The sequence below is a fragment of the Pleuronectes platessa genome, chromosome 11 (assembly GCF_947347685.1).
Source record: "Pleuronectes platessa chromosome 11, fPlePla1.1, whole genome shotgun sequence".
NCBI classification, from domain to species: domain Eukaryota; kingdom Metazoa; phylum Chordata; class Actinopteri; order Pleuronectiformes; family Pleuronectidae; genus Pleuronectes; species Pleuronectes platessa.
In genome coordinates, this window is record NC_070636.1 from 3,328,048 (window position 1) to 3,390,604 (window position 62,557).

A 62,557-nucleotide genomic window follows, 5' to 3' on the forward strand; every position below is an offset into this window, starting at 1 on the left:
GCTGGAGAACAGACCTCAGCCAGGAAGTAGGAGTTCCTGTTCACATTAGAGGCACAGGGAGAACAACGCGGAGGATCTCAAGGCCACATTTAACGGAGACAGGACACCAGGAACCTGCTGGTGGCCAAATTACGCGCAGTCTATCCACCGTGCGTATTTTACGCGCTGAATATCCCATGAATGAAACGGAAATGGTAGAACACATTATCATCATTTATATCTAGGTATCACTCTCAGTTGTAAATACATTTAACTATTATTTTTTTTTTGTCATACTGAATCTTCTTTTTGAAGAATCACATGAACGTACATTGTTCCGATCTCTGTGAACTCTTCTACTATTCTCTATCTGAGGACTACAGTTGTAAATACACTTGTAAATTATTTTTATATCTCAATCATATATCTCTCTATATCGCCTAAATGTTCTCATACCACTTACATGGAACATAATACATGTAATTTGGTTGTGATAGCTTTGGGATATGTATCAAAAATCAACTCTGGATCTATAGAACAGTGAATAATGTTAATAATAATAATATAATAATATATCTTTCCTTGGGCTGATCTCGTTTTTTTTTGTTAATCCAGGCTTTATAAAGTGTGGGGTGTTTGTTTATGCTGACGAGGCCGGCCGCTGGAGGAGCGGGGTCCGTGCAGGTGGCTAAACGACACCACTTCTCACGCAGGTGGCACAAACTCAGCGACGTGCTACTCTTCCCATCTCGTTATACGGGGGTGAAATCTGAAGTGGCACAGATTAGCTGAACACACAAAGCTAATGCGAAACAAAACGGCCAATTAGTTTATTAATGAAGGTGGAAGGTGCGAGAGAAACGTCTGAGCTGGTCCGTGAGTCTGAGTTTAATCAACATCATGGAGTCAAGACACAGAGCCACTGCTGAGTGGGACCTGGGACCTGGGAGGAAACACATTTAAAGAACCAGCATCTAAAGAACCAGCATCTAAGTCTCATGTTAAATGGGTCATTGCCCAATAATGTTTCATATACTGTGTAAACTGTGGTAAATAATTATCATGTTCCATAAATATCTCATTGAGCTATTTGAAATTTAGAAATGTCTATTGTTACAATGGGAAATTATTTTTTGAGAAGTTTTGTCTCATCTCATAACTGAATAAAATACAAATGCTGAGATTCTGGAGAAGATTCTGCTTGAACATGAGTGATTATATATATATATATTTATTTATTTATCTATGCAGAAACGTTCTCGTTATGAACGTGCAGTAATGGCCATTGAGCAAATCTTTTAATCATATTGGTTTTTAATAAATTTAACATTGGTTTTGTTATTTTTGTATTTTCAAGAGCTCAGAATGATTATGGTCGTCTGGTTGAAGGTGTCCGATGTTAATATTAAAACAACAATAACCTGAACTTATGAAGCGACTTTGAGGCGACCCAAGAGAAGTTAGGACCTGAAACCCCTGATGACCAGGTTCATCACTATCGATGTTCCAGTCTCATAGAACATGTGGATATGACAGTGAAAGATGAAAGTGTCTTAATGTTCCATCCGTACAACAGGACAGTTTTTTCTAGGGTTTCAGGGTTTAACGGTCGTGATTGGACTCTGGAAGTTTGTTTTAAATTCTCTAACAATATCTAATGAGTGAATATATAATAAAGTTTGAATCTCTTTCCTCCCTCATCGCATCAGGGGCCTTGATGGAAACAGAAACCACAGAGGGCAAAGTTCCCAGTGACCTCCACATCAAAAAGCCTCTGATCACGTTCCATCTCGGTGCAGCCGCTAGGTGGCAGCATTGGCATAGACACAACACGAGTGTGGATCGTGATTCTGTGGAGTTGTGTCTCTTTCACAGGATGAAATCACAGAAATGATTTCTTCCACTTTCTAACACCTTGACTCCAGTGTTCCACACAGCTTGATCCCGGATCAGAGTTTGTACGTGCAGGGAACAATATTCACGTCATCTGCATTTAATCTCAACCTGTAACACTTTGCTCAGAACAACCACCATGTCTGTTATGAGAGATTGAATGTGTCACAGAGGACTTTAAGGTCATATCGTCAATTGAGTTTAAAATATAAAGAGCCTGTATTGTTGTTAAATTTGAGCAATTAGGGCTTCGACTATATTTGTATTCATGAGTCAACATGCCACCACAAGGACACACCGAGTCCACTAGAGGGCAGCACACTGGTCCCTCTGTCCCACATGGAGTCTCTGGAGGTTTGACTGGTTTTTAAACAAAACATCTGTTTGAATATTTTCTTTGGATTTGAGTTATTTTAAATAAAGTGATCTCTGCTGGACCAGTTCCCCACAGCTGTTCAAAACAAACAGAGACCTGCTCATATAGGTATTTGTAGATATATTGATATATACTTTTGTATTATATCTGGACCCTGTGTCTGAAATATAAATGTAATTATGATATATTTACTAGAGTAATGTTTGGATATATTTTCACTGTGGCTGAACAGTTTGGCCAAAGTTGACTTTATTCACGTTTGTCAGGAGGTTTGGATAAAACTTCTTCATGAGCTCAGTTCACGTTTTCTTTTAGAAGAGACCATGTGCTGACTGAGTTTGAAACTTCTCTACTGCTTCATTTATATTTAGATTATAAAATGTATTCATACATTACTTCTCTTGACAAAGTTAGACTGTGTTAGAAAGATGGGGAACTTGGACTAAGGTCAAATAAAGTAAATAAACATCTTATATAAGTGAAAACTCAACATGTTCAATTTGCTGCTGGTTTACTGACTGGTTGGGTTTTCTGACATATTGCAAATCCTCAGCAGTTTGCTGGAGTTACTGGTTTGAAACCAGTTAAAATTACAAGCTTCTAAAATATCAGAATCAGAAAGGATTTATTGCCAAGTAGTTTTAAACCTACCTGGAATTTTCTCTGGTAAAAAAGGTGCATACATTGAACGTAAAACATAAAAACCCAATAAGTACTTCAAAAATACATATATTCATCATATATAAAAATATCAGCTCTCTACTGCTATTGTGAAAACACTCAGAGAAGTTTTCCCTCTGCTGAACCTTCAGCCTAATTCCTGTTAAATATTTAATATTCTCTCCTTTAGTTGACTTAATTGGACAATGTGTAACCCGCGTGACCAGTGAACCGAGAATCCCTGATGAGAGCATAGCTGTACAGGAAGTAAAATCACCGGAAACAACGTGTATTTTATTTCTGTTCCTCATCTGTAATTGTCCAACGCGACCAGAGCGAAGGTCACAACTCCAGCTCCGCATCCCAGTGCAATTCAAATAATGGTTTCACAATAAAAGTGATTTCCTCTGCAGACCATGACGCGCGGGTGAGTTGCTCTGTGCTCAGACTCTCCTCTGCAGCCGCGGGGGTAAAACAATCCACAGTCGGTTCAGCGGAACAGCGACAGAGAGACTGGGTCCTGCTTTGTTTTGGTTAATGCGCAGCGGTCGGATCATCTATTAACCAGCAGCGCTCAGGGTCAGTGCGCACAGGCCCGCACGGTTTCATCATTAAACCCAAAGCTAACCTGAGAGGGGGAAACCAGAAAAACAATATAAAACAAGGATTAGACATGAAATCACAAAATAAATAAGTGTGTGACAAGAGGCGACCGGGTTAATCCTGGTTTCTACGCACGAAGTTGTGAGTTGGTTATTCCCCAATTTCACGTCTAAACTGCATCATAACTGTTGTTCGTAAATGGTTCTTATTTTACGCACAAAGTTATTTTATCGTTGTTCCACGAGTTCATGTCTCCGATGGTCTCCGTGACAGATTTAAAACGTGTCCCAGTTTAAACTTCTTCATTTCAAACTGAATATGCAGTTTCAATAAAGATATTAAATTCTTCGTGGTTCCACTCGACACAAACGAGGATTCAATAGGGTGGAACATTATTTACTGGCCTGTTAAACTCAACGTTTTGCGCTTTTATGAGCCAAACAGAAGCAAAACAAATATTTCCAGATGAACAGTGTTGAGGAAATTCAGTTCTCAGGTCCACCCAGAAAACAAATGTAGATGTGTATCTGCTCACACACACACACACACACACACACACACACACACACACACACACGGTCAATGAAGTTGAAAGAGATTAAACTGGATGAGAAATAAATCCGTATAAAGGCGCTTTTTGGGGATATGAACCTACTCACAGGAAGCTACCGCCGTCTTTAGGAGCCTTTAGCTCTAAACGTCTAAACGACTAATCAACAACTTGTTCTACCTCATAATTTCCATCGGTAATGATTTTCTAATGCAACCGTCGAGCAAACGAGCGCATTAGGAGGTGAATGATTCACCGGCTTCAGCTGCAGAGGGACGACCTGCACGTTCACTTCAGGCGGTTTCCTGCTGCCACGTGAAGATGAAACTCAACAAACTTTATTAGAAAAGAGTCAAATCGGGAGTTTTTAAACCTGTGGTCTTCTTCAGTTAGTCGGTTTATTGTGCGTCTTTATCCAGAAACGACTGGAAGTTACTCTTTGGGTGAAACATTATCTTGGTTTTGTTCAATTCGTGGGAAAAAAAACAAATTTTGAATAAATAAACTTGACATGATAAGTAAACATGGAAACTGAAACCAAGAAACCAAATTAATTAGATTACATGGGATTCGTTGCAGAATGCGATAATGTATTTTAAATTGCAACATTAAATAAGTAGGGCATATTTATTATTATTATTATTATTATTATTATTATTATTATTATTATTATTATCAGTAGTATGCTAATATTGGTATTATTATTATTATTATATTTAGCAGCCTGTTATTATTATGATGATAACATCATAATTCTTATTTGAGGTGCAGGTTACAGATTCCCAAGTTAAACACCAAGACAAATTATTTAAAAATGTTTTTCTTTCTACGTTTCCCTTTAAATCCAACTATCACTGTATAAAAGTGTGAGAAATATAAAAATCTAAAATAAGCATTTGACTGTTCTAACGTAGTGTCTCCAAAAAGGCCCCAAAAAGGTCCTGCTGCAGTTTTAGATCTAATTTAGCAGAAATAAGGGGGTTGCTCAGAAATGTCTGAAATATCATATCTACATGTTGAGTTCAAATAACACCAAACACTGTGTTTTGGCTGTAATACAAACAAATGGATAGTAAAAAAAATCAAGTTTCAGGCAAAATCCATCCGTAGCTTTCCTCCACTTCAAGTTTCAATGCACGATTCAAGTGAATAAAGGCTTTATTCATTATACTTGTGTAATGGGGGTGAACAGGGGCCCAAGTGTCACACAGCCACTACAGGGTGAACAAGAAGAATCCCATTTCTCTCCACGAGTCATTCTCTTGCTCAATATTCATTTGTTTTGGATCCAAACATCGACACCGCAGCAGAAAAGCCTCCGAAACAATAAGTGGAACTCCCCCCCCCCCCCCCCCCCCCCCCCCCCCCAGCGGCGGGTTGCCCCCCCTCAGAACACCAGACATTAGGGCCGAGCGTGGACTCGCAATGAGCCATTAATTGGAGCACACATGTTTTCCCAGCGTGCCTCAGTAACTAAGCTGCCCTTTGTGCGTGTGATCTGAGGAGCGCGCACTTGTGGGGACCTATTGGCAGCTGCTCTGCTCCAATCAGCTCTCCGCCCGCGCTGCGTCAGGATCCACGGAAGCTCCCGGGCGCGTCTCCTCGGTGCGCACTTGTGCACAGAAACGCTCCGAGTGCGCACAGCCTCCATGGATCAGGGCAATTTGCAGCACTGTTGAGTTCTGTAGCAGCTTCTCCAGCGGAGCAGCACCTCCACACACCGGCCGTGCGCACCATGCATCACTGACACTGGAGCCACACGAGGAAGGAGAACCGATCATCTTTCTTTTCTAGTTTCCACTTCTCTCGAGACATGATGTTTTCTTCTGCGGGGAAGCGCTGCTTCACGATCGAGTCTCTGGTGGCCAAGGAGCATCCTCTCACCGCCGAGGAGCCCATCCGCCCCACGGCCTTGAGCTACTCCAACCCGGCGACAGACGCCTTAATGAACGGGTACCAGGCTCCTCCACCGGCGGCCAGGTCCCTGTACCACAGCCCGGACCTGGTGTTCCCGGATGCGGTGAACCACCCCTCCCTCACCGTGTCCCCTCACCAGCTCGGGGGCCCCCACCTCCAGCATCCGCACTTCTTCGGGACGCAACACCGAGACCCGCTCAACTTCTACCCATGGGTCCTACGGAACCGGTTCTTCGGACACAGGTTTCAGGGTAAGTGTGGTGGACATTTAAATATAATGCAGTCAAAGACAAGACTCCTGGAAAACTGAATTCATCCCTGAAAGGTCCCGTTAAAATGTAAGCGTGTGGATTCATAATAATAATAAAACTTTATTTGCAGAAGTGCGTCACAAAGATAGAAACAGAAAAAGTAAATGCACCAAGACATAATAATTCTAGTTAAAAGCAATATTCACTTTTCATAATTCATAAAGTAAGCCCGAGTCTTTGTATTTTCAAAATAAGAACTTTTAGATAACAATTAAAATATTTATTGGTTGAACAGTAAATTGCAGCCACAGATAATATAGAATAGGCGGTTTAAATAAAAAGTATGTTTATATATTTATACATATATATAAAGTATAAATAAAGGATATTCGGTCTGGCTGCAGGATGCTCTCACATCTGCACTCTCAGCTCCTCAGGAAACCTCAGCAGCGCCAGATAAGCGCGGATGTTGATTTTCTTTTCTCGTCCCTCATACATGAAAACTCGCCTCAGGTCAAACCTCCGTTTCTTCAGTTTTATCGCAGAACAAAACGTCCACACAGATAAAACCCGCGAGGATCGTTTCAACAGAACGAGAATAAAACAGGATGGAGAGAAAGAAATATCAGGGAATTGAATGTGTAGAGATTAACACCAGAACAACCTCAGCGCCATTATTAGAAACATCTCATGACCTGTTAATACAAACTGCACTTTATTCCCTGAAAATTCCTTTTTAACAATAAATAAATCTGTAACATGTCCGTAAATTATCAGAATAAACCATTAGTCTATTATAAATTTGAAGTTGGATGTAATTACAATATTAGTTTACTGATTATCATCCCAAGATGATTCTCAATAATTATAAATTATATATAAAAAAAAAAACATTTCTTCCACAATATTATAATAATATAATAAACGTGGCGTTTTTTCGAATCTTCACCTTCTCTCTAATATAAAATGATTTAAACGGTATTAAATTACATTTAATATGAAATGCGTTTGATAGATTTTCAAATTAATTACAGAGAACATCTGAGATGATTTGTTAAATATTTTCACTAAAACATTTTCCTATTAAACTGAACTCGATGTCTCTGAATGCGTTAACACGTGATGGTCAACTCGTTGTGCGTTAAAGGTTTTGAAACACGCGGTTTTTAAATGAAAAAATAAACGGTGGAAAATATTTCAGTATTTTTTGGACATTTTCACCATTTGTAAGTCTTTTCATTAAAGGTGTGAGATGGGAAGTTTTATAAATTAATTATTAATTTCGGTTATTTCGGTAGAGCTATTTCCCTGATGCACGTTGTTTAATATAATAGACAATTTAGTAACATATCAAAACACCTACTTTAATATTCATAAACATATTAGTATGATTATGATTATGCATAATAATGTACAATTATTATTAATGTTATTATTACCTGGTTTATTTTTAATATCGTGCTGATAACTGCAGGTCAAGTTTCCAACCTGCAGGATAATAAATGTCTGAACAGTACAAATATTGAATGTCTGATAAAGGGTATCATTATGTACAACAATACCATGTCATTTTACTTGTACAAATATAATATTATAATCATAATATTACTACTAAGACTAGTTTGTTTAATTTGCCTTGGAATAAGAAACGACAGAACAGAACAAATACAAATGGCATCTTTATTTACAACTACACCAGGTCATTTTACTAATGCTACTTATAATAATAATTATAATAATTATTATTATGACTTTTCTTCTATTATTCTGGTATAATAACAGCTTCATTCTTTTATTAGTTTTTAAACTCAGAGTAGAATTATTAAAAGTCTGATTAAGTCCATAAGAGGCAAAGTGCACAGTGTCCTCTCTAATTATTGTTTGATTATTGTTTGCTTCCTGCTGTTGTTGTTGTTGTTGTGGTGTCCCCTCCTCCTCCTGATGTGGCTGCTCTTGTCCTCCAGGTAGCGAGGTGTCCCAGGACAGTCTCCTGCTCCACGGTCCCTTCGCCCGGAAGCCCAAACGCATCCGCACGGCCTTCTCCCCGTCCCAGCTGCTGCGGCTGGAGCGAGCCTTCGAGAAGAACCACTATGTGGTGGGAGCCGAGAGGAAGCAGCTGGCCAACAGCCTGAGTCTGTCTGAAACACAGGTGAGTCCCAGCTAGTGTTGTTCTCTAACCCAACAGACCAGTACAGCCTCATGACGTCCCAGTTCACTGCTGGGGACTGATGAGGGTCGTATTGGGTTTCATTGATGGCTTTACAAGATCTAGGTTTTCTGATATGTGATGTATTACTGTAATTTAAAGTTTTTAGCTTTTTTTCTTGCGAGGCTGCTGCACAGGGACAAAAAGGCTAATTAGCATCTTCTCACTTCAAAGTCAGATCTCACCTGCTCTTACAAACTGTTGAGAGTTTAAAAGTTCATCACTGACAAGTTCTGTTTTAAACTCAGTTATTTCAGAGAGTTAGCAATAACACAGAAACTAAAAACATAAATATTAGTCTGATAAAAAAAAGGTGGGTTACGGAATATTAACGCTTTGAGAAAAATTTGCTGAATAGTTCAACAATTTACCCATCGTTAAAGGACCATGAGAGTTTTGCTGGAAGTAAATAAGCGGTGGAAATGAAAATAATCGATAGTTAATAATTTCAACTCTATTTTGAATTTTTGTGAGTTTGAATATGTCAGAATAGTTTCTGCTGATGTTCATCAAGCAAAATGGAAACAATCCTTTAAAATAATGAAACATCTTCTGTAGAAAGGATCATAATGATAAACAAAATTATGGTGACTGTGATATAGAATATGGAAAGCTGATTCTTACTGAAACAGGAGTGATTTGAATTTATATAATTAAAACAATCATTAATTACAAATAAGGAATCAACTGAATACTTTTGCTCTAAAACTAATATTCAGTCTATTACAATGACAGTAAAGGACATTTTAAATGACCTGTATATCTTGCAGTGTTATTTATCAGACCCACAGTTTGCAGCACAGTATTTTTATTATATAAATATATTAAATATTCTCCTCCTCTCACCAAACACAGACGTGGCTGCAGCTCAGTGAGCTCAGTGTCTTAAAGGAGTTCAATCCATGCTGCAGGATGAAGTGTAAATATTATTGATGCTCAAGTTTAATGAGGCCTCATCAACTGGGTATCAATTAGCCCCTAATAGGCAATAAAACGAGAGGTTTCCCCGACTCAGCGATATGCAGCTATGCAGCTTCAGGTTGTGTGTCAGTCAACAACGCACAAGCTCAACTGAATATTAACTCACGCAAAGGCTGGAAGAAGCTGATTGGACGAAGCCCAGTGCTCGTTGCTATTTAAAAAAGAAAAAAATCCATCCTGACAAATATAAGTTCCTCAGCCCGGGCTCATGTTCCAAGGTCACAGCGGCAACATGAGCCGGTCGGGAAGCTGCTCAGCTCGTTGACCTTTTGCCTTAACGCAATTTTCACTCGTGAATTCCACGAGAGGTTAACACTCCAGACTTAAAGAGCAGTTTATGAGCTTTTTGCTTTCTGCAGGGGAACATGAGGAAGAAGAGGAAAATGATAAAAGGCATAAATGAGGGAAGGATCAGCGAGGGAGGAAAAGGTTGTGAGGACTGGTTTAAAACAAGAAAAGATACCAGGTCAAGTTTAATGGGGGTAAATGTTATCAACTGTACCAGCAAATGATAAATATATACATTCTTAAAATATATTTATATGAGTGTGCGATATAACAACAGAGATTGTTTAATTTGTCTGAGAAGGAAAATCACAGATAGTTGAAAAAACATGATAATTCATCGATTAGCTGAATCAAAGAAATGTAGTTGGCAGATATTTTGATAAAAGATTCATCGTTTATTGTTTTTCAAGCAAAAAACCCCAACGATTTTCTTGTTCCAGGTTTTTGAATATGATGATTTGCTGTTTTTCTCTGTGTTTAATAACATTTTTTAGAATATTTATCTGAGGGGAAACCTCCCTTTTACATTTAGAGACAACTCTTTTTTAGTTTTGTGCTGTTTTTGCAAAGAAATTAAATCAGCTCATTGTCAGACTTTAATTAATTCAATTTAAACTCAATATGCACCAAATCAATCAATCAATCAATCAAATTTTATTTGTATAGCCCATATTCACAAATTACAATTCATCTCATAGGGCTTACATGCAAATCACAACATGCATCTTCTCAAGGCAGTTTACATTCTAAAGTCCAGACCTTAGAGCCCTGAATGGCATTAGAGTGCATATCATCATTAAATTCAATCAAGCTCATAGATATCACGACAAATATGATTGATATTTTTCAATCCCGGGGAAAACAGTGATGATGTCACACAATGCTAAAAAAGCTCCTGGCTCCTCCCCCTGACCCGGATTTGCACCAAAATCTAATGGTTCAGTCCCGGACCTGCCGACACACAAACAAACAAACAAACAAACAAACAAACAAACAAACAAGCAAACAGGGGCGTACACACAACCTTCTTGGCTGAAGGCCGAGGCCCTGGAACCAAAACACAGTTTATGCTGCACCCTGTGGGAGAAGTCAAAATGTCCCCCTGGCCAGATGTTATTGTTGAGTTGGTGAGTTAACCTTGTGCGTGGCTCTTCCTCCGCCCAGGTGAAGGTGTGGTTCCAGAACAGACGGACCAAGTACAAGCGACAGAAGCTGGAGGAGGAGGGACCGGACAGCCAGCAGAAGAAGAAGGGAAACCACCACATCAACAGATGGCGCCTCGCCACCAAGCAGGCCGGCTCCGAGGACATTGACGTGACCTCAGAGGACTAAAGCCCCGAAACCCTGCGTCCCCTTCCGACGCCCCAGAGGACCAACACTATTTATTATGTAATATTATTAAGTATAACTAGACACATTAGAGAACGACAAACACACAAACACACACACGGACTGGACATCTCTGCTGTGAGAGGCAATCATCTGTGACACTGGGAAAAGCATCATATTTAAAGACTGGACGAGGAGAGATTCTTCCATCGCTTCCAGAAACAACGTCAACCTCTACCATAGTGTTTTTTTTGTTGTTTTTTTTTAAATTGTACATAGACCACGTTTAAAAGGTTGTTTCTGAAAGAGGCTATTTGTTTCATTAAAGCTGTTTCTACCACCTGCTTAGGTCATTAACACCTCACTGCTCACGCCACCTGTGCACCATGTTCATTCAAACATGTTCCCCAAGTGACAAGTAACGTGTTGTCGCACACTTTGAATCCAACCAGAGCAGGGACAGGAAATGAAGCATGTGTCAAAAGAAAAACACCAAATCTGTCTCTGCGTGAATTGTTTTTCTGACTCGAGAGTCGTTCCAGCGATTCACGGCCAGCTGTGCATGACTCGGGGACAGATGAGGAGCCTCTGGACTCAGGGGCCAAGTTGTGGTGATCTAATAAAAGCAGGTTCACAGCCACGTGCTTGGATGACGTCTCCACGAGTTGAATGTCTGAAGGTTTCATCACTTTCATTGCTTTAGAAATAAAAAAGGATTTCTCTGATGGGAACAAAGGGTCTGCAGGTTTTCATTCCGACCAGCTGCAGGTTCCACTCGTGAGTTGCTCCTCACTGGCTGAAGTAAGAAATCAGTGTGAAACATGCTGCTGGTGTTTGAGTGGAAGGACAAACCTGCAGAGGCTCCGGCCTCCGAGCTCCAAGAGGAGGTCGATGAGGGAGTTTCCATGTTCAGGGAGTTCTGTGACGCAAAACTAGAGCTGACAAATCCCTCCATCCAAGAAAATGTGAAAAGCAAAAGAGAGGTAGGAACAGATTGAAGAGTTCGACCCCTCAGGAGGTTGGTTCCTTGTGTTGGGAACCAGTGACTGAGGCTGAGGTGTCAGGAATGCTGCAGGACGGTTGCACAGGTGTCAGGTGTTTGACTTATCAGCCGGTATGTCCTCTGAATTCCTGCCGAGGGGGGGGGGGGGGGAGGTGGGGGATTCATGTCCATCCAAAGGGCCCAGCTTCGGAAAGAAAGAGGTGAAGTAGTTGTTGTTGTGTGGCGGCCCTTTCACTACCTGCCTCAGTAATAATCACCTGTCAGGAGGAACGGAAGGACTCTCCTCCTAATGAAACCCCCCCCCCCCCCATGTTTTGAAAGTGAAGAGGCAGAGAGACGAGGCTGCAGCGGCCTCACCTGAAGCCGCACACAACACGTCAGACATCTGCAGTTGCAAGAAGGGGCCACGGGCCTTGTTTTGAGTTTCCAGGACATCCTATCCTCACTGCAGGTGCAAACACACGGAGGAGAGACATTCAGAATTCCTGATTGTGCAAATAAACATCACTCGCAGCTCATTGGGACCTGAAACCTTCTTCTTGCCTTGAGGAACACGTGAGGCCCAATCGCATCTGGGGGAGTTTAGGTAAAAGGTCGACTAACGAGAGCTGCGCCCCTCGGCCCTCTGTTAGGAAAACAGTTAATTGGAAAAATGACGCCGGTCTCCCTAAACACTGTGTCTCCTGTCGCCTGAGTCACCGGAGAGGAGGATTCAGGACGAGAGAGGGAATCTGCCGTGAACAACACGAGTCTCTGTGGAGGCAGTGGCGTGAAGGGGGGGGGGGAGGAGTCGACAGATCCCCCCCGCTGCTGCTGAGGTGTCGGTGGAGCCACGTGAAACACAAAGACTGGTTTCAGCTCTGTTGTTGGTCTGGTTGTTTTTCTGTGAGAAGAAAGAAGCGGTTCAGTTTCCTCAGAGAACAGGACGAGTGCGTTTCAGAGCTGGTTATGAAAAATAAGCTTGTTGAGCGATAAATCATGCAGTGAGGTCTCACACACACACACACAGACACACACACACACACACGCTGCTTCAGTTACTGTCAGGAGGAGTAAACACTCTGAATTACAAATGAGACACACTAATTACTGACTGACAGACTCGTTTGTGATCATTCTGGAAATGACAAAACACGGCTCATTGCTAAAAATAACTAGTTTGAGATATTTACACACAATCCAGAGCAATTAAAGTAGTTTCCTGCAGATCAGGGGAGATTTATTATGCAAAAAAAATGCAATCCTTATTATTATTAAATTGCTATTCCTGAGCCCACTTTTATTTGTGTGTGTGAGTGTGTGTGTCTTAGGCTTTCTCTGTTTTCTTTTGTCTTACTTTTTATGTTATCGATGGGAAATGATTTACAAACATGGCACAAAAGTATTATTGAGAAGGGGATTCTATTAGAGGGGGAGGGGGGGGGGGGGGGGGGTTGATGCATAATCTCAATTCAACTGTTTAATATTTTTTAGACCTTGAATTAAATTATTCAATAACATGTCTATTACCATTTCAAAGAATACAAAACTCATATTTGTAAAATTATCATTCTTTGCACCAAAAACAAAAGTGAGGGAGCATTGTCCTCAAACCCTCAAAGTGGGATGGAGTTTAAAACTGCTCATAACTGATAACACAGATGAAATATGAAAAAATATGTTTATTGATAATAATGCATCAATAATCAGCGGTTTGCTTTGTGAACAGTGTGTAGTTGTTATTTGTGTCACCAGCAGCTTCCAGCCGACTTGTGCGTTCTTGTTGAGATCGCAGCCTAGCGTGCCGCGTTCCCCCGGCAACTGTGCAAACACACTAATCACACAGATCCTGACAACAGATACACAACAAGGTTTACACAGAGAAGAGTACAGACACACAAAAGGCAGAGCAGCAACACAATGATTTCTAAAGCAGATCTTCTTTTTGACTTTACAACATCCTCACGATGCGTTTGTCTTTTAGTCGTTATTTCAATAAAGTGTCTTTGAGTTCCTCAAAAAGCGCCACATAAATACAATTTATGATCATAATTAACAAAATAAAAACGTGTGTTTTTAAAGTTCACTTTAACACATTTTACTGCACAAGAGCAACAGAACCACGTGATTTCAGTTAGAAGAAGATAAAACTAAAGGGATTTGAAGTCACTTCCAAAAAATCACATTATAATTAGAGGATTTAATACAGATCCTTAGTTCACAACTTGCTGTACAAACTTTTTTTTTAAATCATAGAACAGTGATCTAGTGTTCTACATTGTTACCTGATACCTTGCAAAAATATTTGATGAAAAAAAATAGAATAAACCATTAAAACCGTTTTCCAGCATCTGATTCAGGAACAGTCATGGAAGTTAAGTTTCTACTCCTGACTTTAAGTTTACTTCTTCCTGATGCAACAGTTTGACCTCGTTCAGGCGAGTGAAACAAGCTGAGAGATGGAAATCCTTCTCTGACATGTTACATGTAGTCTGAAATGTATGAGGAACAAAAAACAGATAAGAAGCTCTAAATTCTAAAGAGTTCACAAAAACACATTCATGTCATTTACCCTGATTTCATTCACACTGTTTATACACAATTACAATTCTCCATAAACATGTCCAGAGCCTCACTTCTATTATTTTCTGTGGCAAGTGTCCACGTTAGAACTTTCTGAGGTGTCACGACTTTCAACATCACAATCCGTCATCACGTTACTTCTCTGTTAACAAACACTATCTGTCTCTAAATGACACAGATGAACTGCTGCTCCGGTGGAAACGTGTTTGTTGAAATCCTCCGTCCTCCATTCGCCGGCAGCGTGAACGATGGGGGGGGGGTCCCGTGGCAGAGATCACTCACAGGCCTTTATTGTACGTCACCATCGGATCATCTGTTGCCATCGCGATCTCCGGCTCTAACCGACTCACGCTGATCTGCGGGAATCGAACAGAACGAAAAGGTCAACACGGCGCAGGGGGACATGTTTGGAACGTGTCACATGTGACGAGTTCACGGTGACGTGTGCGATTCAACATAAAGATCTGAAACAGTTTCGTTCGTAACTGAAGACTTGAAATGTTCCGTGTTTACTGCTAATGTGCAAAGAGACACTTTGGCAGATTAAAGTCTAATTTGAGGTTTTCGAAGCTCCTAATATTTGAACCAGAGACAGATGGCTGTTGGAGTTGTCGGCAGAATCCTAATCAGACGTCTTGGTAGGTGTGAAATGGGGAAGTGGGACAAATTGAGTAGGCGGGGGGGGGGGGTCCAGGGGAGCGGGGCATTCACGGTGCTTTTTGGGGAGCTCATTTTTTTTCTATCCTCGCGAAAGGGACTTGATAGAAAAACAGGCCCCTCCGTGTCGGTGGCACATATGTCTGAAGTTTTTTTGCCATATGGCTGTCTGGGCTATTTCCAGCGGTAATTAAATCCTAAACATTTTTAAAGCCAGAGCTGCTTGGCTTGTGTCGGCAAGTGATTTGGCAGAGAGGAGACAAAGAGAGAGAGAGCGAGAGAGAGAGAGACGGAGGAGAAAAACAATATGGTGCCGCAGCCGGTTCATGAGAAGAGCGAGGCTGAAGTCAGAGCTCAGCCCGTGAGCCTGGACGGCCTCGGACGGCAGGAGAGACTCCGGGCGGATCACCACAGAGCAGGTGACGTCTCAGAGGGCCACGCCTCATTAGGAGGGAGGACGCAGAGCTGGATGGGAAACTGTTCAGAGGTCAGGAGAGTCACTCAGTCACTGACACCAGAGTCCTGGAAGATCTGAGGTCAAGCATCATCGTTTAAAGACGTGAAAAGACAAATGAAGAATAGGAGCGCGGCACACGAGAAGATAAAACGTTAAATAATGATTTAATCTGACTGTTCTTACTCTGAGGATCACGGAGGTAAAACACACAGGCTCTAAATGTGGTGGAAAGACAAGAGATCTGATATCAGGCCTGTTGTGTGGGTCATGAACAACAGCAAACTAATAATTTAATATCAGCAGGAACAGAGACTTTATCTAAATAAATTAACAATAAATAGAATCCAGACATTTGATTGTTGCCCCTGCAGAAGCTCCAAATGTCCCTTATCACCAGAATATGAATCATAACAATCTGTGGTTATTAAATAACGTTGTGTGGGACCGAAGAGGACAGATGTCTTTACCTGGGACATCTGAGGGAAGAGGCTGATGGCGAGCGGCAGAGCCAGGCCGAAGGCGGCGAGACACACCAGACTGTGGACGGGCAGGACGAGCCCCCGCTGCCTCTGCAGGAGAGGAAGCCTGGGGGGACACACACCACGGACACACACGTTCACTTTACAGATACACACACATTTCAACACACTGTCCACTCAAACGTCACAGGAACTACAGCGTTAGCAATTAGCATAGCAGCAGTCATCAGGGAAAGTGAGCATCTGCAAAGAAAACAAACAATTCAAACAGACCGTGGGCAATTCAACCAGTTAGGTAGGAATAATGGAATAACAAATATGTGCAAATAAGTTTAGACAAAATGGATGAATATCAAACCTGAAATTAGGTTGATAATCGTTTAATATTAAAGATGCAGAGGGACCCGATGATTCCTTGTCCATCTGTAGGTTCTCAAAATCGGAAAATGATATGAAACACTAAATGGCTATAACACGACAGATTTAACAGCATCTCTTTATGAACTTTAAGCTCCGAGCTTTGATTTCCAGATCTTCACCAAATATAACCGGTTCATTAGTATTAACGTTCTGCAGATCTGATCTTTTTCCTAAAGATCTCAGCGTTATTTCCTGAGAAATTCACAAAAATATCAAAAAAATATGTAAAAGAAAGTGGGGGGGAAAAAAGTGTAAAAACTAAAAGTGTCTTGGTTTCTTCCTTTGCTCGTTTCCCATCCTTCCACCAGGTTTCAGTAGTTTTAGCTTTATCCCTTTTAACAGTCACATACTGAACTGTTCCCTAAATAACACTGGATGTGTTCCCAGGAGAGAGTTCAGAGAATTTGTACATTTTCATTTGGTAAAATAACCATTTGATCTGCTTCAACCACAAACTCCCTTTCCAAATTGCAAGAAATGTGTTTCCTCTGTTAAGCGACAGGGTTTTAAGGGCGTTTTATTTTTTTTAACGTTTTGCATCTCCAGAAATACATGTTGTGTTCTCAGCCCGAGCTCCTCCTCCTCCTCCTCCTCCTCCTCCTCGCTGGCCTTCGGAGGATAATCCCCTCTTCAGTGTGTGGGACAGCGAACGCAGCAGGAGCTCCGTCTCTCCTCCACCAGCGACGCCTCTCCCCCTAACGAGGAGAGCTACTGCCTAATGAGGGAGCTCATTAACACATATGGCTGCCATGGTTTAATTAGGCTACACACACACACATTTATACACACACACACACATGTGCAGATACACATTTTAGGGAACTGGATTGAGAGAGAGAAGAGGCAGGTTGTGAGATATGTGAGAAGGTTTGGGCACAAGTGTGAGTTTGAAAACCTTCAAAATCAGGTGAAAATTTGGAGTTGATCTCAAATTAATGATAATTTCATGCAATACTGACTGAATTCACGTGGTCTGGATAACATGGGCTGAGGTCTCACTCAGGTTTAACTGTTCACACGCGCCAGGAAGGAGCCAGTGAAGAAAAACCACCATCATGACCTGATAACAGCAGTTGAAGCTCTACTTGCAGAAGTTTGTTTCAAGACAACATCTCAGATATCAGTCGCCTCCATATGATCAACGAATTACTTCTTTGGGAAATTTGGGAAAATGTAAAAAAAACACACACACCCTGTATCACAATGTAAAGAAATCCTTTGTCTGGATCTGGAAAACCGGGGGAAAAAAGGTGTTTTGTGTACATGTGAATTATTTTAAAGAGTCAGGAAACTACACATCCCATAACCCATTGCGAATGATCCATTTCTGACAACTTCCAGCGCTTCTTCTTCTTCAATTTAACCTTTTCCACCGCGTCACTAAAAAGTAAAAAGTAAGACATCCTGGGCCTCAGCGATCAGAGACCTCACGTGATATCACTCGGACCCTGGAGCTAATATCAGTGTTCGGTGGTTTGTGGTGATTCTACCTCGGATGGTTAAAACATTACGGCTGGTAATCAGAATGTCCATTCAGGGATTTCTACCTGCGGAACCAGGCTGTTGAGCTGAATGCTTTTGAATGCACTTGTGGGCCTGAAGCCTCTCCCAGCTGCTGAGGCACATAGAGGACAGAACCTGCTGTCACTGCTCGGACTCGGCTCTCAGCGGGGCCATCGATCATCGGGGGGCCGCCCGGGGGGGCCCGGCGCTCTCCCCCTTGTTCTCGCTCTATTGAGAGCCAGTGAAGGCGAGCTGACATGGAGGATAACTCAGCACTACTCACCTGCAACCAAAGCCAACCTCACCCCCCCCCCTCCCTCCCCAGCCAGGAATCCCAAACACACCTGGGCAGCTGGCCGGAGCCACCGGAGCCGCCGGAGCCCGCGTGCTCGGAGCAGTCGGGGGTTCACAAAGATCGCATTCCTACAGTCGTATCGCACAGTGCTGAATCAGTGGAGAGGGATCAGCGAGCGCCTCGGCCAATCAGAATGCAGCTCTGAGCACAAAGCGATCTGCGATGCTGAGATACTTCATCATTGTCAATTGTCGTTCAGGACTGCTTGTGGGAATTCATCGGATTGTTATATTAGAATGTCCCCAATTTTTTCTCACAACTTTGAATATGCCATTACAGCCATTGTTAACTTTTTTTAAATAAAAAAGTGACTTTATAAAGTTGATAATAACAGACTTCTTGCTGACTGTGGATTAAAGCAAATTTTGTGACGCAGGATGGGAAAATAAATTCATGAACTGGCCCAACAGCAATTAAACTGAACAGCTCAATGAAGCCCCTTCAGATTACACACGTTCATAGATATCAGTCCCTTAAATATCAAGATCCATGAATTATTCTCTAGCGATGTTAAAGAAATCTAAAATTGGGGAAATAAAACGAGGATCGATGGCCGTTCTCCGGCGTGAAATCAAGTTTGCCTGCACAACAACAGGAAAATGTCCTGAAGACTCAACTGAAGGACCTGATTTTTAATTCATCTGCAGGAAGCTCAGAGTTCTTCCGAGACCCTTATCGTCAAAAACCGTAGAATCTCATCGTCTCTTCCAACTTTTGAATGATGAATATCACGTGATGAAACGTTTCTTACTTTTCCAGCATTGACATGATGAGTGGCGGGAGCAGCAGGATGGGCATGGGCAGCACCACTCGGGTCAGGGCCGTCTCCAGAAGGGCCTGTTGGAAAAAAAAATCACAACACAACATGTTCAAACAAGTCCTACTTAGGTGTGAACTCCATACCTTGTCATTTACACTGTTGTATTCACCGACATGAGAGTGTTAATCTCAGGATAATTTGACACCAGATATTTAGAGAGTGAATCCACCCACATGCCTGGCAGCGACTCGGGAGGTTCCCACCACGTCCCCCTGGTCGTCCAGCACGCTGATGCCCTCCGACAGCTCCGAGTGCCTCATGAGCAGCACGTTGCAGATGTTAGCACTCGCTGTGGAGACGTGAGAAAGTTTTTTTATAAAGGAGCAAAGTGAAACACACGTATTTAGTCGTTTCACGAATGAGCATATTGTGTTTTCAGCCTCCAGGCTGGGTGCAAGGCAAGCAGGCGACTAGAGACGAGCACAGAGGAGGGTATTTAAAGATTCACCAGGCTGACTGAACTGGAGTTTCATGGAAGGATAGAGGATGTATCGGAGATTGAAATTATCATGAAATATGAAAAATAACTATGCAAAGATCAAAATAATATTTTTTTTATGAATCAGAAAGTATTTATTGCCAAGTAGGATTACACCTACAAGGAATTTTCTCTGGTTATTGGTGCAAACAATGAACATAGAAACATAAAAACACAATAAATACAACACACATAAGAAAAGCAATAAAAAGAAACAATATATATTTACTCACTATTTACTTCTTATTTACTCCCTTTTTCTAATATTTGTACAAAGTAACATTTATTTAGACATAAACATAACTAAATAAAAATATATATAATAGATAAAAGATGTAAAAAGTGAAATGCAAGATGCAAGACAGTGAACAGTGTCAGATGCAATATGCAATGTAATGCAGTATAATATAATATAATATAATGTGGATCTTGATGAAGGGATGTAGGGATAATTCTGGGGACTGGTAAATAAACATCTGGATCTAGCTGGTGATTTTCCGCTGCTGTCTGGTAATTAATTTGTTGGTATTAATCACTTTCTTTAACATTGTGTCTCTAAAACTCTGAACCCGTTTTTCCTCTTCTCACAGAAAATGTCTAAATATTGTGCATCACAGTGATTTTGTGTCGTTCTTCACAAACCACCTAACAGTCACATCAGCTGAGACTCAAATCAGCGACGCACAATGTTACCAGGGTGACTGACGGAGCAACAAACAGCCGCTCCACTGGGATTTATTCACGGGAGCCAAAATGAACACAAATGTATGTTAATGTAGATGATCCTTTCTCCTTGACTCTAATAGGAATAAGAAAAACTCATTGTAGAGTTTAATGTTGGCGCCGGGAGCCTTTTTAATTTAAGACAACAGCGTTCAGACTTATCTTGACTCGGAGCTGCAGGGCTGCCGGTCGCTCTGTGAAGAGAATTCAATTGACTGAGCAAATCGCTCTTTTTACCCACAAGGTTGTTTTTTGTACAATTAACAGAGGGAGAGATAGTGGAATTATAGAAAGGAATAACAAATACCTCAATAAACAGGTCAAAAAATGTAAAAACCTGTTTAATTTAATTATTAAGGCATCAAAGTAATTATAAAACTGCAGTGATTAATTTTGTGCAGCTAAATGCGGAAATATGTGGATTTTATTTGTAATTATTTGATATAATTACATTTATGTATATTCTTACTGTCACCTAATACCCCGAAAGGTACACTCACGGAAATCCGAGAACTTTTCACATAATTACTTCCTAAATATCACAAATAATGACGAATAATTTCAGAAGACAAGCAATTAATTTGTCCCCATAAATTTATGGCAGCGCGGCTTTTCCTCCCGTTAAGGTCTTCATCATCTAATTGAATGACAGGCCGCTGCTTGATTAGGTTATTACAAATAAATCTAGCCTTAAGTAAGCAAACATAATCAAGCGGGTGAAAACTCAAACAGCACTTTGCTTGCACTCGCTTCAATTAGCCGTTTTAATTACCTTTTATATGGGGCTAGCACAACAACGGCAGCAACAACAATGAACAAACAGAAGTCAGGTAAACGAGGCCTTGACATAGACGCCACTTTAGGGGTAATTATCCAATTTGTTTGCGGCAGCAGAGTTCTAACAAGCAGCCAATTACCAGGCAAAGGCTGCACTGTGGAAACCTGTTGATTTAATTAGAAGGGGCAAGGAAGGGGGGGCAGGCAAACAATTTAATTATGAGCCAGCAGCCTGGGGCATTCTGGGACATGGGTCTATACCCCTGGGTGTGACTGTGTGTTTGTGAGGCAGCGACGTGAGGATCAGCTTTGTGGCTCCACACACGTCTGAAAGAGGGAGCTCACAAAACTTGTCGGAGGGAAACGGAGATTAATAAAGATCAGAGCAGAAACTACATTTGTAATATATGAATTTCTCTAATTTTGTGTATCATGATGAGAATAAGTGCTACAGGAAAAAAGGTGTCAAAACATCCAATTTAATTCAAATCAGTCTCAGCTGTCAATCAAATCACAAACTATATCAAACCTACTGGATAAATTAACACAAATCTCAGTGTGATAAGAAGTTCCTCAAATTACAGAAATCATCTTTTTTTATTTGACGTGAATTTCGACATTTTTGTTTGGTCCATGTCCCGTCCCCGAACATGGAGGAGGCGGGGGTTATAACATATACTCCAACCGGCCACCAGGGGGGCTTTGGCTTCACTTGAGGGAGCTGTCATGTCGTCCATCTTTATTTATGAACAATGACACTGACAGTTATCTAGTGCTAACATTAAATAACATTAAGACTTTTTTTTACACGTTACATTACTCACAATATTGCTTAATACATACAAAATGAGATGTTAACACTTAACAGCTCACAATGCTAATTAACATATGAATATTTGCAGCAACTGCTCCTCCCACTTTGATCCGTTCGTTCAACACCAGTACAAATCCACAGGTTTGAACTAATCTCATTCAGTGTTGAACTGGTGCAGTGTGAACTGGAGCGGTTTGAACTCACCCACTGCTGGGAAGGGGATGAACCTCTGCACCAGCAGCCTGGTCGTTGGGCTGAAGCCATTTGCTTTCTGGAGTAACACGTTCAACCCGACCTTTAAGAAACAAACAAAAACACAGACGCACACAAGTTGCAGGCAAATCACGACAAAAAGGTTTTCCATGTTTGATCCTATTTTGAAAATCATGAAATCTGTTTTTTAGCTCAGATGAGCAGGGAAATAAAAACAAGAGTGAGTTTCACAAACGGGAAAAACTGACCAAAATGTGTGTTTCATAAACAATTAAACGAGTGGTTTCTTGTGTGTTACCACTAAGGGCTGTGATCGAGGTGCAATGAGTCTTTAATAAAACACCAACTGCAGCCTCCAGCTCCCCGCGGCACGGCGGGGGTCCATCACCGGAGCGGACCTTTAATTGGAGAGCTCCTGGCCCCCCCCTGGTTTGTCGTTCCGCCCTCCAGACACCCCTCGTTTTTTTTCCCTTTCTTTCCTCCGGCTATTTCCATTGTCAGGCCTGAGAGCAGCAGCCGGATCAGCCCCCGGCCGCACCAGTAATTGGCTCGGTGTGAGCCCCATGTCAGGCGGGTGTGTGAAGGTGTATTATGCTCTTTAAACACCAGTCTTTAATGGTAAAAAGGTCAGAAAATTGTGATATCAACTGGTATTTTCACGACAGGTCGACTCAACCTCTTTACATTTCTCCCTTTGTCTGTCAAAATAATTGAAGATATTTGATTTTGGACCAAAATAAAGTATTTAAGGAAATCCAGATTGATAACATTCAGGAAATGTTGGGAGCAACAATATAATAATAATTATAATAACTTAGTTAGACGGGTTAGAAAGTGCAATACAAATGACCATGCATACAAGTACTAATAGATTGTACACGCATATATAACAGAATATGGCTTAATTTATAATAATATTTATAGAGCACTTTTCAACACAAAGTAGAAGTACAAGTATCTAAGTACAATATTATAATTACTAATTATTATTATTATTATTACAACAATAATAATGTACTTCCCTCTGAATTTAAACATTTGTTTTCTTGTTCAGCATTTTGTACTTGTAGTGTTATAAATGTTATTATTATGAATTAACCAATAAGTGTATATGTAGGTATAATCTATTCGTATTTTTGAATAATAACAACAATAATTAGATTATTGATCAATATTACAGAATAATAATAACCTGGCAGCCCAAGTAAATTCGTGAATATGCCTTCCGGAAAAACTATGACTTTAGCACGGACTTAAAAGAAGAATCACTCAATCGATGGATAGACATCGTGTCCGTACAGATTTACACGGACACAGATACGACAAATTGGTCGACCCCCGCTTTAAAAGATGGACCAGTCGACACAATGGATCGGCCGGTGACTCAACCTGCTGCTGTGTGACGTTGGGTTGAACTCACAGCGATGGAGACGGCGCTGGTCACGGCTCCCAGGAAGCCCAGGACGAACCTGGAGGCTGGAGCCGGCTGCAGTGAGAGGGTAGAACAACGTGAGAGCAGTTAACAGGACTCAGCCTCACACACCCGCTCACACACAACTTGGGATCGGTCCAGGGTTTGTCGTCACCTTGGAGGCGTTGCGGTTGCAGAAGTTCACGCAGGCGTTGTGACTCTGGTTTAACGACTGTGGAGAGGAAAGGGAGAGTCAACAGATGAAGTTATTAATGTGTATGATGACAGGTGCTACATCCAGCTTCATACGTCAGGTCACAGGTCGACTCTTCGTTTAATGAGTTGACCGTTCTGGATCTTAGGTAAACACACGTCTTCATTGTGAGATTTAATCACAAGGATTCCTCGAGGGAGTGAAACCACTGAAAGCTGCAGGAGAAGCTGATCGTTGAGTCTTTTTGTGTTAAATCACAGAAATCTAGACAATGATTTCTTCATCACACACCTGGAGTATATCCATTAGACTCATTTGATTATCCTTCAAAATGTGCTTAGAAGAAACTGCCAACAAGATATAACACAAACACACCTTTTAACAAATGTGTTAAACTTATGAAATCATCAAAAGGATCTGACGTGGATGTTATTATATTATCAAAGCTAAAGAATCGCTTCATATTGTGTTAGGAGATCGTGTGAAAGCAAATTTTGTGTCTTTTGTTTTCACGCTGGCATCTCACTGTCGTATGTTTGTTTTCTCAAACTGTCACTTCACTGCTTCCAGAGCCTGTTGGCACTGGACGCGTGTGGAAAAGGGTCTGGCTGACAAACACTGGAAGGTTTTACAGGAACATAGTGTCCTGATGAATAAAGACGTTTAAATAAATTGAGTTAAAGACATTTTCTTTATAACGTCACCAGTGCACGGCCCGTTTTAATCACGTGTGGAATAATCTGTTTGCTACCGAGGCTACATTCATCCCACCTGGTTTATCTGCAATGGAGATTTTACAGTCAATAATTTCACCTGTTTACTCTAATGTTGCTAATATTTAACATAAAGCGTATCACAACTGTTTACCTGCCAGAAGATAGTTGATGCCAATGTTTGATTTGGGAGAAGGAGACCAACAACCTGCACAAAGAGAAAAAAACACTTTACTAAATCATTTCAAAAGTACACTTAGATTTAAAGAAAAGAAAAATATAAATATATATATATATATATTCAGATTCATGTCAGTTTACTATATGTAGCAGAGGGATAAAGTTACAATAGATATAAAGATGAAGAAAGAAGTCTTACCACTGGGGTGCCAAATGGAATGTAACCTATTAAAAGAGAGCGAGTGTCACCATTGTTTGCTTTGAGGTCATTCTGCTCATTTATGATTTGTAATATTTCTAGACTTTTTGTAAAGAGATTTTCCTGTAAATCATTTTTTACATGTAGAAACACATCAGTTGTGTTTCCCTTTGCTAAGTCTGCGGGGTTGAGGGTCTGACAGAACTCCACGTCGGTCGTAACAAGTTAATCGCTCCTGTCTGTGACGGTGAGAATCTGAGACCGGATCAAAATGATGGTGTTTTCTTGCTTATGCAGAACTTCTCCGTCACCGTGGGAGAGAGATTTTAATCAGCGCCCTGCTGGGTTTGACCTTTTCCAGGCCAGAGACAACCTGAAGAGCCCCGTGGAGATGTGACAGTTCCCCGGGTGAACGACACCTCCACGTTGGATTGATAACAAGGCCCCACTTCGCCCGGGGCGTCCACACCGAGCTACTGTACCCGACATGCGAAAGGGCATGAGGATCTTCTCCCCGGTGTCAGGGTGGATGATGGCCTGTAATAAGCACATAATGATCAGAGTCAGAGGATAACGAGTGCAGGATGGTTTTGGGTGAGTTAAGTTCAAACAGGTTAAGAAGAGGAGCTTTGATGTTGCTCTAGAAGCTGGGGGAGTTTTAAACCTTCTTGCAAACTAAATAATAAGATCTATTGGTAAAGTTATAGTGGATTGTTTCAGGCTCCTGTAAATGTGTATGTGAACTGGGACTTTATTTGTTTTGCTGTGTTGATTGAAGTCAATCATAGACTTTACTGAATATAAAGATTTAAAAATTTGGCTAAAATATAGCAGATACAGATGACGCCATCTTGAACTTTACAACTATATCACTAGAGATGTGTTTAATTCACCATGAGGAGAAAATGATCACTGAGATTTGAGTGTTTTCTAAATGTGAATACTGTTTTTTAAACTGGTCATTACATGAACATATTAAAGCTGTGGATCAGTTCTAAAAATATTGAAAAAGTCCTCAATATCACACAGGGGAGTAATAATGTTTTTTATAATAAACACCAGATTGATCACATGTATAATTATTATTTTAAGTGTCTGTCTATATAATATTGAATATAATTATGTTGCTTTGACTCCTACAGTTCAGTGACTGGCAGAAATCTTCCCATGCTGGTAATTGGCACTGGAGTCCAATCGACTCGTCTGCTTTACTGTTGGATTTCTTTTTTTTCTTGCTTCATCATTTCAGTAAATTTTAAAATCTCCATGTTCCACTTCTCTGCCTGTTTGCTGTATAAACAGGTCCCTGTTGAGATGAGGTGATAAGAGCGCTGTCTGATTTGTTTGCTCGTTCACTGACACACTTCAGATCTCTATCTTCAGCCCGGCTGCTTGTTGTGGCAGCTTGTGTTTGTCAGGGACTGAGAGGGAAAGTGATCAAACATCTCACCTGCTTCACTTTCTGAGCTTTCCAAAGCTGAAGAGATACAGAAGAACATCGTCAAGAAGTTAAAAACAATATCTAAAAGCATTTATTGGTCTATTTAAGAAGAAACTTGTAGAAACTGCTCTGGGGTCATAGAGAGGATGTTTATTTGGTTGAGAGATCCATGGACCACGGAGACTGGAGTCCAGATTGTGAGTCTTTACCTGAGCGTCAGTGACTCCGGGAGGCAGAGTTCCTTGTTTGAAACGATCGAGTAGCGCCACACACTCCTGTAGTCGTCTCTAAATCAACCCCAAAAACAGAAGATGGTGTAAAATGTATATATATAGATGATATCTTCCTGATATTCTCTGCTGTTTGTGCTGCACAGCTCAACTTGCAGTAATTGCGCTTCACTAAAACTTTCATGCTGATTTCCAGTCGACAAATGAGTTTGCTAAAAGGTAATGAGCGGCTTTCTGTGGCGTGATCATTGTCTAATGTTGAGCTGAATACAAGGTCATGTGGCCCAATTTGCTCTAATGAGCTTGTGTGTGTGTGTGTCTGTGTGTGTGTGTGAGAGATCGTTTGCTAAATCACATCCATCCCTGTTCCCCTCTCGTCATTAGGGGCAAGTCGAGGCTACGCCTGGCCCAGTAGGGGGCAAGATGTGTGTGTGTGTGAGTGTGAGTGTGAGAGTGTGTGTGTGCGTACACTCTCTCCACCCATCACAGCTGCCCCACTTGTCCACACCTCATCACATCCTCGGAGCTACTCCCACTATTACTGTCACCAAAGAGCCTGCTAACGGCTTCATTACCCAGAGATCCACAGCGCTGAAGACTCTGTGAGCAAGATTATCACAACACAGCCGAGACCGGGGGGGGAAACGTCAGGATGGAGAGAGAGAGAGAGAGAGAGAGAGAGAGAACGGCCTGAAGATCAGACAACATGGGCAGAAAACACAACCCCCCCGTGGCAGAGGTGATGCATGAGTCTGTACCTCCGTCACAAACAGGGTGCTGGGGTCAATCACATCCAGGAAGTGTCTGAAGCGACCAAACAACGTGTTCTAAAAAAAAGAAACACAAAGCACATGACGATGACAAAGAAACATTGAGAAACACACATCACCAGAGAGACGAGAGTCACGAGAGGCATTAAGTCGTCTTTACAATTTCAATTTCAACGTGTAATCACAGGAACATCTGAGCTGGGATGGAAAAGTTCAGAGAATCTATCAATAAAAAGATAATAAAGTGGTTCAGACGGTGGATTGTTGGGTGTGTGTGTGGGGGGGGGGGGGTTCAGCTGATCCCACAGCGGGCCAGCTGTTTCAACACACCAGGTGGAGCCTCCTCATTAATCCTCACACAAACTGTTTCTTCTCTTTTAAAGGAGCCAAATCTACTCGCACCATTTGCAATTACTTCCTAAGATGACTGCAGCACAAACACCTTCCCGTCATTTATTCATTACCGAGCATAAGGAATAATTAATAATAATTTGGAAATACAGCCGCGCACCACTCAGCCTGCCCCCCCCCCCCCCCCCCCCAACTCCAGTTTAATTACACTAACTGTTAATTTGGATGAAAATCTGCTCAGTGACTCAAGGTAGCGTCTTGTTATTTCCTGAACATATGGATGGAAGAAATAGTTTTATACATCTGTTAAATTATATTTCTCTCGAGTTTCACTCAAACTCGACCAGTTTGAAATCTGTAAACAAAGATAGACGTAGCGTCAGCTTCACAAAAAGTGAAGCCAAAGCTTTTCGACTGCAAGAAACTAAAAGGATTTTACAAAAATGGTTTCTGTAAATATTATACGGAGTTCTTATCACACTCATGTTTGGTAAAGTGTTTGCATTCCTGATAATGATTAGTTATTTGATGATATAAAAACAGGGTGAACTGATTGATTGATGGCTGACTTCATTTTTGTTCAACAGGAGGAAGTGGAGACGTGTCGTCCATCCTTATTTAAAGAGGCTAAATCTCTACAGTTTTTACACATTAGTATTTTAGAACATTTACATGGGCCAGAGGGCTATTTGAGCCTTTTGTATGAATAACATTCAACAAGTTGAACTTTAAACTCATTCACTCCGGTTCATGAACTTTCATGTCAAAACAGACCGAGAGGCTTAAACACACAGAAAAGTAGGGATGTCCCGATACAACTTTTTCACTTCCGATACGATACCGATATTGTAGCCTTGAGTATTGGCCGATACCGATATCAATACGATACGATATAGGCACAAATCATACATATATTTATTCCTTATTTTGTTGTGTGGAATGTTAGAAAAGGCTTGATAAAGTGATGTTACTGTTACTGATGTTGTAGTGATATAACAGAAAACAATAGTCAGCAACAGTAGGTATAGGAAAAACTGACCCATGTATTATTAACCAATTGGTTACATAAATTTTAACCTTCAACATAAGAGTATTACCTCAACAAATCCAATGAAAACAAAATGTTATATTTAAAGTGCAAAATAACCACTGGTTACCAACATCATTATACAATTGAATAGAATAAATTAAATTTTAAAGTGCAAACAATTCAAGTTCACTTCAGTTATTTTTCTACTGTCAGCATATGTTGGAAACAACTGTGGGCAGGGACAAAAACAACAAAAACTATAGGAATAATGTAGCGAGGTTCGAGGTGCTCCATTAAGCGTTTAAACCCGACATTACTCACCACCGACAGGGGCTGGTCATCAAGCACAATAAACTGGGCTATCTTTTCTGTTATGGCCATTGCCTTTTTGCTGTCCCGTGGTAGTTTGTCTTAGCCTGGATGCCAGACGAATTTAGCCCCGCCCACAACAGATTTGGTCGGGCAGTTCGGTCTGGGGTCGCTCCATTGGGAAAAAATTATGGCCGGACTGGGCCAATCAGATTGTCAGGGCGGGCTTTATACGATGATTGACAGATGATCAACGGTGACGTAATCAACCACGTCACCAAAGTGCCCTCGGGTTGAATTCGTTTTCAACAAACATGCCTGCCGCTGGCGAGCTGAGATGTGTAGATGCTGCCATTGAGTCTGTTTTAGAAGACATCGACAGCGCATTCATTTTGAAAGAGGAACACAGAACGTGGAGGCGACGCCAGAGCACCGCGCTAATCCCTATCGCCCCGGCGCTTGGCTGTTCACACCGGACACTGAAGCGACGCTGAACCGCCGGGCAGCGCTAATAATATCACCCGTTGATCCAGTAGATCGCTGCACGGCTTTGTGCCGGTCACACCGGAGGCTGAAGCACCGCGCTGCGCCAAGGCTGCCTCGCGGTGCTTCAGCCTCCGGTGTGACCGGCACAAAGTTTTAACATGGGAGTGGATGGGAGCCAGCTGTTATTTAAGGCTTGGCGCTGCGCTGAAGCGTCCGGTGTGAACCCGGGTTAGTAAATAACTCACAATGCGTTGCTTAGCATACGTCACATACTACGTTGCTCTGATTGGTTGTAGGTCTATCCAATTGAGCGAAATACTTCCACACAGCCGACATCACTACACCTTGCTGCAGGCACACACGTTGTCGTTGTTGTGATCACGTGGGCTGTGCATGCTGGATCAGAGACGCTCTTCTTCCGCGGCCGGCACCAACGTTAATTAAGGGGCATTACCACCTACTGTGTTGGAGTGTGATCAAACCAGAGTCACCTATTATAGAAGTCCTGTAGCGGTAAATGGACAGCTTATATCGGAGCGCTTATATCGGAGTTTTTAGATTCAGTCCGATAAAATCCGATATTCACTTTTTTGGCTGATATCGGACTGATTTCCGATATCAATATCGGATCGGGACATCCCTACAGAAAAGCAACATAAAATTTGTGTTATTTACAAACCAAGTATTGTTTGTTTAATTATAACAATGTATCTTGTTATTTTCAGTCATTTGTTTGATTGTAACAATGTATCTTATTTTTTTCGGTCCTTTGATTAATTGTTACAATGTATCTTATTCTTTTCAGTCCTTTGATTAATTGTAACAATGTATCTTATTCTTTTCAGTCCTTTGATTAATTGTAACAATGTATCTTATTTTTTCTTAAACGATTTCTATGTATAATCATGGAACCAACCATTTTAGAGCTTATGTTGACTTACGGAGTGTAGACTGTTTCTAAAAGTGTGTTACCTGAACTACGTTGTTTGACAGACAGACAGACACACAGTGAGACATAGAGACAGACAGATACTTTATTGTCTGGCATTGTTGACAGAAATTCTCCTTTTAACAGAGTTCAACAATAACTCATTTAACATGGAGAACACACAGTACATAGTGAAAAACGACGAGCAGGTGAAACAGTCAGTTTAGACACGTGAGTTCAGTTCCTGGTTTGAGACGTGACACGAGTTCAAAACTAAACTGGTACCTGGTTGAAACGAGACTTGCCGAACTGGAAGCTCTGGTGTTCGGACATGTTCTTCAGCGTCTGTGTCTCAAAAGCAAAAAGTACAAAAACCCTCCGACACTTTTGTAAACCTGCAGCTGCGCGACCTGAGACTGGAACTCGACGATCAGCTGTTTTCCTACCGAGTTGCATGAAGGGTAATGTCGTTTTCACATGCTTCTCAGGCAGGACAGGAAGTGGTGAAGAGAACTACACTTCCCAGGAGAACATGCGGTGTTTTCAAGCCCTTTTTTAAAGAGGAAACGCATCCGTGCTGTGCAGCTGAAGCCTGATTCAAAACAAATACATCAACAAACTGGAATGATGAATGGCTGGATGGAATCATAGGAAGTACAGAGTTTGTGATGTCATCACCCTCAAAGCTGATATATTCACCTATTATCAATCCCAAACTATTTATTTACTGAGTATTTATAAAACCACGAGTTGTTAAAAAAGGGAAATATGTCCTGAACTCTCTAATTTCCCGATTCTAAACTTCTCATACCTTTATAATATTCAGCAGAGAGTACGTTTCAATACGGCAGTGTAAAAAGCTGCAGTTCCATGGGTGGCCACTACACCTGGCTCCAAGAGGGAGCAAATTCCCATTGACTCCCATGTTAAAAAGCCAGACTTTAGAGCAGAATTAAACCTGTTTACAACCTGGTACAAAAATTGGTTTGATTCTCAATCGCGAGGTTCTTCCATCATGACAACTCTGAGTGGGGTGAATTTTTTTCTAACTCACTTGTTTAAACGATATAGAGATTTGAAATTATGAGTAATCTCACGTGAAAACTAGATTTGTCTGCCACCTTCAGTTTTTACATCGTTAATCTCAGGCAGACTTTACTGAATTATTGTGTTAAATATAAATAAATTATAGGAAGTGTAACTTTACTAGAATCGAAAGTCACATAGAGAACCTGAGGCTGATGTCCACCACCTATTTCCTAAGCTGAAATGATTATGATCTGATGAACTTTGAAGTAATAAACTTTAATTTTTACCATGTAAAAGTCTGTTAAGGAGTTAACCTCCTCCTCTTTGAGAAGCACAGCATCACCAGCTGCATCACTGAGTGGACCATCTCCACCAGTGTGTGTTGAGGCTGCTGTCATCGAACTCACGACACCATCGTGACCTTTTGTAGGGTCTCTGTTCTTCTGCTGTGTCTGCCTCTCTTGACCTTTTTGTAGAAGGTCTGGGTCGGGGCTCCTCCTCTTTGGGAAGCACAGCACCAACAGCTGCCTCCCCGAGTGGACCACCTCCACCACTGTCAGTATCGATGGTAAGGTCATCAAACTCCAGACACCATCGTGACCTTTTGTAGGGTCTCTGCTCTTCTTCTGTGTCATCCTCTCTTGACCTTTTTGTAGAAGGTCTAGGCAGGTGCTCCTCCTCTTTGGGAAGCACAGCACCAACATCTGCATCACTGAGTGGACCACCTCCATGAAGGTCCATATTACAGTCACTGCCGTCGCTGTCATAACGGTCAGGGTCATCAGAGTCGTCACTTTCAGGGTTACTGACCTCAAATTCATCCCACCATCTGAATTCGTTTTCCCAATCATCCTCCTCTTTTGAAGTTCTGCTGGATTCTTCAGGCCGGGGGTATTCAACCTCAACACCAACATCAGGAGCTACATCCCCTCCACTGTCATTACTGTCCCCCAGATGGAGAAGGTCCACAGAGGCCTGTGGGCTGCCATCATTATAGACTTCATTATTTTCATGATTTAAAAGGTTGTCGTCGAAATAATCCATTCTTATAATACGGTCTTCTTCAGCTGCTGTGCCACGCATCAGAGCAATGAACTGAACTTCAGCATCATCTGGTGGCATGTATCTGCTTAGATAAATCTCAATTGACCCAACTGCATATAAGAGACAGAAGTATATTACTTTTACCATTCATAAGATTAATATGTCAATCAGTCCTCCTTTGATAGATTTTGGAAAGACTGTACATCAGAGAGATCCATGTAAAATAATGATTTAAAGTACTGACTGTTTCCAATGCTGCCGTTTGGTCCGTCTCCTTGTTCCATTTTTATTCTTGATATTGTCGGAAATTCTCTGAAACCAGATTGTTCCAGTGTCAAACTCTACGTGGATTTATTTACACTTCTGAGGTCTTATTCCTCTCTGATCTGTTCATTGCCAGGTGTTCTGTTAAAGTTATTATCGGGCGTTCTGATTGGTTTATTGGGGGTAGGCAGCCAGCATCAAAGTCCACTACCTCTACTCCTCTGATGGAACCGCTTTGATGTCCAGCGATATCCTTACGGTTCCTTACATGGACACTATGATACATCCCGTCCCAGAGGCACTTCAAAGGCACACAGGTTCTATCTAAAGAGACAGATGCACAAAGGAGCTGATCCCAACAAAGCGTCAACATCTTAGTGGCTAGACTCAAATCCTGGCGTCCTTTGATAACTCTGGCATATTTAAGTGAGAGATTTGATCCATGACTGTGGCTCAAAGTAATTTCTGACCTTTGATGTCGTTGACTCTCTATGCACTGGAACTGCTGTGTTTATTTAATCACTATTCTTTTAATTCATTTTAGATTATAAACCTATACGATATAAAAATACGTAAAAGTGGATGCATGTTTATTTGAAATATATAAATGTTTTGTTCATGTGTTTAACTGAAATGGAAGCAGTTGCACAATTGCCAGAAATCAACCCTGAATGCAAACCTGAAAACACACACACACACACACACACACACACACACACACACACACACACACACACACACACACACACACACACACACACACACACACACACACACACACACACACACACACACACACACACACACACACACACACACACACACACACACACACACACACACACACAAGAACCACCGAAGAAAGATGCACAACCAAACATATAGTGAGCAAGAAACACAAAATATTCTTTATTAAATATACAAAATTTGTGAAACAGAATTGCATCACGAGTTGTAAACTTTCCAATCTTACATACTACCTTACGCACATTCCACTGGCTAAACAATCAAGGGACAAGGTACAATCAGTTTAAATAAAAACCTTCTTTTTCAAAATGGAAGACGTGGGAGAGGACTGCGCTTGGTAAGTGCCGAGTCACATTGAACACGTCTCTACAGTCGTCTACGCACTTGGTATTGCCGTCGCATAGCGAGAACTGACATGGAAGGACGAGTGATGGACGAGTCTGTAACGCTTCAAGCTCACTGGCTAGTCGCTGTCGTGGTGTCAAAGGCCGAGTGCTAAAATCACAGAGCGATTAGAAAGTGCAGTACGGTGTAAAGGAGATCTAACTAGACCGACGTGAGACAGACGGGTACAGGAGAGTCGTGTTCTGATGGTTGAATAGTGCAAGAACATCCACGAATGCTGTTAACAGTGGCATCATATCAGAATATCAGAATACTTCATGGTGTATCGATCTGCTCCATGGATTAAGTTTCAAGGCTTTTTTTTGGCATGTCACAGGAAGTCACTGTTACGCTCAGTTTCTACTGGTATGCATACAATTTGTTTTTGTGCAGTGATCCAAACAATAGCATAACAAAGCATCAGAAGAAGTAAAAAAAAATAAAAAAATCATAGAACAGATGGCTTCTCTTCTGCAAAACCTGCCCCGAGCCCCGACGAGCGAAATGAAGTGCTTGATTTTTAATGAGCATCAAAACAAAGCAAAAAAATAAGGCAGCGTTTGGCATATATGCTGTAACATGTGGTATATATCCCTTTATAAACACCTGAAAGCTGCAGCGCTATGCGTGCCTGAGGCGAAGCGGATGTGACACACAGACACGGAGGGAGTGGGAGTCAAGTACCAGCACACCGGAGTCGTGTGGATAACGACCACATGGGCAGAAGGCAGAAGCATGAGATCCGAGGAGCTGCGGTGACACTGAGTGACGCCGCCATCGCTTGAAAACACCGTGAGCCGGACGACAACCTGTTTAGCTTATGTGGCTGAGCATTATGGGTAATTTCAAGAGGGGGAAAAACCGAGCGAAAACACCACTAGTCCTGCGTAGGAAAGGGAAACCATTCACCTGGTGGCTAAGAACACTTTTGAACATTCGTACGCTACAATCGCTTCCCAGTCAGCGTGCAGGGGGTGAGGCCGAGCTCGCCCCCCCCGCTCACATCTGGTTCGGTCAGAGCTCTCGATGCATCTGAAGAGAGTCGATCCATAACAACGTGTATCTGCAAAAAGTGTCTTGGTCCGAAACACACAGATGGTTTTGCACAGTTTGACCCATTAAATAGAAACTGAGCATCAGGGAGATGATTCTCTAAATCACAACAAGAGATATTATGAGGCTATTTATTCATATTTGGGAATAATTAAATAAAATATTTGTACACTCTCCGTCGCAGCTACTGACTCGAGTTCATTTCAGTTTAGCGAGAAAAACCTTTATTGATATTTGAAACTTATGGCGCTAACTAATTCTTTACTTATTTATAAGTTTGTCAGAGGTGTGTTTATCAGATTTTAATCTTTCTACTTGTTCCAAGTCAAATTGTTGTTATTTTGTCCATTAAACTCTTTGTTTTGAAGTTTGATTCGGACAAAAATTACATGACCCTTTGTAGAGCTACTAATTGATCCATTAATAGAAAAATAACTTCCTGGGGGGGGGGGGGGGGGGGACAGCTCCAGCTCTGAAATCCACTGTGAAGAGAAAAAGGCAAAAGCTGAGAAGATGTGACCTGTGATGGATTCTCTTCTCAAGCTGGTTTCAAGTCTCCACACCCTGATTTTCAAGCTGGACTGAAACAAACAGAACCCGACGTCTACCTCAAGGAAACTGGAGCTGATGCATCAATCTGTATTCAATGGTCTTTGTGCGATATCGGTTGTTTACACGTTGTTATGGACCGAACCCTCTGCAGTTCCTCTCTCTTGTGATAAGGTGATAGAAGTGAGACGTGAGGTGAAAAGGAGGAGTCCGTGTTTCAACAGTCGGGGACCCTCAGAACCCAAGAAGAACCCGGTCCTTAGACCCGGCCGTAAAAAGAAACAACGTGCCGTGTGAACCTGAAAGCAACCTGAGGACCCGCTACCTTCAGAACCGCCCCAGCCACCTTCAGCCGGCCCGGACTCGTGGCCTCGACGTCTCTCGGTGCCTAAATATTGGTATCAAAAAGGACAGCGTAGCAGTGAAAAGACTAAAGAGCTGTTGTGGAGGTTAAGAGTGAACAGATGAGGATCGGACTGCAAACCACCCCCCCCCTCCCACCCCCTGCCTCTGTCACTTGAGCTTGGAGCCCACTTGCAGGAGCGTGGGCTTCTGCTCCATGATGCGCACCAGCAGCGTGTCGATGTAGTCCTCCAGGTCTCGAACCTGCGGCTTCAGCCTCCTCAGCTCCAGCTCCCGCTTGGCCAGCAGGACCCGCTGACGCTCGAACTCCGCCCCCTGCCGCCGCAGGTCCGCCTCCCGCTGCCCCAGCAGGGCGACCAGTTCGCTGTGGGTCAGGTGGTAGTACGAGCCCGCCCCCTCCGTCAGAGACTGAGCCTGAGAGAGAGAGAGAGAGAAAGTCAGAGAGAGAGAGAGAGAGAGAGAGTCAGATAGAGAGAGAGAGAGAGAGAGAGAGAGAGAGAGAGAGAGAGAGAGAGACAGCAGAGGATAAGAGCGGTGTGATGGTTATGTTTCCACCCCGTGTCCATTTGACGGCAGGATAACACAAAACCTACTGAACAGATTTCCACAAAACTTGGTTAAAGGATCGAGAAAGAAGAAAGAATCTGGACAAAGGGGCGGATCCAGGCTTTTTTATGGTTTTAAATTGAATCAATATTTACATTTTCTGTTAAATTCAATTAAGATTAAATTGAAATTAATCAACAGGATCTGGGTTTTCTGTGCCAACAGAATAATGCGTTTCGCTCAGTGATGGAACGTTCTTAGTTTTCATTTATCAATCTGTAAGTTATGAAAGTATAGAGCCTCATAACAGAAATGTATGGTTCATTTAACTCAAATAGATTATCTGTGTAAATACATTAAAGTCACTAATCCCATTATCAGGTTTACCCTTAGTTTTAGGTAGAAATGATTAATCTATTTAACTGTTATTGTTCAAATGAATATTATTGTTAATGTTCGGTTATTGTTATCATCTTCTGATTTATACATTTTGAATTATTGTATTTACTTTATTATTCTTTATTCCTATTTATTGTTAATGTCTGTTTTTATTTCTGTTCTCGGCTGAAACAACTTAAACAAAACCAAATTTCCTCTCCCGGATAAATGAGGGTTCTCAGATTGAGTTTTTCAGAAATCATATAAATCTAACACTTTCTGACACTAATAATGCAAAATAAGACATAATAAATATAGAATTTCTTCTATTTTTCTCATTGTATTCAGTTGATTAATATGACAGATGTACTGCACCTTCCTCCTGTCCGTCTCCGCCTCGCTGACCTGGCTGCTCCTCCCTGGGTGGATGGTGGACTTGAGCTTCTCCAGGCCGGTGGCCAGCACTGACCGGCCCTCAGTCCGCTTCTCCTCAGCCAGCATGGCAGTGGTCAGGGGCCTCACTGGGTGGGGGCTGGACGGGACAACAGCCAGAAATACATACAGTACATAAAGTCAGGTATTACACGTGATGCCAGCCACACACCTTTGTTATACTTCTAAGTGATGTAAGGAACCCGGTCCGGTCACCACACTGCAGGTCTTTGGTCATTTTATCTGCGTATGACATGTTTCTTTCCTCCGTCAAGGTTTGACTACAACCTTTTCTGGAGGTTTTGACCATTTATCACATCTTCACGATGATTAAAATGGAAATTAATCAAAATATATATATTTCAGTTAAAATAAGATCAAGAGCAAAGGGATCAAGAGCGATGAAGATATTTCGAATAAATCTATTTCTGAGATTGATCAAATGACGGCTTTATTACGAAAGTCTTCTTAGATCTAAAAATCCTTCAAATCAAATAATGTGAATTTGAAGACATCACTCTTCAGTTAAACTACACTTCACTTTATTTTGCAGGGGTTCAGAAGTTAACAAGGTTAAAAACTGAGCTTTTATTCTGAAAATCACAGAGATCACAACGTTGATTTCCTTTGGGAAGCGTCACAACCATTGACTTCAAATTAAATCTCTCTCTTCAGCAAATTAATAATAAAAAAAAAAAAACTACATTACAATAACACAGGATAAACAACCCCCGTGTCGGTGACCTACATTGAGAAGGAACCTTATTTAACGTCATGCCACGACAGCCCTGGTGTTAAATGTACAGGCTCCATCATTGTCCTATATCAGACTGTTCTGTAGACCTGCAGCGTGGCACCAGACATGGATGCAGGTTAGACAGGGTGAGAGTCCTCGCTACAGGAAACGCTGGTGAAAATTGAAATTAAATGAGCTCAAAACTGAAAGATTTAATTGCATGCGTCAGTGCAATCAAACAGGGAGAAGTGTGTTAAATGTGTTATTACCCCGAGGTGAAAAGGAAATGCTATCAGTGACACAACAACACCTTGTTCGCCTCGAAATCGAGCCTGGTTTCCTGGTGGAGGTTTTGGCAAATGAGTGTGTCTGCCGGCCCTGTGGGGAGGTGTGTGTGTGTGTGTGTGTGTGTGTGTGTGTGTGGCGGAAGGAATCAGGGCAAAATAATAACTGCTAATTGGCCTGAGGCTCCTTTTCCCCTCTTGTTGCCACACACAAGACACCTGCAGAAGAGTCCTGTTAACACCAGTGTGTGTGTGTGTGTGTGTGTGTGTGTGTGTGTGTGTGTGAGAGTGATGAAAAAGACAAGGTCACACCACAAAAGGAGAAACCCCTTGAGAGCTGGCGACTCAGAAGAAAAGCCGGCAGAAGCGGAGCGGCAGAAGAAGACTGAAGAAGACAACAGGATAGAAATTTCTGGAAGCTGGATCCCCTCCACCTTCTCACGGAGCATATGCAACCTCACCTGTTCTGCTGACTGGCTGCCTGCTGCTGCTGCTGCTCCTGGGTCTCCTCGGGCTCAGCAGCTTGAGCCGTGCTGGGTGGTGACCCCGCCAAAGCAAGGGGAGGGAAGGAGCGGAGCACTAGAGAGGAGCTACTTAGCATTAAAGAGGGAGCAAAGGAGGTCAGAGAGGGGAGAGCGAGGTCTGGTGGAACCGACAAGGACTCCTGAATCGCACCGGGGTCGCTCCCGAAGGAGGGCAGGAGGAGCTCGTCAAAGCCGGGCGTCAGGGTTCCCTCGGAGTGGGAGCGGTGGAGCACAGCAGATCTTGAGAACTCGTCATCCGTCTGGTTTTCCTCACCGAGCCTCTTTGGACCGCAGCTCTCCTCAGAGTCTGTAAGTGCTGCAGGAAGAACTTCTAGATCAAAATCCTCCCCCATCATGAATTTTGTCTTGTCATCATATTCTTCAAATCTGTTGGTTTGGTTGACTTTTCTGCTCGATGACGAGGATGCACCGGTGGACTCCTCTAGGCCCAGAGCAGCGTCAGCAGGTGTCTGAATGTCGCTCAGCTCACCGCAGAGCGTTGAGTTCGCAGAGAGCGGCGTCTCGTCGAGCTCCGAGACGCTGGAGGACGAGTGAGACACACAAGTCTGGTAATCCTGCGAGTCGGTGCTGACATAAAGGCTTTGGAGGAAGCTGCTGGAGCTCTGATCCGACACCTGAGTGTGCAACAGTGTGCTGTCGAAGTCCAGGCCGGGTCTGGTTTCACCGAAAGCCCCAAATGACACCGGACTGGACCGGCTCGCCTCCGGTCGTCCTAAACTGGTGTCCAACAAACGCTGCTTCAGATCAGGGGAGGAGGTCAGGACGTACAGCGATGGGAGCTTGGAGGAGAACTCATCATCTGGAGTCACAAGAATGTTGACGTCTGTATTGTTGTTTCCAGAACTATCCTTAAACTCCTCAGAGAAATCCAAAATAAGGCTTTTGAACACATCAGACTGTGAAGAGTTGTTGGATTCTAGTTGTACTTCAGAGACGTTCGGCAACAAGTCCGGGACGTCGTGAAGGTTTAGTGTCTCCGTTTCTTCACCTTTAGTGTCTGACTCTCTTGCGGTGATCTCAGACTCCTGATGTGGAATCACCGGGGACTGTGGTGCCTCTGAATTGTCCGGACCTCCATCCCCATCCTGCTGCTGAACAACAGTCTCCTGTGCGACCTCTAACACCGTCCAATCGTTTGACCGGTCGGTGATGTCATCTACGGACTCTGAGGGCTTCTGGTTTTCGGACAAAGCGGCGTCAGGATGTTGAATGTTGCTCTCAAAGTTCCGTGCCTCAGATTCCTCGGAGGAGGAGGATGCAGAAAGTCTATCGGCATAAGAAGAAAGACCGGAGTGGATGTCGTCCTCGACCGAGCTGCCGAGACCTGATGAAGCAGGATCCGGGGAGCTGCTGATGAGCTGTGTGGACGAGGTGTTACAGGGGGTCTGGTGCATGTTAGTGTTAGTGGTACTGCTAGCTTGATTAGTGTCCGTGCAGGCGTCAAGCTTTGATAAATCAGGAGGAGGATTCAAAGTTGTGTTGTCGCTTTCAGACATGATCTGTTCTGGGATTGTTTCAAGGAGATGTGCAAATGCGTCAGTGGCTTCTTGAGCGTCGGACGGGTCTGTCGTGCAGGGGTGATGATGTAGTGCGTCACTTTCACTAGTGTTCCGATCCGTTATGGGCAGTAACGTTTCTTTATTATTGCAGTTTTCCAGCGGATGGTCACTGGGCGTGTTCTGCTGTGTTTTGCAATCTGTGCTCAGGTCCTCTGGAGACTGGAGCCTGCCAGCTGCAAACTCTTCAAAACATTCGTCCCACTCTGACTCCAGCTGCCCAGCGGACATTAAAGGGTTGGATAACTCCTTGCTTAAAGGGTTCTCTCCATCCGTGGGAGCAAGAGGAAGGAGACCTTTCTCAACTTCCGCCATCCCGTCACCCGTCGCAACATCGGTGCCAACGACAGAGTCCTCTGTGGCTGGGTTGTCACAGGTCACGGTGTGGCTGGGGTTACTCGCCGGCGGAAAGAGCTGAGCTATGGGGGGCCGGGAGCTGGAGAGATAGGGCAGAGGAGGCAATGTGGGTGTTGGGTCCTGAGTGGTTAGCATGTCGTCATAGAAAGGGTTGTGCTTGCGGACAGAGAAGAAAGGGTTGCAGGGGGATATGGGAGGTGGGGAGGTCTCCGAGCGGCAGAAGGGGTTAGTGGGATGCAGCGGAGAAACCAGAGAGGTAAGATCGACAGGGGGACCCGAGGGGGGGTGACTAGAGGGGAGGGGATCAGTGTTGGGGTCTAGTTTAGGTGACACCACCAGGCTGTGAAAGGAAACGCACAAAGTCCTCTGGATTAGTGAGGATGGCTCATGGGACCGTTCGTCTGCAGGAGGTTTTCAGTCTCATTTCACATTTAGGGATTTCTTTGGGGGGGGGCAGATAACAATATCTCTGCCAAAGCCCAACAGTCCTCTTATGAAATCACATTGTAATTCACTAGATCCAGATTTTTTTTATTCGAATCGACACCAAATCACACATAATCCTCATGAGAAATTAGAAGGATAATCATGAAGATCCATAAATTATTCTCTGAGGAATCAACAAAAATGTCAAAGAAATATATATTTGGATTCTTTGCTGTTTTCGTGTGAATCTGTGACTTAGATAAAATGTTCATATCAACAAACACAAAGCTGATATATCTGTGAAAGGCTCACATTGGTATATTAACGACCAACTGATACGCTGGTCGGGTTCTAAAACAGTTTTGACCCCAATTTTAAATGTAAAACCAGCCGTTAGATTAACTGGAAACATTTTATAATAACATAAAGTCCTCGTCTGTGACTGTATTACTTTTTAAAACGCCTTCTTCTTGTACATTCACGCACCTAAAACACGTGTTCCTGTGCCTCACCTGGGTTTTCACTGATATTTTGCAGGAGCTGCAGCTGAGTGTTATGATTACTTTCTGCTACCGCTGCCAACTTGGCACTTCCCCCCCCCCCCCGAGGATCCAAGTGTGTGGTTGTGTAACCGATGAAAACCTAAAGTTACAGCGCTGGCAGAAGGATATTGAGTTTACTATGGTCCAGAATAGCTGAGCTCGCTTCGAGCAGCAGGCGCTTATCAGAACATTATTCTGCTGCGGATGAAAATATTATGACTCAGTGATTGTTTATTCTCGGTTCAATGAACTGATACAAAATTCAAAATTATTGTTAGTAAGTGTTTTTGGAGACCTGGTATTAAAGATTTGATTTATATTAGATACCAACACAAAGAACCTTCGGAGCAGCAGGCGACAGCTCCCAATTAAATTACCCACTTCAGATTGTGTTTGTGTTCGAAGTGGAAACACACACCCACACACACACACACACACACAAACGCACACACCCATAAGACACCAACACTCCAGCCCACATCCTCATCTTTCCTATGCAACTGGGATTCTCTCTGAACCGTGTTACAGCGTTTGCGAAGCTTCAAGCTTCATGGAGCTAATTTCTCGAGAGCAGCGCCCTCCTCCATCTGCATTGCAGATACCTGCTGTAACCAGAGACCGGGGGGGGGGTGCACAAAGCTGGAGGCAGCGTCTCGCCACCATGCCGGCACGCAGGAAGTGAAAAGTAAACAACCACCATGATCCAGTTCGACATGATGACACTGTGGATGTGGAGTTTGAAACTGAACCCTCAGGGAGCAGAGGACGATTTACGAATTTACGTCTTGAAGTTTTATCAGATCTTTACGCTGAGATAATTCTTTCTTTAACTTAACAAACTAGCTGCTAGTTTTCTGAGATTAAACGATGCTGGTTGGTTTCCATGTTGTCAGTTCTTATGCTAAGCTAGGCTAACCATGTATATAAAGATGGACGACACGACAGCTCCCCACAGCTCCCCTGGTGGCTGGCTGCGGTATAGGTCATAAACCCTTCTCAAACGCCATGTTAGCAGACGGGACATGAAGCAAACCAAATAGACAAAGTTAACATTGGATAGAATTAATTCAAGTTAGTTCATCATCACCTTGAGTAAAGTTGTGTTTAGACGTTTGCTGCGAACGTGTCAGCCTGCACATCAAACACATTCCTTCACACACACACGTTTTCTACCAGAACACAACTCAAGTAGAACACAACACAAGTAGAACACAACTCAAGCAGAACAGGTCACGTGTGATCGGACCCGAGCGGTTGAGTTGAGAAGCAGAGGACTCCAAACAGTGCAGGTTCAAACTCCCGACAGGCTCATGAGCGCGTCAGCTGCTTTTCACCAAACTGATTTCATTCATATTTATACTGAAATGTACTAAAAGAAAATCCATCACCTGTTTGATGCTGTAACAAAGGGTCAGTGTGTCGTTAGCTTCCCTCTGTGATCACAGTGTGTATCTCACCTTGGTTTGCAGTGCGAGTCCTTGGATCCGAACCAGCCCTTGTGTTTCTCCGGGGTGGCCGCGGGGGCCCCCTCCGCCCCGTCCTTGGACCCTTTCCCCCTCTGCTTCTTCCCCTGGCTCTCTGACAGAGCGGCCCGACCCAAACGCTCCTCTTCCTCCTCTTCCTCCTCTTCACCCTGCATGGGCCCGCTTTGCTCCAAAGCCGCCGCTATGGCTGCTTTCTCCTCCTCGCCGGGTTTGTCAAAGGACCAGCGGCGCCCGTCGCCCCCGGGGGCTTTGTGAGGGTCGGCGGACGCCCTCGGGCTGAGGTTCTGTAGCGACACCGACACGGGCAGAGACTTCTGCAACAGTCCCAGGCCTAAAGAGTCGACGGGTTTTCCTGAGCCTGGGTCCAGGGGCTGGACTTTGTAAGCATGGCTTCCGTTAACAGTAAGCTGAGGCACTGCTATGGTGATCTCACCGGCCTCGTCACCGGAGTCACATCTGAGCGAGGACGACTTGGGCGACGTGTTTTCCGTGTGCTCTGCAAAAAACGAGAAACAGAGATAGTGGGAAAATGGATGCAGGTAATCAAAGGCTCTGCTAAATTAAATTTACAGGCAGCTTAGTCGGGTGATAACACCTTGTAATGGCTTTGACTTCCAGGCTCTTCACAGCAGGCTGGGTCAGTAGCTCTGGATTAATTCACCTCTGTGTGATTACTCACTTCCTGTATAATGGGAAGCGTTGCTCTGTGCTTCACTGTGCAGAGTCGCTCTCTCTCTCTCTCTCCCTGTAACTCTGCAATCAGGCGATTTAACAGAGCAGACGACACTCAGAGGAGCTCGAACCTCCGCACAGTCCACACGGCTGTCGAGACACAGCAGCTCCACAACTCACCCTTAATTAAGTCTTTGTGGGTCTGTTGTGTAGTGGAGACTCACACGTTACCCCAATTTATTCTCACTATAACAACACTGTGGTTGTAAAGCTGGATGATAAGGACCAAGTATTTTATATTAAAAATTTAAACCAATGTTGCTGATAATATTTCTTTCATTTTGATCGCTGTTCTTTAAATCTCCATGTTTTCCCCCTGTGAAGCTTTTTGTTCAGGAAAGTGCGATAAAAATAAAGAGTGTTATTAAAATGTCATCACACTAATAAATGAGCTCAAACAGAATCTGATAAAAAAAAAAAAGAAGTCCTCAGACGTTGCATAAATTGTTGAGCTAATGTGATAAGTACATAAAGAAGTGGTGGAGATGAAACCCACTCGATATAATAAAAGTGGATTATTTGTGGCCTCTTCCTGTTTCACACTCACTTTGGCTGTTGCACGTACGAACTGAGAACTTTCCGTTTCACCGTCCAATCACAAACGCAGCTTCCTTTTCAGAGTAAGACGCGACTGGGAGGCGACCTCATGAAGAACACAAACTAAACCCTTCTGCTTCTGGAGTGTTATCTAAGATCTTATATAGACTGAATGAGTGAGATCTGCTCACCACTGAAAACCTGAGGCTGCATTATCCTGCTCTTTGTACAACAGAGATTAAGACCTCTGTAGGTTTCTGGACTCAAAACAATCATCAGCAGATTAGAACTGAAACAAATCGTTGAATTGTTTATTATCAGGTGTTCAGGTCGCTGCTCGCTGCTTCTCAAATATCTCTTAATCTTTTTCTTTGTCATAAATTGAATGAAAACTACTTTTTGTTTATTTCAAAGTCTATATTTTAAGTAAACTTTTATTCATTCTATTTAATTTACCTTTTATTTATTGTTTAAAAGTAGCCTAAGTGGTATACACTTCTTAATCTGTCAGTTTGTGTGCAGTTGACAGGGACTATACAATAATAGGGCAAATTTTTATTTATATTCTCTATTGGCTGCCCGGCAGTCAGTTAATGTTGATATTTGAAAAAAAAATTGTAAAGCTCTAAGTGAATTTGACTGTGTTGTATTTGAAGGTATGACTCAACTGTTTTCCATGGTCCAGTATTTAAAAAAAAAAAATAACAAAAAGAAATTGCAAGAAATCGTAATATCGAATCGCAATACATATCGTATCGCCACCTAAGTTTTGTGATAGTATCGTATTGGGAGGTCCCTGCCGATTCCCGTCCCTAATGAAAACTGACTTTTAATATATTTGAGTGTTGCGGAAAGAAATAAAAAAAACACAGCTTCAGGCTCTCTGAAACTTGAATCGTATCCTGGTCTATCCTCTGGGGACTCTCACCTGGGGAGTAGTCTGCCGTCAGGTTGCTGCTGTTGCTGGGCGAGTTGGAGAGGTCAGACACCACCACACTGATGCCGGCTGTGGGACTGAGGCTGCCCCCCCGAGACGACTCGCTGCTCTCTGAGCCGAGCGACGTGCTGGAGCGAGTGTCCGACGACTTCCTCAGCTTCCCTCGGAGGAAGAAGGTCCTCATCTTGCTCCGCCGGGCCTCCCCCCCCTCGTCGTCCTCGTAGTCCTCCTCACCGCCTCCATCGCTCGGCAGCCGGGTCCGAACCCGACTCCCGGAGCCGTTCCCACCGGGCACCACGGCCGAGGAGGAGTCCTCCTCACTGGATCTCCTCTTCCCCCTCATGCGTTCTTTGAGCTTATTGAAGGTGGAGGTGCCCTTGTCCTTCATCACGAGGTCGTACATGCTGGCTGTCAGGTTGTTCCTGGTGAACTGGACGCTGACTTGAATGTCTCCTCGTTCCTTCTCCTTCTTCCCGGTTTTGGAGTTGAGTCGGTACCACCTGCAACAGAACACATGGAAATGGTTTGGAACGTTTCCCTGAGGTCATCTAGCAAGACGATAGAATTAATCAGCAGCAATTCTGATTATTGATTCACTGTTTGAGTCTTTTATCAAGTAAAATCCTGAATGATGATGAGGATTTTATTCTTTCAATAACCACAACTTTCTCTCTTTAAACATTTAACATTTAATTAAATATTAAATGTATTATTTTTCCCATAGTCAACATGACTCAACAGGTGGAGCTCTTCTACAGCTTCAATCTTATATGAAAGACGAACAACAACAAATTCATTATTAATTTATATTAATTAATAAAAAACTAAAGAGAATCCAACATCCCTAAGAAATCTGACAGGACGATCAGCAGTTGAAAACAATTAATTGCTGGATTATTTTGGATATATAAAAAAAAACTTTGAGTCCAGCCTCCATCTTTTGTTCTCCACTATAATGACAAAGCATTTTTTAATTCTTCTCCATGGCAACTGCTGTGGAGGATCATGGGTAATGTAGTGTTTAGACTTTATCAGAGTCAAAGCTAATGACGTGTTATTATACAAGAAGATCCAGTGTTTCTGATTGAATAAATATTTAAATGACAAATAATTGGAGACACACACACACACACACACACACACACACACACACACACACACACACACACACACACACACACACACACACACACACACACACACACACACACACACACACACACACACACACACACACACACACAGTTTGGCATTGAGTGACGTGAATGACTGTAATTAAGCAATGGGCTAAAATGTCTGAGTGAGTGTGTGTGTTTGTCCTACTAACCGCACACTACTGTGTGTGGTCAAACATCCCACAATGCCTTGGGGAAGCCTCTTGTTCTTTAATCAGACCGCGTTAGACAAGCACAAAGAAGTGAAACGATGGTGATCTCTGGTTTAACGGTGCGTGTCCCACATAGCCACAACAACAGACCCTCAGTAAAAACCAGATTCCCCCCCCCCCACCCCCCTGCTCTAGATTCCTTTACCGGACGGGCACAGAGCAGCGGTTCTTAGAAGCCCGGCTCACGCTGCGAGGAACAATGACACCGTGACACCTCCCTGTGACTCATGGGAAAGTCTCATCTGGTCTGTTGTGACTGGTTTTAAAAGAAAAAAGAGGAAAATTCCCCCCCCCCCCCCCCCCCCCCAGCGAACACATGTTTCTGACACTTGGTGCCAACAGGAGGGGGGAGGGGGGGGGGGGGGGGGTACCGCTGCAGCGAGGGCGACAAACCGAGAGCTGCTGTTATTTGTTCACTTCCTGTGCTGCCGGGCTATTTTCAAATCGCACCCCGACCACAGAGACTCCGAGTTGCTGCATCGAGAGGATGACAAATACCTGCCACAATACACAATCCTTCTCTGGTATGGTGCAAAGGTATATACCCTACTTTCTTAATATCATACAACTACAATGGAGCTCGAGTTATATAAGCACATACCTCCACCAGATATCAGTTCCCTAAATGTGCTTTATTTGTTTGTCCTTAATGATAAATAAGTAGTATTTAATGTAGAAATATAAAACAGGATGTCAGAGATATAAGTGTGTGTGGGGGGGGGTGACACTTCAGGAATGACTACAATATCCTGTTCTGTCGAGTCAACAAGAAAATCTAAATGTCGTGTTGTGGAACGTCAAATGTGCGACTGAGAAATGTTCCGAGAACAGAGGTTAGAAAGTAAAAGCAGAGGAATGGAAGCTCCCACGTGAAAGTAAACTGAGCAGAGAGCTGTTACTGTGTGTGATCCCACGACATGAATCTGCAGTTGAAGTTCTGATAAAAAAATCCCTAAAATCCACATTATAGGTTTATTTCTTATACATTTTTCCTGCTGCATAAAGAGTGAAACAACGTTTTTACAACCCTGAGCAGAGATTACTGCTAAAAGGTTTGTTCTTCTTTTATAGGAACTTAGACATTTTTGGAATTTTTGAGGTTCCCGGCAGATTTAAACTTTGTTATGACAGAATAAATGATACGTTTCACTTGTAGCTGTAAAGGAACGAAGCTAGGACAGTTTAAAAACCACTAAAGAAAGAGATTTGATTCAAACCCACGGGTCTCTTGGTCACAAACAAAAATCAGTGGCTTTGCTTCCAGGTCCCTTTTTGGTTTTGTTTGATCACAAAGGAAAAAGAGACATGAAAACTTTCAGCTCCAGTAAAAACACTAAGTGTAAGTGTAGGTTGTTGTATAATCATCGTCATCATCCAGCCGCCGGCCTCGAGTTCAGCCCTGACAACACGGTGACACCCGGGAAACTACGCGGCCGCGGAAAAACAATTAACAAAACAAAACGCCAGAGCTTCCAGAGCGACTCAGAAATAACAAGCAGGTGGAGCCGCAGCACAGAGGAGAGGAATGCTGCTGCTGCTTTTCAAAGCTGCACGGGAACAAAACATCACGTCACATAAACACACGTTCAGAAACCCACTTGTCAAGAAGGGAAACGAGAGGAGGAGCGACACTCCCGTGTGGATACAAGCAGTGTCAAAGTTTGTGTACTTGTTAAACTTGACAGAGGCTTAGTTTTAATCCAGGTGATGCTTTTACATTTCGTCAAATCAAATCCTGGAACCAGATTATCAAGCAGTGAGTTAGCAAAGTAAATTCCTGAGCTTCAAACCGGTTTGTTCTCTTCTTTTCTTTTCTTTCAATCTGAAGCAGGGCAGATATTTGTTTTTTTTTGGTGTCGGCTCTTGCTCCGGCGACTGTGCTTGTATTCGCCGCCTCAGATGCCGGCTAGGTGTGGACTCGAGTTTCACACCGATGCTCCAACAATAGTATCAGTCCTCCTCCTCCTCCTCCTCCTCCTGACCGGGCGGCCAACTCCCTGCCTCCGAGGTGGGGCTCACATTCCAGACACAGCACCCGGGAGCTGGGTGAGGTTCTCTCCTGCAGACGTCAAGCTACTACTAGAGCAGCCATCATTGATTCCACCGTCCACACGTTGTAATTGTTCTTACTCTTAGTCTGAGAAGTCCTAGAAGAACTCGCACAAACAGTTTTGAGATTTATTTGCATTTATGCTTTAAAGTTTTTATATTTAATTCAACCCACGCAGGCTGAATAACACAGGACACGCAGGAAATGATTTGCCTCTGCTGACTCGTACCATTTCGTTTACAATTTTTCATCAGCCACAAAACTGTCTTCTGTTTTTTGAAGACGATGCAAAGGTCTATTTATACACGTGCACCTGGGCTTGTGGGTCACGTGATGCATGAACAAGCCTGACGACGACAAAACAAACGCATGTAAGGAAACAAACGTGGCACAGAACAAAAACAGCCGGCCTGCTCGGGCAGAACAGCCGGTCACAGAAGAGGAGCCGGTTTCCCAAACGCATCGTCCCACACAGACGCCTGCACGACTTCCACCAGGCTGTTGACCTGGCACTGTGAAGCATTATGGGTAATAAACAACAATCTGCAAATGCTCAAACATATTTTTCCTTTTTAATTTGTCAGTACGAGTATTTTTTTTGTGTGTGTGTGAACAATCCCCTTCCAGAGCGGCAGAGCATGACAGCATATCTGCTTCCCCATCTTGCAAAAACAGGAAATCACAACACTCCACCCCGTCCCAGCGTGACAGCATCTCCTCCTCTCGGGCCTGCTCACTGACCCACTGAGGAGCAGAGGGCGGGTTCTGTTTTTCCTCTTCCAGCTGCCGGCTTGGTCTTCAGCTTGCAAAGTACACGTCTTCTGTGGAGCAAGTGGTTTGCTCTAGAAAACAGGACAGGAATGAAATGACGAGACAAGTAGGCTATCAGCTTATTTTATCCAGCGTGTGCTCGGGCTCAGTGGGGATCTGGGAGCCTGGGCGGCTTCAGATCCAGAGGAAAGAGGCTCTCTGGAGTAAAAGTGGTGCCAAGGGCAAAGGTGTCAGCTGAGGAATTCAGGGCTTTATTCACCAAATATGTCGGAGTCAACCACAAATATGTGAGGTGAGGTGTCGCCATCTTGGACAACTACCTCTGGTTTTTGGAATTTTACGCAAGTTCACAAATCCTGGAATATCGTAGGATGTAGGAGATGTCATGTAAATAAGCAGATGAAGGAGTCTACAAGGCAAATTTCCATCTCATGCCAAGTTTGAAATAATCCATATGCAGGAAGATCGACAGGGTTCTGCAGCGTTCTACAAGGTCAATTTTAAGATCTTTGTTAGGTGCAACAAATTTGAAGGAATATCAGAATCCCGGAATTATTTACACTTCCACATGATGGAAGATCTATTGAAGTAGTCAAGTAGAGAACAACCCCTCGAAATGCTAAATACAGAGACAGTTGGTGTCAATCTTCTTTACAGCGTTTAAATATCTGTCACTGATGAAAGTTTAAATCTGTGCATTCCACTTTTTTATAGAGCCTGGATGAGATCCCCAGTTCCTTATATCACTTACACAACTCTATCATCAACGACTATTCATCAGACTTATAAACAAGTCTATGGTCACAACAGAAATCCGAGATGTGGAGGGAAATTCTGAAGCTTTAAACCAGGTTAGAAAGTTGTATTTTTGTCCAAAGCGAGTCCCCAACAGACATTAGATCCTTGATGAATATAAAGTGTTATTCTGTCTGCCAATTAAACAAGCTGACTCAGCAGAAATGTTAGCAGCAAAGTCCAAATGAACCCAAGACCCTCGGCTACTCCCCAGAAACCTGGTGTGTCCGAAAAGATGCAAGGCGGTTAAACGGCGCCACTTCAGTCGAGCTTCATTTGACACTTCCTGTTAGACGTCTCTCAGAGAATTAGGCCAGCGAACCCTCCAGGAGCACTGTGGGTAACGGCCTGGCCTGGATTCCTGCCTCCTCAGCAGAAGTAGCAGACAGGCTGCGAGTCCCAGAGCACATTCCACATCTGGACGCGATGAGCTCAGACCTCACCGTTAACTTCCCCTCGTGATAACAGCCGGGCATTGTGTCCTCGCACCACACGTCAGGGACCAGGTGACAGAAAGACTGGGAATGGTTCAATTGAGTCATAAGCGGCGTCTCAATATAAATGCTGGACGCTTCGCTCGGTGGCAAAAGAGTATATTTTCAAATTTGCGAAAAACGGATATTGAGGAAGGAGAACACGATAGCAAAACATGAACTTCTAAATGAGGTGAGCAGCCGGCAGATATTCTAGCTATCATCATTTCCGATGAGTGCACATTGGCCATGTTCTTTGGGACGGCAGCTCCCTCTTAGTATTGGAATTCGTGCACTACGTCGGTGAGTAGAACTCGTACAACATGAAGCCGACAACAATATCTGATTTGAGACACAGAGATAGTGTCCACCTGTCCATCATCTACAGCTCTTATCCTTTGGGGGTCATCAGCTGGAGCCGAGCTGCCATTGGTCGACCATATAGCAGTGCCAATTAGCAATCACCAATTAGATGGGCGTGACTGGGATCGAACCACCAACCCTCTGGTTAGAGGACGACCCGCTCTACCTCCTGAGCCACAGCCGGCACTGCACCTTCAACATTCCAACCTGTGGAAAACTCCAAGAACCAAGAAATTATAATGAAACCTACTGGAGCAATTTAAATAGTTTGAGCACAGAAAAGCTTCAAACAATAATAAATTACAGAAAACTAACTGAGGTGATACAACAAAAACCCTTCAATATCCTGACTGATCTCCTTTATAAATCATTTGATCTGTTAATGATATGTTGATGGAAACCTAGGGTTAGAATCCACTGAATACAAATGGGTGTTTTGTATTATGCAACAGTAAAATGAGTCACTGGGCAAAAAGCAGATCAAGAGAAACAGACGCAGGTGCTGCACCTGCAGAAGCATCCGGAGAACAATAAGTAATAAAGGATAATACGTTCGGACGTCACAGTTATTATGTTGTTCCAGGCAGATTCCTGCATCACAGGGTTCAGAGAACATCGTGTTTAATGCTTCATCAACAAATTCAGACCTATAATGTAGAACTGTGTGAGAAAGCTCCAGCGCTAAGTCTCTATACCACCACCTTTAAGAAAGTTATAACTTCTATTTCGTTATTCTGTAGGTAAAATAAAACCAACAGGAAATAAAACAAAACATGAAATGCAGAACAACCCGTTTCCTTTTCTTCATGTACGACTGTATCTGAATCATTGAGTTTCACTTCAGAACAAATCAAAGGTTTTATCCTTTAAAAGAGACTTTGGGTTCACATCTGATTTGTGTTAAATCCAGAGGAAACCAAATCTGCTCTCAGACGAGCACTGAACTGTTCCTCAGTGTTTTCTCCGGAGCAGGTGCACGTGTGAAAAGTGAACTCTGGGTAAACTCCGGAGCCAATTCTCTGTTTGTCTGAAAACAGCTTCACTTTGACTCTAGTAGCTATCATTGCTTGTTTACACTTGCTGCTTTGCTCACATTAGCATGTCGGCTAGTTGGCTAAAGGGGCTTTGACGAGCTGCAGGAACAATGTCACAGTGACCTAGATTTATCCGTCTGGTTGTTCTGGTCTGATAAACAAACAGAATCCACCTCAAAGCTGCACAGTTGTTTTAAAGCATCTCCTCGTCTTCACTGCACAGAACCTCCACACCGCAGCCGCTGGAGGACTCGTCAGGTCGCACGGTTATGTAATCTGAAATGTCCATTAGACTGGATTCTCTCAGACTGAGTCTGTCGGCTCTCAGCAGAGGGTTTTTCTGGATGCACATCACACACACACACACACACACACACACACAGACACACACAGTAGTTCTGCCTCACTCAGCAGATGGAGGTTCAGTATCACTCAGAGCCTAGAACAACATCAGACATTGGCTTCCACATGGAAATCGTCCTTGGGTCTCTTTTGAAAGCCGCTCTATAAATTCAAGTTATTATTATCATAGAATAACAATATGTCTACAGGACAACTAGAAAGGAGCAGTTTTAAAATATAGCGTCTAAATCATAATATAACCACTGACTATCCAATATGTGATAAATCCCTGACATGCAACTAAAAGCTATGAAGGAAACTGTGTTTGACAAAGTACAAAATTCATGAAAATTCATATTTAGAGTAAAATGTGTTGCTTGTGAAGATCTGGTGACGTTTGGCAGGCCCCCCCCCCCCCCCCCCGACAGACCCTTTTGGGGAATTCACTCAACGCCCACCGTTCCAGGAATCTGCTCTACTCTGAAAGCTCCTCATGCAAAACCATCTCGGCCACTGCTTCCTCTCGTGCCGCCCGTCTGAGGCCAGTTCAACTCGAACTTCATCTAATGCACCAACAGCTGATTAAGATCAGACGGGTGGAGGCTTGTTTTGAATAGAGCAGTCATGTGGACGATTTGCTGCTCTGCCCGCTTGTGTGTGAAGAAACTGTGCATGCATTGTGTTTTATTATAGATTGTTCATTGCATTAAATATTATATCATCAAATTTGATTTACAGGATTCAGCAAAGCTTAGTTTTTAGGACAGTAAAGCCAGTTTGTCATTTGTGCTGGATAAAGGATTTAAATGATGGATCCAAATTGTTTCCATTGATAAACAATATATCGACAAATCATTTTCTGCAACACAAATCTGAAGTCGTGAAGTGTTCGAGTCCCAAACGGATCATTTTGCTCCTTTCAATCCTTGTAGAGTTATTACGGTAAAATTGCAAAGAGTTAGCATCTGTTTTAAACTGTAGCAAGCTAGCTAGTCAAGCTCACATTAGCTCCAGTACCTCCTCCTTCATTCCCACTGACTGTGACGGGAACACGCTGATTCAGAAGAACTCTGTTTGAGAACTGATGAATCCTGGAGAGAATGAAATAAGGTTCAGGAGAAAGGAGCCACTTCCACCTGAAATGTCTCCATTTGCTGGAATATACGACCCCGGGCTCTACATCACCCTGAAGCCTCCACCTCCTCTAACGGGCTTTATAAATATTACAAACTGTAAAGTGACAGAGTGTTGGCAGAACCACCGGAGACACCTCGGCCCTCAGCCTCTGCAAGAAGAAAGTGATGCTGACAAGCCCAGTGATGCCGTTTTATTGTGCTTTTGAAAAGACAGATCACAGCAGTCATCTGTAAATGTCCCCTGACTTTGTGTTGAGGTGAATCCTCATTGAAAGCTGCTGTATTCTCATTCCTCCACCTGAGCTGCTCGCTGTGTTTGTTTTCATTATCAGATTTGACTGCCGCCATTCAGCCCCCACGCAAATAAAGCTCACCCTCAGCAAACAGTTGTGAAGAAAGCACTTTAAATTGATGCATTCTGTAAAACCTGCCAACGTGATAAAGCACAAACGTGATAAATCACATCACGTGATACAAATCTGCAGCTGATAATCCTACAGATGTGATATATTTCTCACAAACCTAACAGCAGTAGTTTTACTTGTTCCTCTCTAACCCGCTGGCAAACCTACCGTGGTTAATATTTTTAACTCTTATAGATGTGTCGGAAATATCCCCGAGTCGGTTCTCACACTTTATGACTCTTCTATAATTGTCCCACTGTGTATTTGTAATAACCTCATTCTGCTGAGCAGTGCAGACAGTCACCATTTAGCAAAAGCTTCAGTAGGTTGGGTACTGGTGCTAAAACATGATCCACACGTTCCCAGCAGCACAATAGACACGTTCTAAACTTATTACAATGTTAAACGTAAGCAGGTAGTGAGAATAACGTTGTTAAAGAACATGAAGAAACCTGAAGTGTGGGTTTCACTCTGGAACATTCTACTTTGTCTTTTAAATCCTCAAACCAGGACTAAAACTCATTGAAAATACACTATATTATTGTGTTTAACTCTTTTTTTCAAGATAGAAACCATCGAGCTTGGGACTGCGAGTCAACTAGAGTCAAACTTCTCCTTTAGCACCAAGCAGCAAGAAGTCAGGATGCTTTTCTCAAGGGTTGAAACACGTGAACACTGAGTATTGCCTCAAGGGGAAATAAAGAGAGACCGCTACTGGTTGGCAAATCAAAATGTGCCAGTTTGAGCCCTTGCAGACATACTGGACGTTTGCCACATGACACATTTAAGTTTGCCAGATATGCCAGTGCTAGATATTGGATTGTATTTGTGTTTTCTTTTTATATTGTAGTTATTTATAATGAAGTTTAACTGTAAAACACGAACATCTCAGGAAGATGATAGATCGGCCATCTGAAGTGTTTCACTCCCAAATACCACCCCTCGACATCCGTCTCCTCAGATCCATATCGTCCAGGCTCCAGATGGAAGTGTTGCCAGTGTTCAGCCTGGTTTCATTGAAAACCAGCACGTGGAGACCGGGACTGTACCAAAGCACCAAACTGCTGACACAGCAACATCACAGACTCTAACCTTCAGGCCACGCGGCTGCGACAGCGACCGACGGGAGGCGACTGGTTCCCCTTTCATCTCGTGTTCACGGGTCTATCTGAGTGAAAGCACAGACGGGTCGGGTGCTAGTCGCGTCTGTAGAAGGACACAGACACCACGAGGGGGAGGGGGGGGGGGAACCTCAGGATGTCATGATGGAGGAGGTTGTTGTAAAGAACCAACATTTAGGTCCTGGTTGTGGCAATGACACCTTAAAAAGAATATGTCTTAAGCTCCAGTGGTTTTATTCATGGTCACATCACATTTCATCCCGTCTACCTCCTGCACATTTGTCATTTGTCTGTGTCCTTTGACTTTGACTTTTTCATTTTGTGGTGGATCCGGCCAAAGGGGCAGATCAATGATTTAGTTTTCACTCTATTTAACATTGTGAGGTGGGTGTTTTTGGCATTTTCACCAACTTTCCAGGATATAACTCATGAATCTTGATGAAACTTTCTTTTGAACACAAATCAACTCTGTAGTTTTAGAGCTGCTGAAACTGAGAAGTTTAGAAAACACTGCTGGCCCCGTTTTTAGTTTGAAAACTCTTTGAGTCTGGACGAGCAGAAACAGTGGTGAGACAACCACTTGGTGATTGGGTCATTTCGGCCTTTGCTGATTTGTCAGGCTCATATCACATGACCGCCAGCCCCAGCTCCCAGTGTAAAACACAACTTAACAATTATCAATTACGTCACTGATCCTGTTGTCTTTGCTACCAGCTGTTGTGCAGTCAAACTATTGTTCGAGTAATTCCTGTTTCCACATGTGAAGTGTACGTGAGTGCACTGGGCATGGAGCATACCAGTGTGTGCACGGTATGAGAGTCAATCTGGTTTATCTGCATTTCAACCACAGTTGGTCAAATTCAGCACAAGCGTCAGGAGCTCAGATGATCATACATATACACTGAAATAGTATTTGTTTATGCCACGAATGGCCAAATGTACAGTAGGATATTACAAAAGTTTAAACTCAAGCAGCAGCATCAGAAAGCTGGTGATAATTTATGACTTATTGATCCCAAATAATAGAGATCTGAAGATGGAAATGTTTAGGCTGCGTACAAACTTCCCGTCTCTTGTGCACGTCCACGCCTGTGGGGCGGTTGTTGCGGCTCCTGTGCGAAAGAACATGTTATTCTAAAAATACCCTGGAGCTTACAGATCGTGAAACTGTTAGATAATCCCAGAGAATTGGGACAGGCCATTAATCCAAACCCCGGCTCTACACGTCACGCCTCGGACCACTGGGAGAACCAGATTTTGAGAAGCCACAACAAAACAACCAGCCTTGGTGTGGGAGGTGGGGATGGGATGGGATGGGATGGGGGGGGGGGGGGGGGGATCTGCAGCCTCACTGGGATGTGTTGTGGTCAGAGTTTAGTTTGGTGTTTCGGTGGGAGGAGGGAGGGAGTGTCTGCAGGGCCCTGATGCAGCAGCACCGATCTGACAGCCGTGTTTATGTCTGGGAACAAACTGGGAAGCACACTACACAACACAGACACACACACACAGTGAGGAGGTAGAATGAGAAAGATGAGCCTCGTGCATGCAGCTGCAACCACATCTGCAGGTTGACACCACACACACACACACACACATACACACACACATATGACACACACAGGCAGGTGAACTCACTGGTTTTTCACCCATCGGCTCTGGTTGAACACCTCGTCCAGTTGAACCACAGCCTGGCCCAGGAACACGTCCAGCCCCATCAGCGCCCGGTGCATGACGGTGAGGACCAGCTCGCTGCCCCCGGCCGGGTAGCCGCTCCGCCCGCCGCCCTGCAGCACGCCGGGCTGCAGCTCGAAGGAGCACTCCTCCCTCCACTCCGGCTCGGTGGTCTTCTCCGCCACGCCGGTCGAGTACTTCTCCTTCCCCAGCTGGATGATGGCGTACACGTCGCTGGTGCCGTGCTTGCCCTTGCCCCGCAAGCCCCTGCCTCGGAGCACCGTCACCTGGACGTGCGTCGGTACCCATGTCTGCTCCTCCTCCTCCACGGTTAGCGAGGACATGTCTGCAGCCTCCTCCAGACGCACCGAGCGAGCCGCCGCGCTCCCCGAGGCCACCGGGGGACAGGGGGGTTCCGCTTCCTCCGGTTTGTGCGCTGTCACGTCAGCTCCGGGCTCGGCGGGCGCTGCCGCATTATGGCCGTGTGCTGTGTCCGGTTGTCTGCGGGGGAAGTCGCCGCGGTCGCCCGGCTGGTTCCGTGCCCTCGTTGCTCTGCTCTGCGGTAGCGGCAGCGTCGGTCCCCGCACGGCGCGTCTCTGGCTGGCTCCCCCCCGCCGCACGGGCCTCTCTGCGGGCAGCGACGTCACGCCTCTACCCTCCTTCTCCTGCAGGAAGTTCAACACATGGCTGCGCGTGCACACTGCTCCGTGCACGCCTCTGCTGGAATGTGGGGTGAAGCGAAGTGGCTGTCAAACATCAGCATCGGCTCCGGTACCCACGTTAAAGTGGGTTCGGTTAAAGCTTGATGAGATGAGGGAGAATAATCCATCACTCAAACTTTATTCATGTTGCACCTTTCAATCGAATCCAGTTCAAAGTACTTAAATAAGTTCAGAAATCAAATCACACCTTGTTAAAACAATACGATACTGAATCTGATAGTTGCTCGGTGAGTTGTTGTATTGACACAAACAAATTCAAACATGTGGGTCCAAACAATAAAAGCATTTATATACACAGCAAACTTTTCAAAGATAGTCAAAGGTCAAATAAGTGTCTCTTCTCTCATTGATTGTTCCCTGGATATAAAAAGCTGGATGGTCCAAAACCTGATGTTCACAAGACACAGGTAAGGACTTGGTTCTCTACCCAACCTTTAAATCCAGTCTATGATCCCAACCCACTGGACACATGTGAGCCAAAGGAGGTCCGGACATTTGTTGTGTCATATTTTGGATATATTTGTTGATTGATCAACATAAGAGGACCGGAAGGGCCTTAAAACCTCAGTGTCAGCTTTTACCATGACCTCACCTGAAGTCACCAGCTCAACACAAATGTCCCCTCGTGTTTTCTGCAGCTCAGGAAACTGTTTTTTAATCCATGAGAATCTTAGAGATTGAGATTCATGCCTCCATTTTCTCTCGTTTGGATTATTGCATTTCCTTTCTCTTCGTGGCTTCCAATACATTTCAGAATTGATTTTTAGATTTCGTGCTCTATGTGTGCGCGTTCGTGGCCTGAGACCTTTTTCTGTCGAGGCTCCAAGTCTGTGGAACATTCTCCCTGAGGAAAGGGAGAAAGCCCCCGACCGAACTGGAATTGAACCAGCAACCCTCTTGCTGTGAGACGACCATGCTAAGTCATTCTGTGTGAAGGTTACATGTCCTCCCTGTGTCCACGTAGGTTTCCTAGTGTCCTCCTAGGCTCATTGGTAAATTTATGGTGGTTTGTTCTGTGGGAGTTGGGCCTGTGATACACTGGGGACCAGGGAGTACCCCACCTTTTGCCCAGTGTCAGCTGGGATTGGCTCCAGCCCCCCGACCCTTAAAGGATTCACGGTACAGACAATGGAAGGATATTTGGACTACGTGGTGGCATATGAAGAAGATGATATGTGACACATATCATGAAAACCACTGGCGCCATTTCCTTCGTCAGCACCGTGGGCAGGATTTTCCAAAAGCCTCAAAGGTCACGAGGTCGACCTTGATTGTGATTGATAAACATCCTGTCGATGCCTCCACACGGGGGTTTCCCGATATATGCGTCGTTTCCAGTGACAGTGAAACATCCCCACCACAGATTATCACAACTCGTTTTTGTAGAATCAACTTTTCCACGTTCATGCAAAGAGCCAGATGAAGTCTCAAGTTCTCTGCCTCACGTCGGCTGCTTGTGTCCGTTCAGGTTTTAATGCCGGCTCAGTGTTTGATATTCTGGTTCCCTCCCCACTCAGACCCAGCATCTCTCTCTCTCTCTCTCTCTCTCTCTCTCTCTCTCTCTCTCTCTGCAGCTGTCATTGGGAGGAAGACAGAATTTATTCCCAGTTGATTCGTCTGCCTCAGTTTCTCTGAACTCCCTTGACCTGCTGCTGAGGAAGGCCTCATGTGACCTGGGGAGAGTGTGGGGTTATATCTGCCTGAGGTCGACTGATGGGGGGGGGGGGGGGGGGGGGGTTCAGAACATGTGAGAAAATCAATAAATGGTGAAGAATTTGCCGCGGCTTGACCGGAGGAATGTGGTCACCATGAATCTATTGACAAACAGTTTAAAGGGAGGATTCATTTAAATTCACCGGCTGGTCGACACCAAGTTACAACACCTGTGTCTTTACTATGGATGTGAACTCAGACAGCAGCTCTCACGTGGCTTGAGGTTCAACACCTTTGCCCGAGGGCACTTCAGCAGACACCTTACATTTGTATTTATCCAATATTAGAAACAGTTTTCTACTTGCTCGTGCAATCCTCCTGTGCCACTGCACTTTACTTTATTACATTTCCATATAAACCACTACAGTGACGGATGTTTATAATGTACATACTCAGCATTTTTGTATTAAATGTTTTATTTTTAATTCTAATGCCTTTTCCTTTATATTTGTATTCTCTTGTCTACCCCAGTGTGTGGATCAATAAAGGTTTATCTTATCTTATATAACTTATCTTATCTTAAAACACAACAACAGACTAAAGCACAGAATTGAGTCAGAAAACACACGAATAAATTGCAAAAATCCAAACTGAAATTTAATTCTTAGTTGAAATTAATCAGAATCAGAATTAGAATCAGAATTATTTTTATTGCGATGTATATTTGCACATACCGGAAATTGCCTTGGTGTGGTTGGTGCACTGTACAAACAACAATATAAAAACAACAGTAGAACAACAATATATACAGTAAGAGAGTTATGGGCACGTACGGTTCTAAGGTGCAGAGATTGGTGATAGTGTCAATAATATAAAGTTATTAAAGATATAAATTGGACCAAAAAGGTGCAAAACATCAACAGAAAAAAAAATAACTGTAGTAGAATAAATTAATAAAAAAAGATGTAACAGATAAATGTAGTTAGTTGCATGATAAGAAGATAGGTTAGCTTAGCTTAGCATAAAGACTGAAAACAAGGGGATACAGCTAGCCTGATGAAGTGAAGCCTACTGTATAAAACACCAATAACACCCAGAAGCTTCATACAGGACTCAGTAGATTCATGCGGGTGTAGACGATGCATCTGAAACTCAAAGACTCCTCGGAGTTTGTTAAAAAGTTGTTCGTCACCGGATTTGCTCAAAACTTTCGGTTTCTGCCGCCCGCATGTGAAATATCACTCTATGAGCCAATTTGTGTCCATGGGAGAAACCTCTTTCCTTCTCAGAGGGGGGTTTCCTTGTGGGTATTTTGACATGAGCACTTGAGATTTTCCACTCAGGTAAAGACCGACTAAACAGACGGGCTCTGAAGTGGCAAACGTAGAATGGGGGGGGGGGGGCCTCTTAACAGATCTGTGTGTCCGTGACATTTGAAGCACGAGGACGTTGGAGAAGATAAAAACAGCAGCCATGTTTCTCTGGCTTCTTTTTAAAACCCCATTGAAGCTCCGACCTGCTTCACTCCAGAGATTTACCATCAGAGAGCAATGGCTGAACCAGACCAGACCAAGCTTTTTCAATTTTCCTCATCGTGCTTATTAACATTCCAACCCCCCCCCCCCCCCCTGCACAGCCAGGTTATCACGTCTTTCACGAAAATCAATTTGCCCGTTGTGGTCACATTATTTCAGACACCAGGAATCCGTCCGTTCTGTTTTAATAACAAGTCAACATTAGCGGCGGCGCTAATGAAGGCCTGAGAATAAATGAGTTTTTTCGGAGCAAGCGACGAATGCAGGTTTTTCTGAGTGAAAAAAGAAAAAGCGTTTGACCTTTTCCACCGGAGAGAAATTAAACGTGCAGAATAGAAACGTGAGGATAAACGCTGCAGCCTGAGTTGTGTGGGAATTTCTGAGAGTTGGAAGAAGACGCTGAGATATTGTTTAGCTTGGCCAAGTTTGAGTTTTGGCTGAAGAGAGAGCTGATTTTGGCAGAAGAAGAAGGAGAAGAAGAAGAAGAAGAAGAAGAAGAAGAAGAAGAAGAAGAAGAAGAAGAAGAAGAAGAAGAAGAAGAAGAAGAAAGAGAAGGAGAAGAAGAAGGTTTGGTTGGTAGAAGTCCAGTTTTCTGAAACTTGCATCAGGAATCCTTCTAGAGATAAATGTCATGTTTTTAACATTTGCCTGGATGCACAGATGGGGTTGCTCTGAATAATGATTCATCACATTACATTAAATACTTCTCAAAGCAAATCTGGTGTGTGTCTGAAGTGTGTGATTGTCGTCACTAACCATCTGACCTCGGAACGACTTCAATTACACCATCTCTAAATCCTCGGGGTGTCTACGCAAATGACAACACAATGATGTTTGTGCAGGAATGAGCAACACACACGTGAATTATGAGGTTAACACTTGAATAAAACTCAAAAGTATTGTCTTGTTTTCTCTGTTTTTATTCTTCACGGGTTGAATTTTCATTTCAACACAAATCAACCATACAAATGTTCTTAATTACTCTACTTTCAATGAGGTGCTTTCATTTCAAATAGTTCTACTTCACTAAGTGTATTAGATTTAAAGTTACTTTAATATATAAACACTGCAATCAGGGGTGGGATGTAACAGAGTACATATATTTCATTACTCTACATTTATTATGTGCCTCTACTTTACTATAGTAGATTTTGTAGGTACTTTCCATGTATATCCGCAAATATCTGTACTTTAGACACTTATGTTGAAAAAGGTCTGTAACCGAATCCGTTATTCTTTTATATTTTATAAATAATATATCTTATATTCTGTCTATTTTTTATCGTGTTATGTTCCTTGCTGTTGTAAAACTATGCTATTGGTAATTTTACATCCATCTCCAAACGGCTACCACCACTGCATGTAATGAATTTATGAAATACTGCTAAAGGTCAAAGACTCCAACAATTTAAACAATTAAATTGTCCAATTATAATACAATTAAATCAAATGTAACACCCACACTACTATACAACTTTGTGTTAAAGAAATACCCACACACTTTCCTTCTACTACTGAAGTACTTTTGGGTTGAACTCTGGTTTGACAGAAACCAGCTGAAGCCTACATCGCCCCCTGCTGGGCATCACTCAGAGCAGCAGTTCTCCTCTGAGGAGACT

General features: G+C 43.2%; 3 protein-coding genes across 5 annotated transcripts; 1 reads left to right on the top strand and 2 right to left on the bottom strand.

Annotated features, from left to right (window-relative positions):
* Window positions 1-5,874: 5,874 nt before the first annotated feature.
* On the top strand, window positions 5,875-11,262 carry emx1 (empty spiracles homeobox 1). The gene is made up of 3 exons (XM_053434037.1): window positions 5,875-6,233; window positions 8,198-8,378; window positions 10,869-11,262. Exons 1-3 carry the CDS (start codon window positions 5,875-5,877, stop codon window positions 11,034-11,036), a joined length of 708 nt encoding a protein of 235 aa, XP_053290012.1. The 3' UTR covers window positions 11,037-11,262.
* A 3,604-nt stretch (window positions 11,263-14,866) lies between these two features.
* On the bottom strand, window positions 14,867-31,037 carry sfxn5a (sideroflexin 5a). 3 transcript variants are annotated; one of them, XM_053434039.1, is made up of 14 exons: window positions 30,842-31,029; window positions 27,441-27,509; window positions 26,662-26,739; window positions 26,462-26,488; window positions 25,494-25,548; window positions 25,012-25,037; window positions 24,787-24,840; window positions 23,881-23,937; window positions 23,715-23,780; window positions 22,286-22,376; window positions 19,463-19,578; window positions 19,221-19,306; window positions 16,180-16,297; window positions 14,867-14,954 (listed from the first exon to the last, which is right to left on the bottom strand). In XM_053434039.1, exons 1-14 carry the CDS (start codon window positions 31,010-31,012, stop codon window positions 14,877-14,879), a joined length of 1,092 nt encoding a protein of 363 aa, XP_053290014.1. In that variant the 5' UTR covers window positions 31,013-31,029; the 3' UTR covers window positions 14,867-14,876. The 3 variants fall into 3 exon arrangements, with proteins under 3 accessions (XP_053290014.1, XP_053290016.1, XP_053290013.1); XM_053434041.1 differs by lacking the exon at window positions 14,867-14,954 and adding an exon at window positions 27,258-27,282 and having other exon boundaries at window positions 15,365-16,297; window positions 30,842-31,037; XM_053434038.1 differs by lacking the exon at window positions 14,867-14,954 and having other exon boundaries at window positions 15,625-16,297; window positions 30,842-31,030.
* A 4,487-nt stretch (window positions 31,038-35,524) lies between these two features.
* rab11fip5a (RAB11 family interacting protein 5a (class I)) lies at window positions 35,525-57,372 on the bottom strand. The gene is made up of 6 exons (XM_053434042.1): window positions 56,993-57,372; window positions 45,473-45,981; window positions 43,249-43,771; window positions 38,827-41,163; window positions 37,289-37,445; window positions 35,525-36,403 (listed from the first exon to the last, which is right to left on the bottom strand). Exons 1-6 carry the CDS (start codon window positions 57,370-57,372, stop codon window positions 36,140-36,142), a joined length of 4,170 nt encoding a protein of 1,389 aa, XP_053290017.1. The 3' UTR covers window positions 35,525-36,139.
* Between the last annotated feature and the right edge of the window lie 5,185 nt (window positions 57,373-62,557).

Excerpts from the sequence above, each read along its gene's own strand:
- rab11fip5a (XM_053434042.1), bottom strand. The coding sequence starts at position 57,372 with ATGTCCTCGCTAACCGTGGAGGAGGAGGAGCAGACATGGGTACCGACG. Across the intron at positions 43,772-45,472 it reads GACGGCAGACTACTCCCCAG|AGCACACGGAAAACACGTCG; the intron begins GTGAGAGTCCCC and ends CGTTTTTTGCAG. Across the intron at positions 41,164-43,248 it reads GACTCGCACTGCAAACCAAG|CCTGGTGGTGTCACCTAAAC; the intron begins GTGAGATACACA and ends TTCCTTTCACAG.
- sfxn5a (XM_053434038.1), bottom strand. The coding sequence starts at position 31,012 with ATGCAACTCGGTAGGAAAACAGCTGATCGTCGAGTTCCAGTCTCAGGT. Across the intron at positions 23,938-24,786 it reads CATCAACTATCTTCTGGCAG|TCGTTAAACCAGAGTCACAA; the intron begins GTAAACAGTTGT and ends TCCTCTCCACAG. Across the intron at positions 19,579-22,285 it reads CATCCCCTTCCCAGCAGTGG|CGAGTGCTAACATCTGCAAC; the intron begins GTGAGTTCAAAC and ends ACGTCTCCACAG.
- emx1 (XM_053434037.1), top strand. The coding sequence starts at position 5,875 with ATGATGTTTTCTTCTGCGGGGAAGCGCTGCTTCACGATCGAGTCTCTG. Across the intron at positions 6,234-8,197 it reads GGACACAGGTTTCAGGGTAA|CGAGGTGTCCCAGGACAGTC; the intron begins GTGTGGTGGACA and ends TCCTCCAGGTAG. Across the intron at positions 8,379-10,868 it reads TGAGTCTGTCTGAAACACAG|GTGAAGGTGTGGTTCCAGAA; the intron begins GTGAGTCCCAGC and ends TCCTCCGCCCAG.